Source organism: Bufo gargarizans, chromosome 6 (assembly GCF_014858855.1).
Source record: "Bufo gargarizans isolate SCDJY-AF-19 chromosome 6, ASM1485885v1, whole genome shotgun sequence".
In the NCBI taxonomy this organism is placed as follows: Eukaryota; Metazoa; Chordata; class Amphibia; order Anura; family Bufonidae; genus Bufo; species Bufo gargarizans.
The window spans coordinates 365,293,384-365,365,472 of NC_058085.1; the positions used below are offsets into that span (position 1 = coordinate 365,293,384).

General features: G+C 44.9%; 3 protein-coding genes across 3 annotated transcripts; all 3 read right to left on the minus strand.

Annotated features, from left to right (window-relative positions):
* Positions 1-24,549: 24,549 nt before the first annotated feature.
* LOC122940612 (trypsin-like) lies at positions 24,550-27,752 on the minus strand. Its single transcript, XM_044297258.1, has 5 exons — positions 27,710-27,752; positions 27,412-27,565; positions 25,871-26,124; positions 25,411-25,547; positions 24,550-24,717 (listed from the first exon to the last, which is right to left on the minus strand). The coding sequence occupies exons 1-5, from the start codon at positions 27,747-27,749 to the stop codon at positions 24,568-24,570; spliced, it is 735 nt and encodes a 244-aa protein (XP_044153193.1). The 5' UTR covers positions 27,750-27,752; the 3' UTR covers positions 24,550-24,567.
* Positions 27,753-39,082: 11,330 nt separating this feature from the next.
* Positions 39,083-42,262, minus strand: LOC122940615 (trypsin-like). The gene is made up of 5 exons (XM_044297266.1): positions 42,220-42,262; positions 41,922-42,075; positions 40,384-40,637; positions 39,925-40,061; positions 39,083-39,232 (listed from the first exon to the last, which is right to left on the minus strand). The coding sequence occupies exons 1-5, from the start codon at positions 42,257-42,259 to the stop codon at positions 39,083-39,085; spliced, it is 735 nt and encodes a 244-aa protein (XP_044153201.1). The 5' UTR covers positions 42,260-42,262.
* Positions 42,263-53,798: 11,536 nt separating this feature from the next.
* LOC122942234 (trypsin-like) lies at positions 53,799-58,835 on the minus strand. Its single transcript, XM_044299738.1, has 4 exons — positions 58,660-58,835; positions 57,172-57,425; positions 54,686-54,822; positions 53,799-53,992 (listed from the first exon to the last, which is right to left on the minus strand). The coding sequence occupies exons 1-4, from the start codon at positions 58,833-58,835 to the stop codon at positions 53,843-53,845; spliced, it is 717 nt and encodes a 238-aa protein (XP_044155673.1). The 3' UTR covers positions 53,799-53,842.
* Positions 58,836-72,089: the final 13,254 nt, after the last annotated feature.

A 72,089-nucleotide genomic window follows, 5' to 3' on the forward strand; every position in this document is an offset into this window, starting at 1 on the left:
CCACAAATCTTTGGCTATGTCCAACAGACCACGAGGATGTCTGCCATAAAGCAATTCGAAGGGCGAGAACCCAGTAGAAGCCTGGGGCTCCTCTCACACAGCGAACATGAGATAAGGCAGAAGAAGGTCCCAATCCTTCCCATCATTAGACACCACCCTTTTTAACATGGTTTTTAGAGTTTTATTAAACTTTTCAACCAGCCCGTCTGTTTGCGGATGGTATACGGACGTCCATAACTGTCGAATATGCAGTAACTTACAGAGTTCCCTCATCACCTTGGACATATAAGGAGTCCCCTGGTCAGTCAGAACCTCTTTAGGTAGCCCTACTCAGGAGAACATTTCCATTAGCTCCTTAGCTATACGTTTTGCTGATGTATGTCGCAGTGGCACCGCATCCGGGTACCGAGTGGCGTAATCAAGGACCATCAAGATGTGTTGGTGTCCCCTAGCGGACTTCGGTACTGGGCCTACTAGGTCCATAGCAATTCGCTCAAACGGTACCTCGATGATCGGGAGAGGTACCAAGGGACTGCAGAAAAGGTTCTGGGGGCTAGTTGCCTGGCAGGTCAGGCAAGACGTACAGAACTCGTCCACCTTCTTAAACACACTGGGCCAGTAAAACCGTTGTAGTATCCGGTCCTGTGTTTTCTGCATTCCCAGATGACCCCCGAGAACATGCTGGTAGGCTAACTCTAACACGAGTTTGCGATAAGCCTGGGGCACTGCTAACTGTTCAATGGATTCACCTCGCAGCTGGTTTACACGATACAATATACAAACGCAAAAACACAAATGCAATCGCACTCTGCAACCAGCACTCTGCCCTGCCTCTATGCTGGATGTTGAATGAGGCATTAGTGTACATTTTGGCCAAAGCATAATAAGCCACTCACCACGTCAAGGTTGCCTCTATGAGTGGTCCCTAACACTAGTTCCTACCTGTTATGGGCCATGACAGCCACACAAAGTCCAGGGAGCGCAGGTACAGCATGCACGCCAGGCACACTCTGCTTTTAACCCCGTCCGGTGCCATAACAGCTTCTATCGCATCCAGGGATGCAAGTACCAACAAGCATGCTGAGCCCACTATATACTTCATATAAAACACAGAGAGAGAATGCACCAAACAGATATAACACTGACTATGCTGGCAAGACATAAATGCAGGTATTAAAAGCTGAGACTTTTGCCAATATATTCCAGTCATGGAGATATCGGAGCCCATCATGCACCACGTCACAGTTCTCAGCATGGCAAGGGGTCCTAACCGCTGCTGTAACTATGGTGTGAACACGGTCTGAAGGTGATATAATTCAACTCGCAGCCAAGCTTCCCACAAATGCCCAGCATGTATACTGCGGTAGTACTATGTGAATGAAGCCAGGCCGCGAGCCACACCCACACCAGACCATGTGATGGAGGTTACCAGGTGCAAAAGAGTGTTAGAATGCCAAGTAAAGGCAAACGCACTCAAATCTAACAAGGCAGAAAGAGAAAAACAAAAAAATATAGTGGCAATTCTGGAGGAGCTACTAAACCCCTGTCACTGTGGCGTGTCTTTTATTGGGGGAGCAGCCCGACCGCATGTGGACCGCAGTAATCGACTAACCCCAGCAAATTATGCATACAATGGAGGATGTCGGCGCGGTCCACATGCACCACAAGAGCAAACTACACAGAATGTAGCAATTAATTATAACTTCTCCTGGAGCCAAATGGCTACTGGTAGGCGCTATAAAAGCAGACTCAGTTTTATACTGACTTTAAAACCAGCTTCCATGGCAGACTAACTGGTCAGGTGTGCATGACTGCATGGAGATCGCCACACCTCCAATATATACTACAAAGAAAAAAAATGTGGGGGGTTCAGTCAGCACAACCCTGTATGCAGGTGCACATTGCTATGGCGAAATACACATACAAACGCAAAAACACAAATGCAACCGCACTCTGCAACCAGCACTGCTGGATGTTGAATGAGGCATTAGTGTACATTTTGGCGAAAGCGCTCCCTGGACTTTGTGTGGCTGTCATGGCCTATAACAGGTAGGAACTAGTGTTAGGGACCACTCAGAGGCGACCTTGACGTGGTGAGTGGCTTATTACGCTTTGGCCAAAATGTAAACTAATGCCTCATTCAACATCCAGCATAGAGGCAGGGCAGAGTGCTGGTTGCAGAGTGCGGTTGCATTTGTGTTTTTGCGTTTGTATGTGTATTTTGCCATAGCAATTTGCACCTGCATACAGGGTTGTGCTGACTGAACCCCCCACGATACAATATACCCTGATGAACCACAAAACGGGGGAACACAGACTCTGCCCCAGCTTGTTGTGGTTCACCATCTACCATTAATACATTTTCCTAGGCTCGGGATAGGGTTGGATCTCAGTGTTGTGCAGTACCGAAATTATCCCCGGAGACATTGAGGTCTGCCAGCTCAGGACCTGGCGGCAATTCCTCCAGGTCTCCCACCATTACATTTAGTGGGGTTGTCTGCTCCTCTTCCACCGAAGTGGCAGTCACCCCTACTGCTGGCCCTTCGGACTCAGGTTCCAAGGGTTCTGGTCTCCCCCCTGAGCCAGGCCACTCTGCTAGGGTTACACCTGTCTCATGGGTATCAGTCACTCTCGGAACAGGCCACAGTGTCGGGAAACTAGGGAAGTCTCTCCCTATTATAAGTTCATAGTGTAGACAGGTTGCAACAGCCACCTCGTGGGTCCACCGGCCGGAAACTGTGGACAGAGACACCATAGCAGTAGGATAGTCTTTTAAGTCCCCATGTATACACATGACTCCCACTTTACGGCCAGTATACTCATGACTCTGTACCAGGGGAGCCCCTACCAGGGTCACCAGACTCCCTGAGTCTAACAGAGCCTCCGCTGGAGTGTCTCCCACCTCCACCTGGCACAGGTGATTCAGTGACTCTGGGGCACCCACTGCACACAGTTTCCTGGCAAACATTAATTGACGGAAGCCATAGTTCATGTCCATGGGTTCCCCCTAATGTGGATAGTCAGCTCGAACATGGCCAGGCTCCCGACACCGCCAGCAGATTATTGGAGTGGGGTCCACAGGGGTTACATCCTGGGCGGGTTTGGTGGGCACCAGTTGCCGGGTCTGGGGTGGAGAGTTACGGGATTTGACTGCCCCCTCCCAAAAGAACCCCCCTGTAAGTTCCGGGTCGCCTCATAGCGCTCCACCAAGTCGACCATCTCAAGCGCATTACCTGGAGAGACCTGGCCAATCCATTGCTGGAGAGGGGGTGGCAGAGCCCTCCAGAACATATCTGCCAACAACCGGTCCAGAATAGCAGTGGGGCTCAGCACGTCAGGGCTGTAGCCACTTTTGCAAAAGGTTGAGCAGGTTATAATACTGGGGTCTCACGGGCTCAGCCGGGTTGAAACCCCACTGATGCACCCGTTGGGCCCGGACCAGCACATTCACCCCCAGTCTTGCCAAAATCTCACCCTTTACCTTTGGGTAGTCGGCCGCTTGATCATCTGGCAAGTCGAAATACACCCGCTGGGACTCTGATGCCAGGAAAGGAGCGATGACCTCAGTCCACAGGTCCTGGGGAAGCCTTTCCCTGGTTGCCACTTTTTCATACATCGCCAGGTAGGTTTCGATGTCGGTGTGTATCATCTTAGGGATCGCTGCACGAACTGCCTTCCGGGTATCGTGGACGCTTGGGGCTGCTCCTGCTGTCTGCAAAGCCATCACGTGTTGTAGCAGCAACTGGTTGGTCTCTTGCTGCTGCTTGTTAGCCTCTCGCTGCTGCAGGTTAGTCTCTTGCTGCTGCATATTAGCCTCCATGAGGGCCTTCACAACAGCTTCCATTTTGTCGTGTGACACAGGTTTGAATTTAGCTGGTTTGATAAATGACATACAACCGTGCCCAAAAATGCAAACCAAAAATATTTCGGCATTCACTCCAGCCTCACTGCACTTGCCTGCTCCAAGCCACCAATTGTAGGGATTTGCTCTGGTAGACAGGGTAAGCGGACGCAGTACAGAGGCAAGAACACGGTAGTAAAGCAAAAGTTCAGTGTTTATTCACACAAAAGGAAAAAAGGAAAACAAACACTTTGCAGAGTCCTGGTGTTAATTCACACAGCACAAAGTCCACAGAACAAACATGTCACCTGGCAGGCTGATTTATCCACGGCAGTCCACAGCCGTCCACAGCAGGCTTTAGGGCACCTGATTCCCAGCATGTGGCTCTACAGCACGGTACCAAACATTTAGGTCCCACAGCAGAGCTCCACTATCAGATGGAGGATAAATTCCACACAGCTGAGACTGCTGGCTGGGTTTTTATAGCCCAGCCCAAAACCTGGCCTGGACCGTGGGGAACAGCCACCCACCCTGCTCTTTGGCTGCTCCCAATAAGAACCGGCCTGGATCGGCTTTACAGCCACGATAAGTAAAACAACTGTGTCAGCCAGCACTAGCTGCTGCTGACACACAAAATTACCGGTTCTTATCTCACCGAGACCAGGAATCTCGGCGACACGTACCTTCTGTCAATGACGGACCTTTGCGCCCTCCTATAAAGCCAAAAACAGGAGTGGGTCCAAATCATAGAAGAGATGCAAATATTTCTATAACATTTTATCTCAGTTTTGAAACTACTCCTGGTTTTGGCTTACAAATACTGATCAAATACTATCAATCTAAAAGAGGCTTTATGGATGCTCAAAATACAGTCTTTTAGTTTTTTTTTTATTTCTGTCCTTTTGAAGGATCAGAACAGAAAAATAAACATTGATATGAACATAGCCTTACTGCCGCTGCCACTCTCCCCAGTCTGTCATGGGGCCACTACTTGAATCTGTTCATGCTCCGATGCTCTCCTTTGCCCTCGGCCGAATCGCGCAGGGAAAAGGCATTTTGTGGAGTTCCGGTGACAAACCGAGCTCTCCTTCGGGCTGCCAGGTGGAGGCTTCCACCCAGCAGTGAGCCCAGTGACGTCACCGGCACAGATGAGCGGGCAGTAGCGCTGCACTCGCCTGTAAAATGGCTTGGACTTCGCTAAAGCCCGCCCATCAGAGCCGGTGATGTCACCGAACACATTGCTGGGCGGAAGCCTCGTCATGTTTGTAAAGGAAAATAATGGAATTGATATACCGGAAACCAAACAGAAACTTTTCCGTTTTAATCCATCCTCATATATTTCAATGAATTAATAACGGAAACTAGCATTCCATCCGGTTTCCTTTATTTTGTTGACAGGACTTTTTTTTCCATTCAAAATATTGTAAACCAAATGGAATGCTGGTTTCTGTTATTTATTATCTATTGAATAGAGTTGAGCGGACACCTGGATGTTCGGGTTCGAGAAGTTCGGCCGAACTTCCCAGAAATGTTCGGGTTCGGGATCCGAACCCGATCCGAACTTCGTCCCGGACCCGAACCCCATTGAATCAATAGGGACCCGAACTTTTCGGCACTAAAAAGGGTGTAAAACAGCCCAGGAAAGGGCTAGAGGGCTGCAAAAGGCAGCAACATGTAGGTAAATCCCATGCAAACAAATGTGGATAGGGAAATGAATTAAAATAAAAATAAAATAAATAAAAATTAACCAAAATCAATTGGAGAGAGGTCCCATAGCAGAGAATCTGGCTTCACGTCACCCACCACTGGAACAGTCCATTCTCAGATATTTAGGCCCCGGCACCCAGGCAGAGGAGAGAGGTCCCGTAACAGAGAATCTGGCTTCATGTCAGCAGAGAATCAGTCTGCATGTCATAGCAGAGAATCAGGCTTCACGTCAGCCACCACTGCAACAGTCCATTGTCATATATTTAGGCCCAGCACCCAGGCAGAGGAGAGAGGTCCCGTAACAGAGAATCTGTCTTCATGTCAGCAGAGAATTAGTCTGCATGTCATAGCAGAGAATCAGGCTTCACGTCAGCCACCACTGCAACAGTCCATTGGCATATATTTAGGCCCAGCACCCAGGCAGAGGAGAGAGGTCCCGTAACAGAGGATCTGGCTTCATGGCAGCAGAGAATCAGTCTTCATGTCATAGCAGAGAATCAGGCTTCACGTCAGCCACCACTGCAACAGTCCATTGTCAGATATTTAGGCCCAGCACCAAGGCAGAGGAGAGAGGTCCCGTAACAGAGAATCTGTCTTCATGTCAGCAGAGAATCAGTCTGCATGTCATAGCAGAGAATCAGGCTTCACGTCACCCAACATTGGAACAGTCCATTGGCATATATTTAGGCCCAGGCACCCAGGCAGAGGAGAGAGGTCCCGTAACAGAGAATCTGTCTTCATGTCAGCAGAGAATCAGTCTGCATGTCATAGCAGAGAATCAGGCTTCACGTCACCCAACATTGGAACAGTCCATTGGCATATATTTAGGCCCAGGCACCCAGGCAGAGGAGAGAGGTCCCGTAACAGAGAATCTGTCTTCATGTCAGCAGAGAATCAGTTTGCATGTCATAGCAGAGAATCAGGCTTCACGTCAGCCACCACTGCAACAGTCCATTGGCATATATTTAGGCCCAGCACCCAGGCAGAGGAGAGAGGTCCCGTAACAGAGGATCTGGCTTCATGGCAGCAGAGAATCAGTCTTCATGTCATAGCAGAGAATCAGGCTTCACGTCAGCCACCACTGCAACAGTCCATTGTCAGATATTTAGGCCCAGCACCAAGGCAGAGGAGAGAGGTCCCGTAACAGAGAATCTGTCTTCATGTCAGCAGAGAATCAGTCTGCATGTCATAGCAGAGAATCAGGCTTCACGTCACCCAACATTGGAACAGTCCATTGGCATATATTTAGGCCCAGGCACCCAGGCAGAGGAGAGAGGTCCCGTAACAGAGAATCTGTCTTCATGTCAGCAGAGAATCAGTCTGCATGTCATAGCAGAGAATCAGGCTTCACGTCACCCAACATTGGAACAGTCCATTGGCATATATTTAGGCCCAGGCACCCAGGCAGAGGAGAGAGGTCCCGTAACAGAGAATCTGTCTTCATGTCAGCAGAGAATCAGTTTGCATGTCATAGCAGAGAATCAGGCTTCACGTTAGCCACCACTGCAACAGTCCATTGGCATATATTTAGGCCCAGCACACAGGCAGAGGAGAGAGGTCCCGTAACAGAGGATCTGGCTTCATGTCAGCAGAGAATCAGTCTGCATGTCATAGCAGAGAATCAGGCTTCACGTCAGCCACCACTGCAACAGTCCATTGTCAGATATTTAGGCCCAGCACACAGGCAGAGGAGAGAGGTCCCGTAACAGAGAATCTGTCTTCATGTCAGCAGAGAATCAGTCTGCATGTCATAGCAGAGAATCAGGCTTCACGTCAGCCACCAGTGCAACAGTCCATTGTCATATATTTAGGCCCAGCACCCAGGCAGAGGAGATTGGTCCCGTAACAGAGGATCTGGCTTCATGTCAGCAGAGAATCAGTCTTCATATCATAGCAGAGAATCAGGCTTAACGTCAGCCACCAGTGCAACAGTCCATTGTCATATATTTAGGCCCAGCACCCAGGCAGAGGAGAGAGGTCCCGTAACAGAGACCCTGGCTTCATGTCAGCAGAGAATCAGTCTGCATGTCATAGCAGAGAATCAGGCTTCACGTCAGCCACCACTGCAACAGTCCATTGGCATATATTTAGGCCCAGCACCCAGGCAGAGCAGAGAGGTTCCGTAACAGAGAATCTGTCTTCATGTCAGCAGATAATTAGTCTGCATGTCATAGCAGAGAATCAGGCCTCACGTCAGCCACCACTGCAACAGTCCATTGTCAGATATTTAGGCCCAGCACCCAGGCAGAGGAGAGAGGTCCCGTAACAGAGAATCTGTCTTCATGTCAGCAGAGAATCAGTCTGCATGTCATAGCAGAGAATCAGGCTTCACGTCAGCCACCAGTGCAACAGTCCATTGTCATATATTTAGGCCCAGCACCCAGGCAGAGGAGAGAGGTCCCGTAACAGAGAATCTGTCTTCATGTCAGCAGAGAATCAGTCTTCATATCATAGCAGAGAATCAGGCTTCACGTCAGCCACCAGTGCAACAGTCCATTGTCATATATTTAGGCCCAGCACCCAGGCAGAGGAGAGAGGTCCCGTAACAGAGACTCTGGCTTCATGTCAGCAGAGAATCAGTCTGCATGTCATAGCAGAGAATGAGGCTTCACGTCAGCCACCACTGCAACAGTCCATTCTCAGATATTTAGGCCCAGCACCCAGGCAGAGCAGAGAGGTCCCGTAACAGAGAATCTGTCTTCATGTCAGCAGAGAATCAGTCTGCATTTCATAGCAGAGAATCAGGCTTCACGTCAGCCACCACTGCAATAGTCCATTGGCATATATTTAGGCCCAGCACCCAGGCAGAGCAGAGAGGTTCCGTAACAGAGAATCTGTCTTCATGTCAGCAGAGAATTAGTCTGCATGTCATAGCAGAGAATCAGGCCTCACGTCAGCCACCACTGCAACAGTCCATTGTCAGATATTTAGGCCCAGCACCCAGGCAGAGGAGAGAGGTCCCGTAACAGAGAATCTGTCTTCATGTCAGCAGAGAATCAGTCTGCATGTCATAGCAGAGAATCAGGCTTCACGTCAGCCACCAGTGCAACAGTCCATTGGCATATATTTAAGCCCAGGCACCTAGACAGAGGAGAGTTTCATTCAACTTTGGGTAGCCTCGCAATATAATGGTAAATTGAAAATAAAAATAGGATTGAATGAGGAAGTGCCCTGGAGTACAATAATATATGGTTAAGGGGAGGTAGATAATGTCTAATCTGCACAAGGGATGGACAGGTCCTGTGGGATCCATGCCTGGTTCATTTTTATGAACGTCAGCTTGTCCACATTGGCTGTAGACAGGCAGCTGCGTTTGTCTGTAATGACACCCCCTGCCGTGCTGAATACACGTTCAGACAAAACGCTGGCCGCCGGGCAGGCCAGCACCTCCAAGGCATAAAAGGCTAGCTCTGGCCACGTGGACAATTTAGAGACCCAGAAGTTGAATGGGGCCGAACCATCAGTCAGTACGTGGAGGGGTGTGCACACGTACTGTTCCACCATGTTAGTGAAATGTTGCCTCCTGCTAACACGTTGCGTATCAGGTGGTGGTGCAGTTAGCTGTGGCGTGTTGACAAAACTTTTCCACATCTCTGCCATGCTAACCCTGCCCTCAGAGGAGCTGGCCGTGACACAGCTGCCTTGGCGACCTCTTGCTCCTCCTCTGCCTTGGCCTTGGGCTTCCACTTGTTCCCCTGTGACATTTGGGAATGCTCTCAGTAGCGCGTCTACCAACGTGCGCTTGTACTCGCGCATCTTCCTATCACGCTCCAGTGCAGGAAGTAAGGTGGGCACATTGTCTTTGTATCGTGGATCCAGCAGGGTGGCAACCCAGTAGTCCGCACAGGTTAAAATGTGGGCAACTCTGCTGTCGTTGCGCAGGCACTGCCGCATGTAGTCGCTCATGTGTGCCAGGCTGCCCAGGGGTAAGGACAAGCTGTCCTCTGTGGGAGGCGTATCGTCATCGTCCTGCCTTTCCTCCCAGCCACGCACCAGTAATGGGCCCGAGCTGCGTTGGGTGCCACCCCGCTGTGACCATGCTTCATCCTCATCCTCCTCCACCTCCTCCTCATCCTCGTCCTCCTCGTCCTCCAGTAGAGGGCCCTGCCTGGCGACATTTGTACCTGGCCTCTGCTGTTGCAAAAAACCTCCCTCTGAGTCACTTCGAAGAGACTGGCCTCAAAGTGCTAAAAATGACCCCCTTCCTCTTCCTCCTCCTCCTCCTGGGCCACCTCCTCTTCCATCATCGCCCTAAGTGTTTTCTCAAGGAGACATAGAAGTGGTATTGTAACGCTGATAACGGCGTCATCGCCACTGGCCATGTTGGTGGAGTACTCGAAACAGTGCAACAGGGCACACAGGTCTCGCATGGAGGCCCAGTCATTGGTGGTGAAGTGGTGCTGTTCCGCAGTGCGACTGACCCGTTCGTGCTGCATCTGAAACTCCACTATGGCCTGCTGCTGCTCGCAAAGTCTGTCCAGCATGTGCAAGGTGGAGTTCCACCTGGTGGGCACGTCGCATATGAGGCGGTGAGCGGGAAGGCCGAAGTTACGCTGTAGCGCAGACAGGCGAGCAGCGGCAGGATGTGAACGCCGGAAGCGCGAACAGACGGCCCGCACTTTATGCAGCAGCTCTGACATGTCGGGGTAGTTGTGAATGAACTTCTGCACCACCAAATTCAGCACATGCGCCAGGCAAGGGATGTGCGTCAAACCGGCTAGTCCCAGAGCTGCAACGAGATTTCGCCCATTATCGCACACCACCAGGCCGGGCTTGAGGCTCACCGGCAGCAACCACTCGTCGGTCTGTTGTTCTATACCCCGCCACAACTCCTGTGCGGTGTGGGGCCTGTCCCCCAAACATATGAGTTTCAGAATGGCCTGCTGACGTTTACCCCGGGCTGTGCTGAAGTTGGTGGTGAAGGTGTGTGGCTGACTGGATGAGCAGGTGGAAGAAGAGGAGGAGTAAGCCGAGAAGGAGGAGGTGGCAACAGGAGGCAAAGAATGTTGCCCTGCGATCCTTGGCGGCGGAAGGACGTGCGCCAAACAGCTCTCCGCCTGGGGCCCATCTGCCACTACATTTACCCAGTGTGCAGTGTGGGAGATATAGCGTCCCTGGCCGTGCTTACTGGTCCACGTATCTGTGGTTAGGTGGACCTTGCTACAGATGGCGTTGCGCAGTGCACACTTGATTTTATCGGATACTTGGTTGTGCAGGGAAGGCACGGCTCTCTTGGAGAAGTAGTGGCGGCTGGGAACAACATACTGTGGGACAGCAAGCGACATGAGCTGTTTGAAGCTGTCTGTGTCCACCAGCCTAAATGACAGCATTTCATAGGCCAGTAGTTTAGAAATGCTGGCATTCAGGGCCAGGGATCGAGGGTGGCTAGGTGGGAATTTACGCTTTCTCTCAAATGTTTGTGAGATGGAGAGCTGAACGCTGCCGTGTGACATGGTTGAGATGCTTGGTGACGGAGGTGGTGGTGGTGTTGGTGGTACATCCCCTGTTTGCTGGGCGGCAGGTGCCAACGTTCCTCCAGAGGCTGAGGAAGAGGCCGAGGCGGCAGCAGCAGAAGAGGCCGAGGCGGCAGCAGCAGAAGAGGCCGAGGCGGCAGCAGCAGAAGAGGTAGCAGGGGGAGCCTGAGTGACTTCCTTGTTTTTAAGGTTTTGACTCCACTGCAGTTCATGCTTTGCATGCAGGTGCCTGGTCATGCAGGTTGTGCTAAGGTTCAGAACGTTAATGCCTCACTTCAGGCTCTGATGGCACAGCGTGCAAACCACTCGGGTCTTGTCGTCAGCACATTGTTTGAAGAAGTGCCATGCCAGGGAACTCCTTGAAGCTGCCTTTGGGGTGCTCGGTCCCAGATGGCGGCGGTCAGTAGCAGGCGGAGTCTCTTGGCGGCGGGTGTTCTGCTTTTGCCCACTGCTCCCTCTTTTGCTACGCTGTTGGCTCGGTCTCACCACTGCCTCTTCCTCCGAACTGTGAAAGTCAGTGGCACGACCTTCATTCCATGTGGGGTCTAGGACCTCATCGTCCCCTGCATCGTCTTCCACCCAGTCTTGATCCCTGACCTCCTGTTCAGTCTGCACACTGCAGAAAGACGCAGCAGTTGGCACCTGTGTTTCGTCATCATCAGAGACTTGCTGAGGTGGTATTCCCATGTCCTCATCATCAGGAAACATAAGTGGTTGTGCGTCAGTGCATTCTATGTCTTCCACCGCTGGGGAAGGGCTAGGTGGATGCCCTTGGGAAACCCTGCCAGCAGAGTCTTCAAACAGCATAAGAGACTGCTGCATAACTTGAGGCTCAGACAGTTTCCCTGATATGCATGGGGGTGATGTGACAGACTGATGGGTTGGTTTTCAGGCGCCATCTGTGCGCTTTCTGCAGAAGACTGGGTGGGAGATAATGTGAACGTGCTGGATCCACTGTCGGCCACCCAATTGACTAATGCCTGTACCTGCTCAGGCCTTACCATCCTTAGAACGGCATTGGGCCCCACCATATATCGCTGTAAATTCTGGCGGCTACTGGGACCTGAGGTAGTTGGTACACTAGGACGTGTGGATGTGGCAGAACGGCCACGTCCTCTCCCAGCACCAGAGGGTCCACTAACACCACGACGACCATGTCCACATCCGCGTCCCTTACTAGATGTTTTCCTAATTGTTATCATTCACCACAACAACAAAAATATTATTTGGCCCAATGTATTGAATTCAAATTCAGGCCTTTTTTTACAGACACCTAACACTATCTGGCTATCTATTTAGGTACCGTATTACACTAATACAGGCACAGCAGTAACCACAGATTTAGCTGACTATGAATTTGAGGCCTAGTATTTAGGCGCTGGGTGACAGGTATACGTTTTACGGACAGAATTAGACTGGGATATGCACAGTAGCGTGTGTGTGAAGTTATTAAGAATGACCCTATCAGCACCTTGATTCTGATATACCCTTTTAGGGATGTATTTAAAGTAGGCCTGATACAGCAGAAACCACAAAATTAGGAAATTGCTAAATTGGGAATTGTATTTTAACCCAGAACAAAAAATGTGCTTTGACGGACACTAAATAACTTGCCTAGCCACAACAGTACAGCAGTAACGACAGATTTAGCTGGATATAAATTTGAGGCCTAGTATTTAGGCGCTGGGTGACAGGTATAGGTTTACGGACAGAATTAGACTTGGAAATGCACAGTAGCATGTGTGTGAAGTTATTCAGAATGACCCTATGTGCACCTTGAATATTATATACCCTTTTAGGGATAGATTTCAAATAGCTCTGATACAGCAGAAACCACTAAATTAGGAAATTGCTAAATTGGGAATTGCATTTCAACCCAGAACAAAAAATGTGCTTTGACGGACACTAAATAACTTGACCAGCCACAGCAGTACAGCAGTAACGACAGATTTAGCTGGATATAAATTTGAGGCCTAGTATTTAGGCGCTGGGTGACAGGTATAGGTTTACTGACAGAATTAGACTTGGAAATGCACAGTAGCTTGTGTGTGAAGTTATTCAGAATGACCCTATGTGCACCTTGAATCTGATATACCCTTTTAGGGATAGATTTAAAATAGCTCTGATACAGCAGAAACCACTAAATTAGGAAATTGCTAAATTGGGAATTGTATTTCAACCCAGAACAAAAAATGTGCTTTGACGGACACTAAATAACTTGCCAAGCCACAACAGTACAGCAGTAACGACAGATTTAGCAGGATATAAATTTGAGGCCTAGTATTTAGGCGCTGGGTGACAGGTATATGTTTACTGACAGAATTAGACTTGGAAATGCACAGTAGCGTGTGTGTGAAGTTATTCAGAATGACCCTATGTGCACCTTGAATCTGATATACCCTTTTAGGGATAAATTTAAAGTAGGCCTGATACAGCAGAAACCACTAAATTAGGAAATTGCTAAATTGGGAATTGTATTTCAACCCAGAACAAAAAATGTGCTTTGACGGACACTAAATAACTAGCCCAGCCACAACAGTACAGCAGTAACGACAGATTTAGCTGGATATAAATTTGAGGCCTAGTATTTAGGCGCTGGGTGACAGGTATAGGTTTACTGACAGAATTAGACTTGGAAATGCACAGTAGCGTGTGTGTGAAGTTATTGAGAATGACCCTATGTGCACCTTGAATCTGATATACCCTTTTAGGGATAGATTTCAAATAGCTCCGATACAGCAGAAACCACTAAATTTAGAAAATTGCTAAATTGGGAATTGTATTTCAACCCAGAACAAAAAATGTGCTTTGACGGACACTAAATAACTTGACCAGCCACAGCAGTACAGCAGTAACGACAGATTTAGCTGGATATAAATTTGAGGCCTAGTATTTAGGCGCTGGGTGACAGGTATAGGTTTACTGACAGAATTAGACTTGGAAATGCACAGTAGCGTGTGTGTGAAGTTATTGAGAATGACCCTATGTGCACCTTGAATCTGATATACCCTTTTAGGGATAGATTTCAAATAGCTCCGATACAGCAGAAACCACTAAATTTAGAAAATTGCTAAATTGGGAATTGTATTTCAACCCAGAACAAAAAATGTGCTTTGACGGACACTAAATAACTTGACCAGCCACAGCAGTACAGCAGTAACGACAGATTTAGCTGGATATAAATTTGAGGCCTAGTATTTAGGCGCTGGGTGACAGGTATAGATTTACTGACAGAATTAGACTTGGAAATGCACAGTAGCATGTGTGTGAAGTTATTCAGAATAACCCTATGTGCACCTTGAATCTGATATACCCTTTTTTTGGGATAGATTTAAAATAGCTCTGATACAGCAGAAACCACTAAATTAGGAAATTGCTAAATTGGGAATTGTATTTCAACCCAGAACAAAAAATGTGCTTTGACGGACACTAAATAACTTGCCCAGCCACAACAGTACAGCAGTAACGACAGATTTAGCTGGATATAAATTTGAGGCCTAGTATTTAGGCGCTGGGTGACAGGTATAGGTTTACTGACAGAATTAGACTTGGAAATGCACAGTAGCGTGTGTGTGAAGTTATTCAGAATGACCCTATGTGCACCTTGAATCTGATATACCCTTTTAGGGATAAATTTAAAGTAGGCCTTATACAGCAGAAACCACTAAATTAGGAAATTGCTAAATTGGGAATTGTATTTCAACCCAGAACAAAAAATGTGCTTTGACGGACACTAAATAACTTGCCCAGCCACAACAGTACAGCAGTAACGACAGATTTTGCTGGATATAAATTTGAGGCCTAGTATTTAGGCGCTGGGTGACAGGTATAGGTTTACTGACAGAATTAGACTTGGAAATGCACAGTAGCGTGTGTGTGAAGCTATTCAGAATGACCCTATGTGCACCTTGAATATTATATACCCTTTTAGGGATAGATTTCAAATAGCTCTGATACAGCAGAAACCACTAAATTAGGAAATTGCTAAATTGGGAATTGTATTTCAACCCAGAACAAAAAATGTGCTTTGACGGACACTAAATAACTTGACCAGCCACAACAACAACAGTACAGCAGTAACGACAGATTTAGCTGGATATAAACTTGAGGCCTAGTATTTAGGCGCTGGGTGACAGATATACGTTTACTGACAGAATTAGACTGGGATATGGCCAAAAAATAACCACACTATTGATGGTTAAATGCACTTGGTGTGACAGCTTGACCAACCACACTACTGAGGGTTAAATGCACTTGGTGACAGGCGCAGCTTGCCCCTGATGTAGTATATGGCCAAAAAATAAACAGACTATTGCTGGTTAAATGCACTTGGTGTGACAGCTTCACCCTGATGTAGGATTTAGCCAAAAAACAACCACACCATTGAGGGTTAAAGGCACTTGGTGACAGCTTGCCCCTGATGTAGTATATGGCCAAAAAATAAACAGACTATTGCTGGTTAAATGCACTTGGTGTGACAGCTTCACCCTGATGTAGGATTTAGCCAAAAAACAACCACACCATTGAGGGTTAAATGCACTTGGTGACAGGCGCAGCTTGCCCCTGATGTAGTATATGGCCAAAATATAAACAGACTATTGCTGGTTAAATGCACTTGGTGTGACAGCTTGACCCTGATGTAGGCTTTAGCCAAAAAACAACCACACCATTGAGGGTTAAATGCACTTGGTGGCAGCTTGTGCTGGCGCAACACAAGACACAAAATGGCCGCCGATCACCCCAGAAAAAAGTGACTGAAAAACGCTCTGGGCAGCCTAAAAACAGTGAGCAATTCAATATCAGCAGTTCAATCATCCACAGCTGCAGATCGATTACTGGATGGAGTCTTTTGGAGGAGTTAATCAGCCTAATCTCGCCCTCCTGTCGCAGCTGCAACCTCTCCCTACGCTAATCAGAGCAGAGTGACGGGCGGCGCTATGTGACTCCAGCTTAAATAGAAGCTGGGTCACATGGTGCTCTGGCCAATCACAGCCATGCCAAGAAAGCGACGAACACCGAACCCGAACCCAGACTTTTACGAAAATGTCCGGTTTCGGGTCCGTGTCACGGACACCCCAAAATTCGGTACGTACCCGAACTATACAGTTCGGGTTTGCTCATCCCTACTATTGAACCATATGAGGACAGATAAGGCTACTTTCACACTTGCGTTCGGAGCGGATCCGTCTGTTATTTGTACAGACGGATCCGCTCTTATAATGCAAACGATGGTATCCATCTGCATTATATTTTACTAAAAAAGTCTAAGTACAATTTGTATTCAGACGGATCTATCCAGACTTTACATTGAAAGTCAATGGGGGGCGGATCCATTAGAAAAATGCACCATATTGTGTCACTTTCGAACGGATCCGCCCCATTGACTTCCATTGTAACTCTGGACGGATCCGTTTGCCTCCGCAAGCAGCATTCGGGTATCCGCCTGCTGAGCGTAGCGGAGGACAGACGGTGCCAGACTGATGCATTCTGAGCGGATCCGCTTCCACTCAGAATGCATTAGGGCTTGACGGATCCGTTCGGGGCCGCTTGTGAGAGCCTTCAAACGGAACTCACAAGCGGAGCCCCGAACGCTAATGTGAAAGTAGTCTTAAACAGAAAGGTTTCCATTTGGTTTCCGGTATATCAATTCCATTATTTTCCGTTATAAGCATGTCATAACAGAAAGCTGTTACGGGAACACACCACAAATAAAGCAAGAACGGACATTATTACTAATCGAAGTCGCCGTCCCGGTAAGCTCAGTACGCATGCGCTGATTAAAGACACAGCCGGCAGAAGGGAGTGCGGAGACACGCACTGCGCACTGCGTAATCAAACCGATAGCAGTGAACAACTCGCAGCAGGCTGTGAGAAACACAGCAAACATTTTTGCTGAGACACCAGCAGACCGGAATAACTCGCAGCGGGCTGTGACAAATACAGCGAAGAGTTACAGCAGGAGACTGGAATATAAGCCCACAGAAGAATCGCAGGAGGCCGTGAGTAACACCAAACATCATTGTATACAAACGGCCTTAACCGCAACCTGCAAGTGTGAATTGCTTCAATTACTCAATAGGGTGACTGTGCTCAGTAGCCTAATTTTGACACCCATATAAGTGCCTAAAGTTACAAACAGCATTTATGTGAATAAGATTGCAACAAATAGGCACGGACATTATATCATATGCCCATATCAGATGAAATATTGGTGAAACCTTAAACACACGCCCAAATACTAGTATACAATCGCATAATTTTTATTTTTAATATTTTATGCGTGAGCTCCGCATTGTAGGAGGACCAGTTTCATAGATTTATGAATTTATTGTGAATATTATCTGGGGGATTTATAATACATTTTTTGATTACATGTGATTAAATGTTTTTATGCATACATTTTAAGTAAAAATACTTGCTAAATATTGTGAGCCAGACCTTTTTTTTTTTTTTTTATATTTTATTGTTATAATACAAAGATTTATATCCATATTACATTTGTATGTTATAAAATCCATAAGTCCGTCAATTCTGATTTATGAACATGATTGACAATAATTTCATACAAATGTCCAGAATTATGTGAACATTAAAAATCGAGTGGAGATCTCTTGCCTGAAAGGATAGCAGGATTCGCCCGATATCCAGAGCTTAATAAAGCGGATGGGCAAAGCATCTCCTTTAGCGTAGTATTACCTATGAGGGGCAGGGATCTGAGGCCCGCAGCCTAGGCGGCCGCCAGGCAGCGAGCGCGCATCGTGTACGCCCTCCCCCGAGCACGAGTAAGCGCGAGCAACCAGATTAACACTCTTGTGGCCAATCACCTGGTGCTCATATGCACCTACGAGGCGGGCCTACGGCGATCTTTAATCGCATACATTTCGTAAAACAAAGAAAGGGGGTCCAGCAGTCTTCTATCACAGTGGTAGAAAAACCCACTCGCATATTTTACTGCCTCATCCCCATGTAGTTAAATTAAATATTAATGCCGTGATTAACCGTAACTCACATGTATTCACTTGGGGTCTCCTGTGCCAAAGAACTCGGATCGAGTATCGCTCGGCAATCGCCGGCAATTAAAGAAGATGTAGACAAAAAGCACAGCCCAAGACCGATTCTGTCCCATTGGAAGAACACATAGTAGGACCCATAGCGCACATATGTCATATCGCTGCCCACAGTCAAAACTCATGTCTGGCAGAAAGAGCCGCACCACGGGTCCCGCCCGATACCCGGACGACCCGGAGTCCCGAGCCCCGGACCCCCGCCCCTATACTGCTCAGTATTATAAAAAAATAAAAATAAAAAAAATGTATTCCGTTATTTAATGCCGGAAGGTCCTGCCATCCTCCAGCGCTCCTAGAGATTCTCCAATACTCCAGTATGACTTCGCATTCTACTCCAATACAATACACATAGAAGAGACCAGACTCATAGGATCTTCGCAACCCACCCCGCCCACCCTCCCCCCCCCCACCTTGCAGAGAAAGAAAAAAAAAAAAAAACAAGAGGAGGGGGGTCCTGATTAATTAACCATGTCCCAGTCTTTCCACAATTTATTCCACTTTAAGTAGGATCCTCTTTGTTTGTACAAAATCCTTTTGTAGCTTTTCACTTTCTCAACCAGGCCCAGCCAATTATTACAGTCTGGAGCGGAAGAGGAAAACCATAATCTGGTGATAAGGAGCCTAGCCAAGAACATAACCTTGATCAACAATCGGCGTTTTATAGGCTGATAATTAACCTCCGATAAATCTCCCAGGACCCATATCCTGGGGGACAAAGGGACAACAATGTTAAGTTTACGAGCCAGGTTATTTTGGACCAGACTCCAGTACCTATTAACCATTGGGCAGTCCCAGAACAGATGTAAGTGATCTGCCTCGGAATCGCCACAACGTGGGCAGTCAGAGGAGGCCCTAAATCCTCTTTTATGTAACCATACGGGTGTCACATAAATTTTGTGCAAAATATTAAATTGTACGACAGTGTGATTGAAATTGTGTGAAACCAACTTTAAGCTTTCCCCTATATTCTCCCAGTTTGGAGGGCCCACCTCTGAAAGTAGAGAAGACCAGGCTCTCTGTCCTGGAGAGAGAACATCCAAGAAAAATGTATTCATTAAGTGCCTATAACAATATGATACTTTAATTCTCGTGACAATTTTCTTACAAATTAAATCATGTAAAAATATAGGAGTATCTATAAAAAAGTGACTATTCGAAGTGCAAGAAAGTGCTGACCTCAGTTGAAAATATGCATACCAAGCCACCTCACCTAAATTTGCCCTTTGCTTTACTTCCGTGAGGGGCAAAATTTGTCCACCACTGGCCACTTGGTGTAGGTACTGAACATTTTTGGTCCTCCAATACTGGCAGCAACTTAAATCATTTAAGTTAAAGAGCTTTGAGTTATGCCATAGTGGGGTGCAGATGAGTGATGCCTTAACTCCGCACCAACTCCTTATAGCCAGCCAAGTCTTTATAGCCATTTTTAGTGCATATTTGTTTTGACTCTCCAGACTGGTGGGTGACCAGGAGGCCGAGCTCCAATTAGCCGCTTGCCGTGACGGTACCGCCGATAGGCGTCCGGACAGCAGCGCTCTCAGGTCTCAGTGACGCCTATTGGCATAATCTCGTGAGACCTGAGATTTCCTGTGACCACGCGCTCACTTGAGCGTGTGTTCACAGGATTGCGCAGTTCACAAGTTTAACTACAGCCTGCCAGCGCTGATCATTGGCTGGCAGGCTGTAGATTTTTAAAAGAACCAATCAAATAGGTATATCAGACGCTGTTTTGTAATAGCGTCTGATATACCTGCTCCTCTGGTGGTCCCTTTTGCTTGGATTGACCACCAGAGAACACAGACAGCTCTGTAAGTAGCACCAAACACCACACACACATTACACCCCCCCGTCACTTATTAACCCCTTATTAACCACTGATCACCCCATATAGACTCCCTGATCACCCCCCTGTCACCCCCCTGTCATTGATCACCCCTCTGTAAGGGTCTTATCACCGCCAGTTACTTAGCTAGGTAGTTAGCGCCCAGCCCACCATACTGCAGTCACTAATTAGTCGCTGATTAGCATCATTGCTGTCGCTAGTACAATATAGTATCTGTAAGTGATCAAGACTGATCACAATCAGATTTATATCAGTACATTAGGGTCACCTTAGGCTCTACAAAAAACGCAGTGTTAACCCGATCAGGCCTGATCTTGTGCCCACACTTGCGTTCAGTTCGCCACACTGCAGTGACAGAATTTTTTTTTTCTGATCAATGCAAAAACACTGTAAAATCGCTGCGGAGCTATAAAGATCACTTTTGATCTTTTTGGATCTTTATTAGCGATCACAGCTTTACTTCGCAAGCACTCCTTTTTACTAGGCAGGTTTGCTCTTTTTCCTGGGTAGTCTCAGAGGAATACCCCATAAATTTAGTTAGCCCAAAATGTCAAAAAAGGGGCATTTTTATGCATTTGAATTCCAAACTACTTCTCACGCTTTAGGGCCCCTAAAATGCCAGGGCAGTATATATACCCCACAAGTGACTCCATTTTGGAAAGAAGATACCCCAAGGTATTCCGTGAGGGGCATGGCGAGTTCAAGTAAAATTTTATTTATTTTTTTCTTACAAAGTCTCATATTCCACTAACTTGTGACAAAAAATAATATTTTACATGAACTCGCCATGCCCCTCACGGAATACCTTGGGGTGTCTTCTTTCCAAAATGGGGTTACTTGTGGAGTAGTTATACTGCCCTGGCATTTGAGGGGCCCTAAAGCGTGAGAAGTAGTTTGGAATCCAAATGTGTAAAAATGCCCTATGAAATCCTAAAGGTACTCATTGGAATTTGGGCCCCTTTGTGCACCTAGGCTGCAAAAAAGTGTCACACATGTGGTATCGCCGTACTCAGAAGAAGTAGGGCAATGTGTTTTGGGGTGTATTTTTACATATACCCATACTGTGTGTGAGAAATATCTCTGTAAATGACAACTTTTTTTTTTTTTTATACAAAGTTGTCAATTTACAGGAGAGATATTTCTCTCACCCAGCATGGGTATATGTAAAAATACACCCCAAAACACATTGCCCTACTTCTTTTGAGTACGGGGATACCACATGTGTGACACTTTTTTGCAGCCTAGGTGCGTAAAGGGGCTGAAAGTCCAACGAGTACCTTTAGGCTTTACAGGGTTGCACACAATTTAGCCCCGCCCAAAATGCCAGAACAGTAAAAACACCCCACAAATGACCCTATTTCAGAAAGTAGACACACTAAGGTATTCACTGAGGGGCATAGTGAGTCCGTGGGAGATTTTTTATTTTTTTGCCAGAAGTTAGCAGAAATGGAAACTTTATTATATCTTTTTTTTCCTCAGAAAGTGTTCTTTTCCGCTAACTTGTGAAAAAAAAATTAATCATACATGAACTCACCATGCCCCTCCGCGAATACTTTGGGGTGTCTTCTTTCTTAAATGGGGTCATTTGGGGGGTATTTATACTATCCTGGCATTCTAGCACCTCAAGAAACATGACAGGTGCTCAGAAAGTCAGAGCTGCTTCAAAATGCGGAAATTCACATTTTTGTACCATAGTTTGTAAACGCTATAACTTTTGCGCAAACCAATAAATCTACACTTATTGGATTTTTTTTTATCAAAGACATGTAGCACAATAGATTCTGACACAAACTTGTATAGAAATGTAATTATATTTGAACAATTTTACCCGAAAAAGTTAAAAATACACTTTTTTTGAGAAAATAGCGGTCTTTTTGGATTTATATCAGAAAAATGAAAAATCTCAGCAGCAATCAAATACCACCAAAAGAAAGCTGTATGCGTGAGAAGAAAAGGAGGTAAAATTCATTTGGGTGCCAAGTTTCATGACCGAGCAATAATCCGTTAAAGTTGTGAAGTGCCGATTTGTAAAAAAGTGCCTGGTCACTAGGGGGGTATAAACCTGTGGTCCTTAAGTGGTTAAAGCTATAACAGAATTGAAAATGATCATGTAAAACCCCCTCCTTTTAATTAAATTGAACTGAAACTGAATATATATAAATGGACGATTGAGGGTTGATGCTAAATTTAACCTTAATAGACACCAGTAGATTGCTGCCACACAGTGGGTATTGCTGCAGTAATTACAGTATGTACATATGCAGCTTAAATAAATTAAAACATCCGCCCAAAAGAAAAAAAAAAAGTAAATTGCAACCGTATGGAGAGTTAATATATGTAAATAGACAATTGAGGCTTGATGCTTAATTTCACCTTAATACACACAGGTGGATTGCTGCCATACCTTGGTATTGCTGCAGTAATCAGATACATATTAAATTGAACCTCACAGAAAAAAGGATTTCTGTGAAAATTGGGGGGAAAATGAAAATATTTGCTTGCAGGTAGCTGCTTATGAGGTCTGCATTGCAGTACCTGCACTTCTAAAACCAGGAACAGCCAGCCAAGGCTCCTTTCTTCTCTCTCCCTGCCTATCAGTTGCTCTGGTTGTCTGTCTGTATTCTACAAAAGACACACAATTCTTCTTTAGAATCCTAGCCTTTCCTTCACTCTCCCTGGCAATAAGCTTAATTGATTTCTCACTGTCCCTGACTCCATAAGATCGTTTTCCTGGCAGACACCATTACACACATCCACGCTCATTCACAGCCCAGCACAGTGCCCTGCTTGTTTTACAAGGGCAAATCCTTGCCTGCTCCAGCACTGATTGGGTCATCCAGCCTGTCAACCTGGGAGCCAATCAGGGCATGCCACCCCCTCTAAGGCCCCTTTCACACGGGCGAGTTTTCCATGTGGGTGCGATGCGTGCGGTGAACGCACTGCACCCGCACTGAATCCTGACCCATTCATTTCAATGGGGCTGTGCACACGAGCGGTGATTTTCACGCATCACTTGTGCGTTGCGTGAAAATCGCAGCATGCTCCTCTTTGTGCGTTTTTCACGTAACGCAGGCCCTATAGAAATGAATGGGGTTGCATGAAAATCGCATGCATCCGCAAGCAAGTGCGGATGCGGTGCGATTTTCACGCATGGGTTCTAGCTGACAGTCTATTCACTGTATTATTTTCCCTTATAACATGGTTATAAGGGAAAATAATAGCATTCTGACCACAGAATGCATAGTATAATAGTGCTGGAAGGGTTAAAAATAATAAAAAAGTTAACTCACCTTCTCCTCTTGTTCGCGTAGATCCCGGTCTGTTCTTTATCTGTGGGCTAAAGGACCTGTGGTGATGTCAGATCACATGCTCCATCACCATGGTGATGGACCATGTGATTGGAGCATGTGATCTGACATCACCACAGGTCATTCAGCCCACAGCTAAAGAACAGACCGGCATCTACCCGAACAAGAGGAGAAGGTGAGTTAACTTTTTAATTATTTTTAACCCCTCCAGCCCTATTATACTATGCATTCTGTATTCAGAATGCTATTATTTTCCCTTATAACCATGTTATAAGGGAAAATAATACAATCTTCAGAACATCAATCCCAAGCCCGAACTTCTGTGAAGAAGTTCGGGTTTGGGTACCAAACATGCGCGATTTTTCTCACGCGAGTGCAAAACGCATGACAATGTTTTGCACTCGCGCGGAAAAATCGCGCATTTTCCCGCAACGCACCCGCCTCTTATCCGGGCAAAAAACATGACGCCCGTGTGAAAGAGGCCTAAGAGTCATGTGAGTACCCTTCTTCTTTCTTCCTAGTGCTTTTCTCCTCCCAACAAGTGCAGTAGATTCATCCAAAAAAAATCAGAAAATCTTCAGTTTTGTCTGCCATCAGAAAAATAGCAAAGTTCGGACTGAACCCAGTCCTTACTTTCCACCTTCCTGCCCTACTATATGCTATAAACTGAAGTACTGACTTTTTATTAATATGTAAATTGCACTATAGAAATGAAGAATTTATGTGCTATACACAAAAAATGCAGAAGGCAAATTAATGAACCATACGGTCAAGCGCATGAAGTCTTAGGGAGTTATTTATTAAACAGAAATACGTCGTTAATTGAGCCGCAATCTGCAACTTCTCCCCGCTCATGCCAGGTCTATGAAAATGGGCGTGGAGAGGGTGGGGAATTATTTTATATATGTGTATAAAATGGTCAAAATGTAAAACAGCAAGGAAGCTGTCTTACATTTAGATGTGGCTGTGGATCTGCCGAAGTTATGAAAAGCCCTGTGCCTCTTCATAAATCTGGAGGATCCACCTCCAGGTATAGGGGTTATTAAGGGCGGCGTCTAAAATGCCAGTATTAATAAATGTGCCCCTTAGTCTACAAAGAGCAGCTCAAAGGGTAGCCTCTCTGATTTTTTTTTGATTTTTTTTTGCATCATGATAAGTTGCTGGACTCAAACATTTTTTTTAATGATGATTGAAGGTGATGAATTCAAATAAAAATTTGAAGATTTTTTTTATTATTTAGATTTTTTTTTTTGAAAGCTTACTGTTAATATGATAGGTGTTAGTATTCAGTAACAGAGCAACAAATGACAAGAAACACAGAGAAAGATTAGTTGGCAGCCATGGTGCTGGAGATCCAGGAGTTGTAGTTGCAGACCTTGGTGTAGACACCAGGATAGTTCCTGAGGGCACAGCCATATCCCCAAGAAACAATACCTTGGAGCTGTCCATTGCAGACCACGGGTCCACCAGAGTCACCCTAAGAAAATATAGAGACAAAATATTAGACTTTGAATCAACTGGAGGTAATGAATAATCTGTAGCTACTGTATATTCTGAGATGCGGCTACAGAAGTTTCCTTCCCAGAGATGTAATTTGGGGCTTTTGGGGCTCAATACAATCATATAACATTTATAACAGTTGTGTCTTTCTAATATGGCACAAGGATCTTTGACCATCTTTCAGCATGTCCTGAGTGTGACCTCTGTACTCAATATAGCTACACTTCTGCTCCCTCAAATAGTGTCTCTCAAATATGGCATCTACAAATACAGTGACATTTTCAATGAGCCTCTGAGATGTCTATACCAATTTTTCTAAAGAGGGAAACAATGTGGTAATACATTAATGCCAGAGCAGGATTTTGTGATTGAACTGTTTTCTTTTTTTAAATCAATACAATTGGAAAGAAAGACATTTTTGCCCTTGAAGCCTAACCCTGGTCTATATCAACCTTTTCAGAATCTGCTATTCTCACCTCATTGTTAAATTGCATAATTTAGAGAAGCAAGTTTTTGATTTTGTTATGATACATTCATATGAACACATTGTCATGATAGGTCGTCTTCATGAAATGGGAATAACGGCCTTTTGATGACTATATGTCCGCGTAACAGTCCACATTCTACAGTCTCAGATCTGAAAGTTATGAGACAAAGAAGATCCATTTACCTGGCAGGAATCCTGGCCTCCTTCCATGTATCCAACACAGATCATGTTAGTGGTGATCTCTCCTGGGTAGGCGCTGCTACACTGGGCGGCAGTCATGATGGGGGCGTTCAGGCACTGCAGGAGGCTGGGCATGTTTGCTAAAGGTAAGTGAATATACACTTTCAGCAAATTGTATATAGATAAAATGATCATTCACAGTGTTTGCACATTTTCTTTGACTTTTAGAGGGGTTTTCTGGAAATTTTGAACTGAGAAACAATCCCACTGATAGGTCATCACTCAATAGTATCTTAAAGGCGGGGAATCAACACTCGGATTCCCCTGATGATTAACTCTTTGAGAAGTTACTGGCTCTCACATAAGAGCCAAAGCCTTCTCTCTGCTCACCAAGCACAGTGCCGTCCATTGTATAGAAACTATGCTTGATATTGCATCTCATTATTGGCAGTACGTAACTTACTTCCACTGCTGAGGGTGTTGCCCCATCCAGAGATCAGACAGCTGGTTCCAGAAGCAGCGCAGCCACCGGGCAGACCAACAGTCTTGACGTAAGAGTTGAGGGTGGCGGGAGAGGCCAACTTAATCAACATGATGTCGTTGTCCAGGGTTCTGGAGTTGTAGCTTCCATGTCTGATGACTCTGGCGGAGTTGATGAACTGTTCGGTGCCTTCACTGGAAAAAATGTTGTGTTCTCCCAGTCTGACCTGCATGCTCCTGCAAAAATTAGACAAATCCATTTGTAATCCCAAAATCATTTCATAAATATTTTAAAATGCATTAGTGTTTTTGGATCAATATTTGTGCTTTCTTTCAGAAACAGCACCATAGTTGTCCATACACTGTGAATGGTATAAAAATGTATCTTCACCCAAGTAAATGCCCTGTTTCTTTAGATGTCTGGTGAGGAAAAAATGGAAATCTAATAATTTTTTGAAGTTATTTTTCAATGGTTGAACATGGGACAGCTAATATCACACATACAGTATATTCATTTATCTAAAACATAATGGTGATAATTAGATTAATTACTATGTATTTGTGGCTCCAGGCCTTTGTTTTTCATTGTTCTGGATTTTTCTTTTTTATATAAGCAATTTATTGAATATAGTTGGTAGACTCTATTTTCTATAAATGAGACTCTTTTCCTGTGAATCAACATTTTGAAGAATCAAAAATGTGAATTTAGGCTAGAACAGCAAGAAGATACTGAAATCTGAAATCTTAGCCATGTGTGATGATTTAGCTTTATCCTTAGTGCTGATGGCATAGTTGTGTATGAAGTTTACTCTTAACCACCTAATGGGAGGTCCCTGTAAGAGCTGCTAGGATAGGAGGCCAGAATTAACCTTGTCCTTAAACCCACATGCCTCTGAGCCACACTCAGTGTCACAATTTATACAAAATGGACACTATACAGTAAATTCTCTGCAAACACTAACATTTTTTTTTTATTTAGTACGGAATCCCCTCATGTCTAAAAACAAAAAAGTTTAAAAAAAAAACGTGGAAGGACTTTATATTCATATATTGGTAATTCATCTGTGTCCTATCACCACCTTGTAACTGTAATATGAAAATCTTTGTATTCTATAAATTGGCAAAATTATAGAAAACGGGTACAAACATATTTACTTTCACTGTGCCACATATAAATAACATCTGAACATAATTTTTCCTTCTTTACGTTAAAAGGTTTTTCATTGCTAAAACACTGATGACCTGTTCTTATTATTGGCCATAAGTTTCTGATATATTCTGGTAATGACCCCCAGGCCATTACCAATCTTTAGAGCATTGAAATGCAATACATTTTTTTAGTCCCACAAAACTTGTCTACTGAATTGTCTCCCTTTTTTAGCAACCATTTTTACAAACAAAACTAGCTTCAAAACCTCAAATGCTTTCAATGCTTTGGGCGGCTCCACAATACAGAATAGTAACTGATAAAGGCCAAAAGTTGATGTGACGTTGACGGTCTTGGTCAAAATTCAGGTAACTTACGCCTTGTAGCAATGGGCAGCAGAGATCACCCAGAGGCTGGTGATCAAAGTACCTCCACAGAAGTGGTAGCCGGAGTTCAGAGATACTGCGTAGGGGACGGAGTAAGCAGAGCAGGTGTAACCTCCTACGATCTTATCGTCATCCTCAAAAGCAGCTGAGAAAATACAAGGAGCCATATTATATACAGTCATATACATACATATACATGAAAAAGTTTGCTTCTTTCCGTATAGAAAACTGTAGAAAACTAAAAAGTATCAATGTGAACAATGTATGTATCATAGAAGACTGAACTCACCAACTGCTCCGAGGAGCACACAGATCAGGAGGAGTTTCATAGTGGAAATTGATCCAGAACGAGTGTTGAGCGTAAACTACAGATATATATACCCAAGAGCTGTCATGATATCACCCCTCTACCCCCTCCTCACTCAAGGGAAAGTTAATTAATATCCGCATAATCTAAACTATAAAAGGAAAACTGTAGTTGAAGGTTATGTTAGGAATTTTCATTTGACCTATTTGGTTGATATTTTTGTTACCTTGGGTTTGGATATTTTTATCCTGTAAGGTAAATCAGTATACAACATGTTGTTTGCCTTTAGGTTGTGTTCCTGTAACTGATAAATTCTATGTGCGTGATCATGTCATGCTCTGCATGGGATTGGTTGCTGGGTTTTTAAAAACACACTTTCTTGCCTAAAACCACTATTTTACAGATCTGCAAGTGTTAAATTCAAGTTTAATATATACAGCTTTCATATTCTGTTACCAAAAAATACTTTTTGGGCAATATACAACATCTGGATTAGTGAGTGTGAAATTTAAGCTAGAAATACATCCATAATTTTCTAGGTTTTTAAAAACACACTTTTTTTTGCCAAAATCCACTATTTTACAGATCTGCAAATGTTAAATTTAGGTTTAATATATACAGGTTTCATATTCTGTTACAAAAGAAAAACACTTTTTTGGCAATATACAACATCTGGATTAGTGAGTGTGCAATTTAAGCTAGAAATACAGCCATCATTTTCTGGGTTTTTAAAAACACACTTTTTTGCCAAATCTACAATTTTTCTGGCCTTACAGCATCAGCGCGTGTGAAATTCAAGGGTTATATACTGCTGTCATATTTAGTTATTAAACAAACACGAGTTTGGGGAAAAAAGGTTTTTTTGCAGCTATTGCTGCATATATCATTGTGACATAAAGCCTTTACATAGTGTGGCTCTATACACTTATTTGAAATAAAGCCATTTTGGCCACAATTCTTTAATAGCGGCCTTGTTTGGGTCAGGACGTGTGAGATACACCCTTTAAATACAGGTTTTCTATTCAGTTATTTGAAATACAGCCATTTTGTGCACACATCTTTTATTGCGGCCTAGTGTGGGTCAGGGCGTGTGAGATACACCCTGTATAAACAGGGTTTATATTCTTCTATTAATAAAACAAAGTTTTTTGGGCAAAATACACAATTTTTCAGGTCTTGCAGAATCAAGACGTTTTAAATTCCAGGGTTATATACTGCTGTCATTTTCAGTTATTAAACTAACACCCGGTTTGGCAAAAAAAATAATTTAGTTGGCAGCCTTTGCTGCAGATGTCATTGTGAGATACACCCTTTAAATACAGGGGGTTCTATTCAGATATTTGAAATACTGCCATTATGTGCACAAATCTTTAATTGCAGCCTAGTGTGGGTCAGGGCGTGTGAGATACACCCTGTATATACAGGGATTATATTCTTCTCTTAACCCCTTAAGGACACAGCCTTATTTCACCTTAGGACCAGGCCATTTTTTGCAAATCTGACCAGTGTCACTTTAAAGAGGACCTTCCATCAGAAAAAAGTATCTAAACTGACTATACCGACGTGTAGAGCGGCGCCCAGGGATCCCCCTGCACTTACTGTTATCCCCGGGCGCCGCTCCGTTCTCCGGTTATAGCCTCCGGTATGTTCCTAGTTAGGCTCCACCCAGGGGAACTTAGGCTATGAGCTGAGCGCTGCGATTGGCCAGCGCTACAGCATAGGAGAAGGAGACCGCTGCAAATGAAAGGTCCTCTTTAAGGCCTCTTTCACACGGGCGTCAGTTTTTTTGCCCGGATAAGAGGCGGGTGCGTTGCGGGAAAATGCGCCATTTTTCCGCGCGAGTGCAAAACATTGTCATGTGTTGCACTCGCGTGATAAAAATCGCGCATGTTTGGTACCCAAACCCGAACTTCTTCACAGAAGTTCGGGCTTGGGATTGATGTTCTGAAGATTGTATTATTTTCCCTTATAACATGGTTATAAGGGAAAATAATAGCATTCTGAATGCAGAGTATAATAGTGCTGGAAGGGTTAAAAAAAAAAAAAAGTTAACTCACCTTCTCCTCTTGATCGCGTAGTTCCCGGTCTATTTACTTCTTGAATGAGCTGTGGGCTAAATGACCTGTGGTGATGTCAGATCACATGCTCCAATCACATGGTCCATCACCGTGGTGATGGAGCATGTGATCTGACGTCACCACAGGTCCTTTAGCCCACAGCTCATTCTAGAAGTAAAGAGACCGGGAACTACGCGATCAAGAGGAGAAGGTGAGTTAACTTTAAAAAAAAAAAAAAATTTAACCCTTCCAGCACTATTATACTCTGCATTCTGTATTCAGAATGCTATTATTTTCCCTTATAACCATGTTATAAGGGAAAATAATACAGTGAATAGACTGTCACCTAGCAACCATGCGTGAAAATCGCATAGCATCCGCACTTGCTTGCGGATGCTATGCGATTTTCACGCTTCCCATTCACTTCTATGGGGCCTGCGTCACGTGAAAATCGGACAATATATAGCATGCTGCGATTTTCACTCAACGCACAAGTGATGGGTCAAAATCACCGCTCATGTGCACAGCCCCATAGAAATGAATGGGTCAGGATTCAGTGCGGGTGCTATATGTTCGCCGCATGCATCGCACCCGCGCGGAAAACTCTCCCGTGTGAAAGGGGCCTAAGTGCTGATAACTTTAAAACGCTTTGACTTACCCAGGCCGTTCTGAGATAGTTTTTTCATCACATATTGTACTTCATGACACTGCTAAAATTGGGTCAAAAAAGTTATTTTTTTTTGCATAAAAAAATACCTAATTTACAAAATAAATTCAAAAATTAGCAAATTTCAAAGTTTCAGTTTCTCTACTTCTGTAATACATAGTAATACCCTCAAAAATTGTGATGACTTTACATTCCCCATATGTCTACTTCATGTTTGAATTATTTTGGGAATGATATTTTATTTTTTGGGGATGTTACAAGGCTTAGAAGTTTAGAAGCAAATCGTGAAATTTTTCAGAAATTTACAAAAACCCAATTATTAGGGACCACTACAGGTTTGAAGTCACTTTGCAAGGCTTACATAATAGAAACCACCCAAAAATGACCCCATTCTATAAACTACACCCCTCAAGGTATTCTAAAATGATTTTACAAACTTCGTTAACCCTTTAGGTGTTGCACAAGAGTTATTGGCATATGGGGATGAAATTTGAGAATTTCATTTTTTTTTGCCTAATTTTATATTTTAACCCATTTTTTCCACTAACAAAGCAAGGGTTAACAGCCAAACAAGACTGTATCTTTATTGCACTGACTCTGCCGTTTACAGAAACACCCCATTTGTGGCCGTAATTTACTGTACGGCCACACAGCGGGGCGTAGAGTGAAAGGTGCGCCGTTTGGTTTTTGGAAGGCAGATTGTGCTGGACTGGTTTTTTTGACACCATGTCCCATTTGAAGCCCCCCTGATGCACCCCTAGAGTAGAAACTCCATAAAAGTGACCCACCGAAGAAACTACACCCCTCAAGGTATTCAAAACAGATTTTACAAACTTTGTTAACCCTTTAGGTTTTGCACAAGATTTATTGGCAAATGGAGATGAAATTTGAGAATTTAAATTTTTGGGCAAATTTTCCATTTTAATCCATTTTTTCCAGTAACAAAGCAAGGGTTAACAGCCAAACAAAATGCTATATTTATTGCCCCGATTCTCTAGTTTTCAGAAACACCCCATATGTGGCCGTAAACTACTGTACAGGCACACATTAAGGCGTAGAGGGAAAGGTGCGCCGTATGGTTTTGGAAGGCAGATTTTGCTGGACTGGTATTTTTGACACCATGTCCCATTTGAAGCCCCCCTGATGCACCCCTAGAGTAGAAACTCCATAAAAGTGACACCCCATATGTGGCCGTAAACTACTGTACGGGCACACATTAAGGCGTAGAGGGAAAGGTGCGCCGTATGGTTTTGGAAGGCAGATTTTGCTGGACTGGTTTTTTTGACACCATGTCCCATTTGAAGCCCCCCTGATGCACCCCTAGAGTAGAAACTCCATAAAAGTGACCCCATCTAAGAAACTACACCCCTCAAGGTATTCAAAACTGATTTTACAAACTTTGTTAACCCTTTAGGTGTTCCACAAGATTTAATGAAAAATTGAGATACAATTTCAAAATTTCACTTTTTTGGCAGATTTTCCATTTTAATATTTTTTTTCCAGTTACAAAGCAAGGGTTAACAGCCAAACAAAACTCATTATTTATGGCTCTGATTATGTAGTTTACAGAAACACCCGATATGTGGTCGTAAACCGCTGTACGGGCACATGGCAGGGCGCAGAAGGAAAGGAATGCCATACGGTTTTGGAAGGCAGATTTTGCTGGATCTTTTTTTTTTACAGAATGTCCCATTTGAAGCCCCCTGATGCACCCCTAGAGTAGAAACTCCAAAAAATTTACCCCATTTTTAGGGTGGCAGTATTGTTGGTACTAGTTTACGGTACATATGATTTTTGGTTGCTCTATATTACACTTTTTGTGAGGCAAGGTAACAAGAAATAGCTGTTTTGGCACCGTTTTTATTTGTTGTTATTTACAACATTCATCTGACAGGTTAGATCATGTAATATTTTTATAGCGCAGGTTGTCACGGATACGGCGATACCTAATATGTATACAATTTTTTTATTTATGTAAGTTTTACACAATGATTTCATTTTTGAAACAAAAAAATCAAGTTTAAGAGTCTCCATATTCTGAGAGCCATAGTTTTTTCAGTTTTTGGTCAATTATCTTAGGTAGGGTATGATTTTTGCGGGATGAGATGACGGTTTGATTGGCACTATTTTGGTGTGCTTATGACTTTTTGATCGCTTGCTATTACACTTTTTGTGAAGTAAGGTGACAAAAAATTGCTTTTTTACACATTTTTTTTTTTTTTACGGTATTCACCTGAGGGGTTAGGTCATGTGATATTTTTATAGAGCAGGTTATTACGGACGCTGCGATACCGAATATGTATACTTTTTTTATTTATGTAAGTTTTACACAATTATTTCATTTTTAAAACAAAAAAAATAAAGTTTTAGTGTCTCCATATTCTGAGAGCCATAGTTTTTTCAGTTTTTGGGTGATTATCTTAGGTAGGGTCTCATTTTTTGCGGGATGAGGTGACGGTTTGATTGGTACTATTTTGACGTACATACGACTTTTTTGATCACTTTTATTACCTTTTTTGGGAAGTAAGGTGGGCAAAATTTCAATTTCATCATAGTTTTTTATTTTTTATTTTTATGGCGTTCACCGTTCGGGTAAAGTAACATGACCGTTTTATAGATCAGGTCATTACAGACGCAGTGATATATAACATGTATAGGGAATTTTATATTTTTCATTTTTAATCGGTGATAAATGTGTTTTTTGATTTTTACATTTTTTTTCAATTTTTTTTTACCCAGACCCACTTGGTTCTTGAAGATCCAGTGGGTCTGATGTCTGTATAATACAGTACAGTACACTATATAATGTACTGTACTGTATTTTACTTACACTTTGTCTGAACAGATCTATGCCTTTAGCACCTATGCGTCCTGTTGCCATGGGAACCTTCCCCGTCTGCCACAACTTCGCAGTCGGGGAAGGGTAAGGAGAGGATCTGTCTGGGGGCTGTCTGGGGGAACTCTCCCTCTCCCATTGGGGGCTGAAAAGGCACAGCAGCCCCCCGATGGGAGAGGGAGCCCCCTCTTACTGTTAACCTTTTCCATACGGCGGTCGCATCACAGATGTCAGCCATTTATATCAGGGTGTCAGCAATGTGCTGACACCCTGGTATACCCACTGCACACCAACGATTATTGATTATTCCCACTGCACCGCACCGCCTGCAACCCTCCCCCTGCACCTCCCACCGGGATAAAATCACTCAGGGGTGCAGGGGGGGGGGATAAAGATATATTTTAGGAATACTAAATTTTCTGATCTCCGCGGTCAGGGACCGAGGGGATCAGAAACTGCAGAAAGCGCAGCAAACCGCAGGTCTTAATTGACCTGCGGTTTGCTGCGATCGCCGACATGGGGGGGGGGGTCACTGGGGACCCCCCCACGCATTTAGCCTAGGTGCCTGCTCAATGATTTAAGCAGGCACTGGGTTGCGATCACCGCCAGCCGCATGGCAGTGATCAAAAAAATACACAGGGCGTACATGTACGCCGTGTGTCCTTAAGTACTAGGACATAAGGGCGTACCTGTACTCCCTATGTCCTGAAAAGGTTAATAAAACACCCTTTTTTGGGCAAAATACACAATTTTTCAGGCCTTGCAGCATCAAGACGTTTGAAATTTAAGGGTTATATACTGCTGTCATATTCAGTTATTAAACTGAATCCCGTTTGGGCAAAAAAAGCCTTTGCTGCATATGTCATTTTGAGATACACCCTTTAAATACAGAGTTTCTATTCAGATATTTGAAATAATGCTATTTTGTGCACAAATCTTTAATTGCGGCCTAGTGTGAGTCAGGGCGTGTGAGATACACCCTTTATTTACAGGGCTTATATTCTTCTATTAATAAAACACAGTTTTTTGGGCAAAATACACAGTTTTTCAGGTCTTGCAGCATCAAGACGTTTTAAATTCCAGGGTTATATACTGCTGTCATTTTCAGTTATTAAACTAACACCCGTTTTGGCAAAAAATAAAATTTTGGCAGCCTTTGCTGCATATGTCATTGTGAGATACACCCTTTAAATATAGGGGTTCTATTAAGGTATTTGAAATGCAGCCATTTTGTGCACAAATCTTTAATTGCGGCCTAGTGTGTGTCACGGCGTGTGAGATATACCCTTTAAATATAGAGCTTCTATTCAGGTATTTGAAATACAGCCATTTTGGGCAAACAAATTTAATTGAGGCCTAGTCTGGTTCAGGGCGTGAGAGATACACACTGTACATACTGTAGTTCTATTTTACTATTAATTAAACACCCATTTAGGGCAAGATCCTAAATTTGAGAAATATGAGGAGAGCGTCAAAAAAGGCACATGGCCCAGATCGGGGTGCTGCTGGTGGATCTCCTGTTTCAGTGAGAGGACGTGGTCGATCTGTGCCAGCTACACGCACAAGTGAAACCCCTTCATCAGGTGCGAGTAGGCGACAGAACCTGCAGCGGTATTTGGTCGGGCCTAATGCGGCTCTACGAATGGCGAGGCCTGAACAAGTACAGGCGATAGTAGATTGGGTTGCTGACAGTGGCTCCAGTTTCTTCACATGTCTCTCGCCCAGTCTTATGCTGAAAGACCACAGTTGGCAACTGCAGCCGATGTCCATCAGTCTTTCACCTCACCGCCTTGCAAATCAGCCAAGCAGTCTGAGCCCCAAGCCATGCAGCAATCTCTTCTGCTGTCACGGCTGAGGATGGGGAAAACCCTCAGCCGTGAGATGCCAGGTGGTGTAGTGGCTACTCGGGCATGAGAACAGGATAGGGAGCAGGTCACCTCCTCACGCATCCCTACCCTGACCCTAACTCCTAACCTGCATGGGCCGACCTTTAAGGTAGGAGGGCCCATGCGCAGGAACCTCAGAGCCCTGTCTTACCCTCCGCAGATCCCTGAGCTAGGAGCTGGGTATGACGACCTACTCCTCCTTGGCACGGAGGAGCAGGAGTCTCAATGGCCAAGCTGTTGGGAAAAGGGGGACATAAACAGCCTCACGGGAATGGCAGGCGAACACCAAGTTCACACCAACCTGCCACAGCCTTGCTGACTGGATCCCTGAGCAGACAGGAATCCAGAACCGTGAGCTGCACCAAAACATAAGAAGGTCCCAACAGAACAACATACAACCACACACGCATAAAGACAACAAACACTAAACACTTTTATGACCACAGGGGTGGCTCTCACTGGCAAGGAAGATGGAGGTCACAGGAGGCTGCTCCAGCAAGCATGGCTGAAGCAACCCACTGAGCCATGCTCACACTCAGGCTATATAGGCCAAGAAGCCACACCCCACAGTCGGACACACCCAGTGACATCACACACACACTGGGAAGGGAGTTAACCCTTCCAGCACCACAGAAGGGAAACTCACAAACATAAAGGGGAAGTGTCCAACAAACATCACACACTGTGGCTGTTGCCGCTGGCAACGACATGGATGGCAACCCTGTCCTGGGAGTCAGCCCAAAGGTCGGGACAGTGCCACCACATGTACACAATACCAGCAAACGTTGCCACGGACAACCACAGTGAGGTGAATGGTGTCAGTGCACACCACACATACTACACAGAGTGCACACAGACAAACAACAGTGCATAAATACACACGCACCTAACAGAAAGGTTGTTAGGCGCAACCGCATGCAACTGCAGCAAGCTGCCTAGCCACGCTCAGGCTGCTGCTGCACATACACATGAGACAAACAGTTGCCCGTGGCAACCACAAGTTAGGCCACACGCCAGCGGCCCTCACCTGTGGTTTAAACAGTGCATGCGGTAATAGCCATGGCCGTGACACTCCCACCCCTCAAAGCCCCCCCCCCACCGAAAAAAAAAGGAAACTGGTGAGGAACTCACACAAGGGGATGGGAGAAGGAGACGTCCACTCTCAGGAAATGGTTCTCGGGAGGTCACTGTCAGCTGCATCCTCTCCCAGCTCAACTAGCCAGTCCGACGAGGCCTGCAGCCCGCACCAGCGACACAGGGGAATGGAACCACTGAGAGTGGACGAGGGGACTCTCCACTAACGTCCCCACTCCAGTCGCTTCCAGCAGACAGTCCAAACCAGCACGCAGCCGGACCACTTACGGAGTGCTGCCAGCAAACGACCAGAGATGGAACTTGGAGAGGGACGAGGGACCACCAACACGGAAGGTACGGTGGCGGGGAATAAGCCACCAACCGTGCCGTTAACAGTGATCCCCCCGGGACGTTCTCCCTCCGGAGAACGCGCATGCAGGCCACAAGGGGATGGCACTGCATGCTGCACCCTCTTCCGAAGGTGTGCAAACCGCACACCAAAGAAAAACCACGTGCAAGAAATCAGGGGGACGCCAAACGAGGCAACGGTGAAGAGAAGGCGGGGAAACGCCACTCACCGCGCCGTTAGAGGCGAAACCCCCAGAACGCTCTCCCTCCGAAGAGCGCGCATGCACCCCATCCGCAGACGGCGGTGCATGCTTTACCCTCTTTCGAGGGATCCGCCACGCGAGGAGCCGCTGTGGTCATACTGTCACGGCTGAGGATGGGGGAAATCCTCAGCCGTGCGATGCCAGGTGGTGTAGTGGCTACTCGGCCATGCAAACAGGATAGGGAGCAGGTCACCTCCTACAGCGTCCCTACCCTGACCCTAACTCCTAACCTGCATGGGCCGACCTTAAAGGTAGGAGGACCCATGCGCAGGAACCTCGGAGCCCTGTCTTACCCAGCTCCTAGCGCAGGGATCTGCGGAGGGTAAGACTGGGCTCCGAGGTTCCTGCGCATGGGTCCTCCTACCTTTAAGGTCGGCCCATGCAGGTTAGGAGTTAGGGTCAGGGTAGGGACGCTGTAGGAGGTGACCTGCTCCCTATCCTGTTCGCATGGCCGAGTAGCCACTACACCACCTGGCATTGCACGGCTGAGGATTTCCCCCATCCTCAGCCGTGACATCTGCTTTTTGATGACTCTGTTAGCAGGGTTTCCCAGGGCCATCCACCTTTCCCTGCCCCAGAAGTGGAAGAGATTGAATGCACCGATGCCCAACCACTTATCTTTCAAGAGGAGTACATGGGAGGACCATCGCAGCACGTCTCGGATGATGACGAAACACAGGTGCCAACTGCTGGGGCTTTTGAAAGTGTGCAGACCGACAAGGAGGGCAGGGGTGAAGACTGGGTGGAAAATGATGTGGAGGACGATGAGGTCCTCAACCCCCAGGGCTGACGCCACCACCCGGCATACCTGGGTAAGTGCCGGGGCCCCCTGCTCCTGGGGAGGCCCACTGTGCCCGCTCACTCCTGCAGCTGTGTCCTGCCTGTTATGAATTCTAAGGCAGCTTACCCCAGCAATGCAGACAATTTTCGCCATGTGCACTGCTGGGGTAAGCGGCCCCAGAACTCAGAACAGGGTAGATGGAGTTTCGGTAGATGATTGATCCTATGCTAGAATGTAATTGTTAGAAGGAGGTCTGTGACATCACTGGTCACATGCTCCTTCATGGTCACATGACAAACCCTGACGGAAGCAGCAGCTTGTTGAAGGAGGAGGGGCTGTGTGTGCCTGCAAGATGCAGAGTGAGGTAAGATGTGCTGCTGGAGTACTCAGAACTTCGTGAGGGGAAGCATATGGAGCTCATATATGAGTGGGCAGGTGGAGCACTCAGGGGCAGTGGGGTTCAAGTGGAGTGGAATCTGGTGCAATTAAGGGGATTTATCATACAGATCTGGGTGTATTCTGAGGGCCATGATGTGTGTGTCTGTCCATCCCTGTGTGTGTGTATCAGTCTGTCTGTCCCTGTGTGTGCCCCTTTCTGTGTCTATGGCCTCATGCACACCGGCCGTGTGCATCACGGATGCGAACCCATTCACTTGAGTGCTTCCGTGGTGTTTCTGTCCATGCCCTCCGCACCGCAAAAAAATAGAACATGTTCTATTGTTTTGCGGTGTGGACGGATCATGGACCCATTCAGTTTGAATGGGTCTCAATCTGTCCCGGCTGCCGCTCGGACGTTGCCAGTGCATTGGGGACCACAAATTGTGGTCCCCAATGCACGGAACGACGCATAACAGTAGTGTGCATGAGGCCTGAGGCATTGCTTAGACTCCATCCTACAGTCTAACCAGTGCCTAATGGGTTACGGTTTAGACCACCTTCTGGTACATGTTGATAAATCCCTTTTAAACCTCAGTCCATGTCCCCTCAGTATTGGGAATCAGTGGGAGTCATATTAGAGGGTAACAAAAGGTTGGAGTATAACTAAAGGTGGAATTCCCTTTTAATGCCCCCTTAAGGTGGCCACACATTAGATAGAAGTTGGTTGATGATCGCACAGGTGTCTGTCCCCGTGTGTGTGTGTGTGTGTCACCATCACCATGGCCACAGTGTTCTCTTTGTCTTGACACAGCGTCTAAAATGCCAGTATTATTAAATGTGCCCCTTAGTCTACAAAGAGCAGCTCAAAGGGTAGCCTATCTGATTAGTTTTTTTTTTTTTGCATCATGATAAGTTGCTGGACTTTTTTAATAATGATTGAAAGTGATGAATTCAAATAAAAATAAGATTTTTTTTATTATTTTGTTTTTAGAAAGCTTACTGTTAATATGATAGGTGTTAGTCTTCAGTAACAGAGCAACAATTGACAAGAAACACAGAGAAAGATTAGTTGGCAGCCATGGTGCTGGAGATCCAGGAGTTGTAGTTGCAGACCTTGGTGTAGACACCAGGATAGTTCCTGAGGGCACAGCCATATCCCCAAGAAACAATACCTTGGAGCTGTCCATTGCAGACCACGGGTCCACCAGAGTCACCCTGAGAAAATATAGAGTCAAAATGTTAGACTTTGAATCAACTGGAGGTAATGAATAATCAGTAGCTACTGTATATTCTGAGATGCGGCTACAGAAGTTTCCTTCCCGGAGATGTAAATTGGGGCTCTTGGGGCTCAAAACAATCATGTACATTTATAACAGTTGTGTCTTTCTAATATGGCACAAGGATCTTTGACCATCTTTCAGCATGTCCTGAGTGTGACCTCTGTACTCAATATAGCTACACCTCTGCTCCCTCAAATAGTATCTCTCAAATATGGCATCTACAAATACAGTGAAATTTTCAATGAGCCTCTGTGATGTCCATACCAATTTTTCTAAAGAGGGAAACAATGTGGTTACACATTAATGCCAGGGCAGGATTTTGTCATTGAACTGTTTTCTTTTTTTTAATCAATACAATTGGAAAGAAATACATTTTTGCCCTTGAAGCCTAACCTTGGTCTATATCATCCTTTTCAGAATCTGCTATCCTTACCTTATTGTTAAATTGCATAATTTAGAGAAACAAGTTTTTGATTTTGTTATGATACATTCATATGAACACATTGTCATGATAGGTCGTCTTCATGAAATGGGAATAACGGCCTTTTGATGACTATTTGTCCTTGTAACAGTCCACATTCTACAATCTCAGATCTGAAAGTTATGAGATGAAGAAGATCCATTTACCTGGCAGGAATCCTGGCCTCCTTCCATGTATCCAACACAGATCATGTTGGTGGTGATCTCTCCTGGGTAGGCGCTGCTACACTGGGCGGCAGTCATGATGGGGGCGTTCAGGCACTGCAGGAGGCTGGGCATGTTTGCTAAAGGTAAGTGAATATATACTTTCAGCAAATTGTATATAGATAAAATGATCATTCACAGTGTTTGCACATTTTCTTTGACTTTTAGAGGGGTTTTCTGGATTTTTGAACTGAGAAACTATCCCACTGATGGGTCATCACTCAATAGTATCTGATAGGCGGGGATTCAAAACTCAGATTCCCCTGATGATTAACTCTTTGAGAAGTTACTTGCTCTCACATAAGAGCCAAAGCCTTCTCTCTGCTCACCAAGCACAGTGCCGTCCATTGTATAGAAACTATGCTTGATATTGCATCTCATTATTGGCAGTACTTAACTTACTTCCACTGCTGAGGGTGTTGCCCCATCCAGAGATCAGACAGCTGGTTCCAGAAGCGGCGCAGCCACCGGGCAGACCAACAGTCTTGACGTAAGAGTTGAGGGTGGCAGGAGAGGCCAACTTGATCAACATGATGTCATTGTCCAGGGTTCTGGAGTTGTAGCTTCCATGTCTGATGACTCTGGCGGAGTTGATGAACTGTTCGGTGCCTTCACTGGAAAAGATGTTGTGTTCTCCCAGTCTGACCTGCATGCTCCTGCAAAAATTTGACAAATCCATTTGTAATCCCAAAATCATTTCATAAATATTTTAAAATGCATTAGTGTTTTTGGGTAAATATTTGTGCTTTGTTTCAGAAACAGCACCATAGTTGTCCATACACTGTGAATGGTATAAAAATTTATCTTCACCCAAGTAAATGCTCTGTTTCTTTAGATGTCTGGTGAGGAAAAAATGGAAATCTAATAATTTTTTAAAGTTATTTTTCAATGGTTGAACATGGGGCAGCTAATGTCACACATACAGTATATTCATTTATCTAAAACATAATGGTGATAATTAGATTAATTACTATGTATTTGTGGCTCCAGGCCTTTGTTTTTCATTGTTCTGTATTTTTCTTTTTTATATAAGCAAATTATTGAATATAGTTGGTAGACTCTATTTTCTATAAATGAGACTCTTTTCCTGTGAATCAACATTTTGAAGAATCAAAAATGTGAATTTAGGCTAGAACAGCAAGAAGATACTGAAATCTGAAATCATAGCCATGTGTGATGATTTAGCTTTATCCTTAGTGCTGATGGCATAGATGTGTATGAAGTTTACTCTTAACCACCTAATGGGAGGTCCCTGTAAGAGCTGCTAGGATAGGAGGCCAGAATTAACCTTGTCCTTAAACCCACATGCCTCTGAGCCACACTCAGTGTCACAATTTATACAAAATGGACACTATACAGTAAATGCTCTGCTAACACTAACAGTTTATTATTTAGTACGGAATCCCCTCATTTCTAAAAACAAAAAAGTTTTTTAAAAAAATGTGGAAGGACTTTATATTCATATATTGGTAATTCATCTGTGTCCTATCACCACCTTGTAACTGTAATATGAAAATCTTTGTATTCTATAAATTGGCAAAATTATAGAAAACGGGTACAAACATATTTACTTTCACTGTGCCACATATAAATAACATCTGAACATAATTTTTCCTTTTTTAAGTTAAAAGGTTTTTTATTGCTAAAACACTGATGACCTGTTCTTATTATTGGCCATAAGTTTCTGATATATTCTGGTAATGACCCCCAGGCCATTACCAATCTTTAGAGCATTGAAATGCAATACATTTTTTTAGTCCCACAAAACTTGTCTATTGAATTGTCTCCCTTTTTTAGCAACCATTTTTACAAACAAAACTAGCTTCAAAACCTCAAATGCTTTCAATGCTTTGGGCGGCTCCACAATATAGAATAGTAACTGATAAAGGCCAAAAGTTGATGTGACGTTGACGGTCTTGGTCAAAATTTAGGTAACTTACGCCTTGTAGCAATGAGCAGCAGAGATCACCCAGAGGCTGGTGATCAAAGTACCTCCACAGAAGTGGTAGCCGGAGTTCAGAGATACTGCGTAGGGGACGGAGTAAGCAGAGCAGGTGTAACCTCCTACGATCTTATCGTCATCCTCAAAAGCAGCTGAGAAAATACAAGGAGCCATATTATATACAGTCATATACATACATATACATGAAAAAGTTTGCTTCTTTCCATATAGAAAACTGTAGAAAACTAAAAAGTATCAATGTGAACAATGTATGTATCATAGAAGACTGAACTCACCAACTGCTCCGAGGAGCACACAGATCAGGAGGAGTTTCATAGTGGAAATTGATCCAGAACGAGTGCTGAGCGTAAACTACAGATATATATACCCAAGAGCTGTCATGATATCACCCCTCTACCCCTTCCTCTGTCAAGGGAAAGTTAATTAATATCCACATAATCTAAACTATAAAAGGAAAACTGTAGTTGAAGGTTATGTTATGAATTTTCATTTGACCTATTTGGTTGATATTTTTGTTACCTTGGGTTTGGATATTTTTATCGTGTAAGGTAAATCAGCAAACAATATGTTGTTTGCCTTTAGGTTGTGTTCCTGTAACTGATAAATTCTATGTGCGTGATCATGTAATGCTCTGCATGGGATTGGTTGCTGGGTTTTAAAAAACACACTTTCTTGCCTAAAACCACTATTTTACAGATCTGCAAGTGTTAAATTCAAGTTTAATATATACAGCTTTCATATTCCTTTACCCAAAAAACACTTTTTTTGGCAATATACAACATCTGGATTAGTGAGTGTGCAATTTAAGCTAGAAACACAGCCATCATTTTCTGGGTTTTTAACCACTTCAACCCCGCTAGCTAAAACCCCCTTAATGACCAGGCCACTTTTTACACTTCTGCACTACACTACTTTCACCGTTTATTGCTCGGTCATGCAACTTACCATCCAAATTTTTACATTTTTTGTTATTAATCGAAATTTTACGATTTTTTTGCAAAAAAATGACATTTTTCACTTTAGCTGTAAAATTTTGCAAAAAAAACGACATCCATATATAAATTTTTCGCTAAATTTATTGTTCTACATGTCTTTGATAAAAAAAAAATGTTTGGGCAAAAAAAAATGGTTTGGGTAAAAGTTATAGCGTTTACAAACTATGGTACAAAATTGTGAATTTCCGCTTTTTGAAGTAGCTCTGACTTTCTGAGCACCTGTCATGTTTCCTGAGGTTCTACAATGCCCAGACAGTAGAAAAACCCTACAGATTACCCCATTTCGGAAAGTAGACACCCTAAGGTATTCGCTGATGGGCATAGTGAGTTCATAGAACTTTTTATTTTTTGTCACAAGTTAGCGGAAAATGATGATTTATTTTTTTTTTTTTTTTTCTTACAAAGTCTCATATTCCACTAACTTGCGACAAAAAATATAAAATTTTAACAACTCGCCATGCCCCTCACGGAATACGTTGGGGTGTCTTCTTTCCAAAATGGGGTCACTTGTGGCGTAGTTATACTGCCCTGGCAATTTAGGGGCCCAAATGTGTGAGAAGTACTTTGCAATCAAAATGTGTAAAAAATGGCCTGCGAAATCCGAAAGGTGCACTTTGGAATGTGGGTCCCTTTGCCCACCTAGGCTGCAAAAAAGTGTCACACATCTGGTATCGCCGTACTCAGGAGAAGTTGGGGAATGTGTTTTGGGGTGTCATTTTACATATACCCATGCTGGGTGAGAGAAATATCTTGGCAAAAGACAACTTTTCCCATTTTTTTATACAAAGTTGGCATTTGACCAAGATATTTATCTCATTCAGCATGGGTATATGTAAAATGACACCCAAAAACACATTCCCCAACTTCTCCTGAGTACGGCGATACCAGATGTGTGACACTTTTTTGCAGCCTAGATGCGCAAAGGTGCCCAAATTCCTTTTAGGAGGGCATTTTTAGACATTTGGATCCCAGACTTCTTCTCACGCTTCCGGGCCCCTAAAAAGCCAGGGCAGTATAAATACCCCACATGTGACCCCACTTTGGAAAGAAGACACCCCAAGGTATTCCGTGAGGGGCATGGCGAGTTCCTAGAATTTTTTTTTTTTGGCACAAGTTAGCGGAAATTGATTTTTTTTGTATTTTCTCACAAAGTCTCCCTTTCCGCTAACTTAGGACATAAATTTAAATCTTTCATGGACTCAATATGCCCCTCACGGAATACCTTGGGGTGTCTTCTTTCCGAAATGGGGTCACATGTGGGGTATTTATACTGCCCTGGCATTTTAGGGCCCTAAAGCGTGAGAAGAAGTCTGGAATCGAAATGTCTAAAACATTTTACGCATTTGGATTCCGTGAGGGGTATGGTGAGTTCATGTGAGATTTTATTTTTTGACACAAGTTAGTGGAATATGAGACTTAGTAAGAAAAAACAAAAACAAAAACAAACAAAAAATTTCCACTAACTTGGGCCCAAAAAAATGTCTGAATGGAGCCTTACAGGGGGTGATCAATGACAGAGGGGTGATCAGGGAGTCTATATGGGGTGATCACCCCCCTGTCATTGATCACCCCCCTGTAAGGCTCCATTCAGACATCCGTATGATTTTTTACGGATCCACGGATACATGGATCGGATCCGCAAAACGCATACGGATGTCTGAATGGAGCCTTACAGAGGGGGTGATCAATGACAGGGGGGTGATCAGGGAGTCTATATGGGTGATCACCCCCCTGTAAGGCTCCATTCAGACGTCCGTATGATTTTTTACGGATCCATGGATACATGGATCGGATCCGCAAAACACATACGGACGTCTGAATGGAGCCTTACAGGGGGGTGATCAATGACAGGGGGGTGATCAGGGAGTCTATATGGGTGATCACCCCTCTGTCATTGATCACCCCCCTGTAAGGCTCCATTCAGAGGTCCGCATGTGTTTTGCGGATCCGATCCATTTATCAGTGGATCCGTAAAAATCATACGGACGTCTGAATGGAGCCTTACAGGGGGGGGATCAATGACAGGGGGGTGATCAATGACAGGGAAGTGATCAGGAAGTCTATATGCGTGATCACCCCCTTGTCATTGATCACCCCCCTGTAAGGCTCCATTCAGACGTCCGCATGTGTTTTGCGGATCCGATCCATGTATCAGTGGATCCGTAAAAATCATACGGACGTCTGAATGGAGCCTTACAGGGGGGTGATCAATGACGGAGGTGATCAGGGAGTCTATATGTGTGATCACCCCTCTGTCATTGATCACCCCCCTGTAAGGCTCCTTTCAGAGGTCCGCATGTGTTTTGCGGATCCGATCCATGTATCAGTGGATCCGTAAAAATCATACGGACGTCTGAATGGAGCCTTACAGGGGGGTGATCAATGACAGGGGGGTGATCAATGACAGGGGGGTGATCAGGGAGTCTATATGGGGTGATCAGTGGTTCATAAAGGGTTAATAAGTGACGGGGGGGTGTAGTGTAGTGTTTTGTGGTACTTTACAGAGCTGCCTGTGTCCTCTGGTGGTCAATCCAAACAAAAGGGACCACCAGAGGACCAGGTAGCAGGTATATTTGACGCTGTTATCAAAACAGCGTCTAATATACCTGTTAGGGGTTAAAAAAATCACATCTCCAGCCTGCCAGCGAGCGATCGCCGCTGGCAGGCTGGAGATCCACTCGCTTACCTTCAGTTCCTGTAAGCGCGCGCGCCTGTGTGCTATCGCGAGATGACGCGCGGATGCGTCCAGGAGGAATAAATCAACCACCTCCCGGACGCATCCGTGTGTACAGCGGTCGGGAGGTGGTAAAAACACACTTTTTTGCCAAATCTACTATTTTTCTGGCCTTACAGCATCAGTGCGTGTGAAATTCAAGGGTTATATACTGCTGTCATATTTAGTTATTAAACAAACACGAGTTTGGGGAAAAAAGTTTTTTTTGCAGCCATTGCTGCATATGTCATTGTGACATAAAGCCTGTACATAGTGTGGCTCTATACACTTATTTGAAATAAAGCCATTTTGGCCACAATTCTTTAATAGCGGCCTAGTGTGGGTCAGGGCGTGTGAGATACACCCTTTAAATACAGGTTTTCTATTCAGTTATTTGAAATACAGCCATTTTGTGCACACATCTTTAATTGCGGCCTAGTGTGGGTCAGGGCATGTGAGATACACCCTGTATAAACAGGGCTTATATTCTTCTATTAATAAAACACCCTTTTTTTGTCAAAATACACAATTTTTCAGGCCTTGCAGCATGAAGACGTTTGAAATTCCAGGGTTATATACTGCTGTCATATTCAGTTATTAAACTAACACCCGTTTGGGCAAAACAAAATTTAGTTGGCAGCCTTTGCTGCAGATGTCATTGTGAGATACACCCTTTAAATACAGGGGGTTCTATTCAGATATTTGAAATACCGCCATTTTGTGCACAAATCTTTAATTGCAGCCTAGTGTGGGTCAGGGCGTGTGAGATACACCCTGTATATACAGGGATTATATTCCTCTCACTTTAAGTGCTGATAACTTTAAAACGCTTTGACTTACCCAGGCCGTTCTGAGACAGTTTTTTCGTCACATATTGTATTTCATGACACTGCTAAAATTGGGTCAAAAAAGTTTATTTTTTTGCATAAAAAAATACCTAATTTACAAAAAATTTGAAAAAATTAGCAAATTTCAAAGTTTCAGTTTCTCTACTTCTGTAATACATAGTAATACCCCCAAAAATTGTGATGACTTTACATTCCCCATATGTCTACTTCATGTTTGAATTATTTTGGGAATGATATTTTATTTTTTGGGGATGTTACAAGGCTTAGAAGTTTAGAAGCAAATCGTGAAATTTTTCAGAAATTAAAAAAAAACAAATTCTTAGGGACCACTACAGGTTTGAAGTCACTTTGCGAGGCTTACATAATAGAAACCACCCAAAAATGACCCCATTCTATAAACTACACCCCTCAAGGTATTCAAAACTGATTTTACAAACTTCGTTAACCCTTTAGGTGTTGCACAAGAGTTATTGGCAAATGGGGATCAAATGTGAGAATTTCATTTTTTTGCCTAATTTTATATTTTAACCCATTTTTTCCACTAACAAAGCAAGGGTTAACAGCCAAACAAGACTGTATCTTTATTGCACTGACTCTGCCGTTTACAGAAACACCCTATATGTGGCCGTAATTTACTGTACGGCCACACAGCGGGGCGTAGAGTGAAAGGTGCGCTGTTTGGTTTTTGGAAGGCAGATTGTGCTGGACTGTTTTTTTGGACACCATGTCCCATTTGAAGCCCCCCTGATGCACCCCTAGAGTAGAAACTCCATAAAAGTGACCCCATCTAAGAAACTACACCCCTCAAGGTATTCAAAACTGATTTTACAAACTTTGTTAACCCTTTAGGTTTTGCACAAGATTTATTGGCAAATGGAGATGAAATTTGAGAATTTCAATTTTTGGGCAAATTTTCCATTTTAATCCATTTTTTCCAGTAACAAAGCAAGGGTTAACAGTCAAACAAAATGCTATATTTATTGCCCCGATTCTCTAGTTTGCAGAAACACTGCATATGTGGCCGTAAACTACTGTACGGGCACACATTAAGGCATAGAGGGAAAGGTGCGCCGTATGGTTTTGGAAGGCAGACTTTGCTAGACTGGTTTTTTTGACACCATGTCCCATTTGAAGCCCCCCTGATGCACCCCTAGAGTAGAAACTCCATAAAAGTGACACCCCATATGTGGCCGTAAACTACTGTATGGGCACACATTAAGGCGTAGAGGGAAAGGTGCGCCGTATGGTTTTGGAAGGCAGATTTTGCTGGACTGTTTTTTTTGACACCATGTCCCATTTGAAGCCCCCCTGATGCACCCCTAGAGTAGAAACTCCATAAAAGTGACCCCCATCTAAGAAACTACACCACTCAAGGTATTCAAAACTGATTTTACAAACTTTGTTAACCCTTTAGGTGTTCCACAAGATTTAATGAAAAATAGAGATACAATTTAAAAATTTCACTTTTTTGGCAGATTTTCCATTTTAATATTTTTTTTCCAGTTACAAAGCAAGGGTTAACAGCCAAACAAAACTCAATATTTATGGCTCTGATTCTGTAGTTTACAGAAACACCCGATATGTGGTCGTAAACCACTGTACGGGCACATGGCAGGGCGCAGAAGGAAAGGAATGCCATACGGTTTTGGAAGGCAGATTTTGCTGGATCTTTTTTTTTTACAGAATGTCCCATTTGAAGCCCCCCTGATGCACCCCTAGAGTAGAAACTCCATAAAAGTGACCCCCATCTAAGAAACTACACCCCTCAAGGTATTCAAAACTGATTTTACAAACTTTGTTAACCCTTTAGGTGTTCCACAAGATTTAATGAAAAATAGAGATACAATTTCAAAATTTCACTTTTTTGGCAGATTTTCCATTTTAATATTTTTTTTCCAGTTACAAAGCAAGGGTTAACAGCCAAACAAAACTCAATATTTATGGCTCTGATTCTGTAGTTTACAGAAACACCCGATATGTGGTCGTAAACCACTGTACGGGCACATGGCAGGGCGCAGAAGGAAAGGAATGCCATACGGTTTTGGAAGGCAGATTTTGCTGGATCTTTTTTTTTTACAGAATGTCCCATTTGAAGCCCCCTGATGCACCCCTAGAGTAGAAACTCCAAAAAATTTACCCCATTTTTAGGGTGGCAGTATTGTTGGTACTAGTTTACGGTACATATGATTTTTGGTTGCTCTATATTACACTTTTTGTGAGGCAAGGTAACAAGAAATAGCTGTTTTGGCACCGTTTTTATTTGTTGTTATTTACAACATTCATCTGACAGGTTAGATCATGTAATATTTTTATAGCGCAGGTTGACACGGATACAGCGATACCTAAAATGGATACAAGTTTTTTTATTTACCGTATATACTCGAGTATAAGCCGACCCGAATATAAGCCGAGGCCCCTAATTTTACCCCCAAAAAATGGGAAAAATTATTGACTCGAGTATAAGACTAGGGTGGGAAATGCGGAGGACGTGCTGTTATGGGGTGGATCTGTGGAGGACGCTGTTATGGGGGATCTGTGGAGGACACTTATGGGGGACCTGTGGGTGGCACTGTTATGGGGTGGATCTGTGGATGGCACTGTTATAGGGGATGTGTGCCATGACACATAGGGCCATGAGGGGGGGGGGGCAGCATAAGACATATAGCATCTTATGCTGGTCCCCCTCATGGCCCTATGTGTCCTAGACTGCACACATAACTGGCTTTGTGTGTAACGTATTTTACTAAAATAAGCTCTCTCCTAAAGCTTTACAAGCTTTTAGTAAAACAAGCTCTCTCCTATTGATAATATGGCTGCCTCTGTACTCACTGTCACGATGGCACTGCAGCGAGCGGCCCGGCCGGCGCGTGACTGACGTCACTTAGTAACGTTTCTCGCACTTCAGGAAGCAGGAGCGTTACTAAGTGACGTTTTTGGTCAATTATCTTAGGTAGGGTATGATTTTTGCGGGATGAGATGACGGTTTGATTGGCACTATTTTGGGGTGCGTATGACTTTTTGATCGCTTGCTATTACACTTTTTGTGAAGTAAGGTGACAAAAAAATTGCTTTTTTACACTTTTTTTTTTTTTTTTTACGGTATTCACCTGAGGGGTTAGGTCATGTGATATTTTTATAGAGCAGGTTATTACTGATGCTGCGATACCTAATTTGTATACTTTTTTTATTTATGTAAGTTTTACACAATTATTTCATTTTTAAAACAAAAAAAATCAAGTTTTAGTGTCTCCATATTCTGAGAGCCATAGTTTTTTCAGTTTTTGGGTGATTATCTTAGGTAGGGTCTCATTTTTTGCAGGATGAGGTGACGGTTTGATTGGTACTATTTTGGCGTACATACGACTTTTTTGATCCTTTTATTACCTTTTTTGGGAAGTAAGGTGGGCAAAATTTATTTTTCATCATAGTTTTTTATTTTTTATTTTTATGGCGTTCACCGTTCGGGTAAAGTAACATGACCGTTTTATAGATCAGGTCATTACAGACGCAGTGATATATAACATGTATAGGGAATTTTATATTTTTCATTTTTAATCAGTGATAAATGTGTTTTTTGATTTTTACATTTTTTTTCACTTTTTTTTTACCCAGACCCACTTGGTTCTTGAAGATCCAGTGGGTCTGATGTCTGTATAATACAGTACAGTACACTATATAATGTACTGTACTGTATTTTACTTACACTTTGTCTGAACAGATCTATGCCTTTAGCACATATCTGTTCAGCACCATGGACAGCAGGATGCGTCCTGTTGCCATGGGAACCTTCCCCGCCTGCCACAACTTCGCAGACAGGGAAGGGTAAGGAGAGGATCTGTCTGGGGGCTGTCTGGGGGATCTCTCCCATCGGGGGCTGAAAAGGCACAGCAGCCCCCCGATGGGAGAGGGAGGGAGCCCCCTCTTACTGTTAACCTTTTCCATACGGCGGTCGCATCACAGATGTCAGCCGTTTATACCAGGGTGTCAGCAATGTGCTGACACCCTGGTATACCCACTGCACACCAACGATTATTCCCACTGCACCGCACCGCCCGCACCGCCTGCAACCCTCCCCCTGCACCTCCCACCGGGATAAAATCACTCAGGGGTGCAGGGGGGGGGATAAAGATATATTTTAGGAATACTAAAGTTTCTGATCCCCGCGGTCAGGGACCGAGGGGATCAGAAACTGCAGAAAGCGCAGCAAACCGCAGGTCTTAATTGACCTGCGGTTTGCTGCAATCGCCGACATGGGGGGGTCACTGGGGACCCCCCCGCGCATTTAGCCTAGGTGCTTGCTCAATGATTTGAGCAGGCACCGGGTTGCAATCACTGCCAGCCGCACGGCAGTGATAAAAAAAATACACAGGGCGTACATGTACGCCGTGTGTCCTTAAGTACCAGGACATAACGGCGTACCTGTACTCCCTATGTCCTGAAAAGGTTAATAAAACACCCTTTTTTGGGCAAAATACACAATTTTTCAGGCCTTGCAGCATCAAGACGTTTGAAATTTAAGGGTTATATACTGCTGTCATGTTCAGTTATTAAACCGAATCCCGTTTGGGCAAAAAAAAATAAGTTGGCAGCCTTTGCTGCATATGTCATTTTGAGATACACCCTTTAAATACAGAGTTTCTATTCAGATATTTGAAATAATGCTATTTTGTGCACAAATCTTTAATTGCGGCCTAGTGTGAGTCAGGGCGTGTGAGATACACCCTGTATATACAGGGCTTATATTCTTCTATTAATAAAACACCGTTTTTTGGGCAAAATACACAATTTTTCAGGTCTTGCAGCATCAAGACGTTTTAAATTCCAGGGTTATATACTGCTGTCATTTTCAGTTATTAAACTAACACCTGTTTTGGCAACAAAAAAAAAATTGCCAGCCTTTGCTGCATATGTCATTGTGAGATACACCCTTTAAATATGGGGGTTCTATTCAGGTATTTGAAATGCAGCTATTTTGTGCACAAATCTTTAATTGCGGCCTAGTGTGTGTCACGGCGTGTGAGATATACCCTTTAAATATAGGGCTTCTATTCAGGTATTTGAAATACAGCCATTTTGGGCAAACAAATTTAATTGAGGCCTAGTCTGGTTCAGGGCGTGTGAGATACACACTGTACATACTGTAGTTCTATTTTACTATTAATTAAACACCCATTTAGGGCAAGATCCTAAATTTGAGAAATATGAGGAGAGCGTCAAAAAAGGCACATGGCCCAGATCGTGGTGCTGCTGGTGGATCTCCTGTTTCAGTGAGAGGACTTTGTCGATCTGTGCCAGCTACACGCACAAGTGAAACCCCTTCATCAGGTGCGAATAGTCGACAGAACCTGCAGCGGTATTTGGTCGGGCCTAATGCGTCTCTACGAATGGCGAGGCCTGAACAAGTACAGGCGATAGTAGATTGGGTTGCTGACAGTGGCTCCAGTTTCTTTACATGTCTCTCACCCAGTCTTATGCTGAAAGACCACAGTTGGCAACTGCAGCCGATGTCCATCAGTCTTTCACCTCACCGCCTTGCAAATCAGCCAAGCAGTCTGAGTCCCAAGCCATGCAGCAGTCTCTTCTGCTTTTTGATGACTCTGTTAGCAGGGTTTCCCAGGGCCATCCACCTTACCCTGCCCCAGAAGTGGAAGAGATTGAATGCACCGATGCCCAACCACTTATCTTTCAAGATGAGTACATGGGAGGACCATCGCAGCATGTCTCGGATGATGATGAAACACAGGTGCCAACTGCTGGGGCTTTTGAAAGTGTGCAGACCGACAAGGAGGGCAGGGGTGAAGACTGGGTGGAAAATTTTGTGGAGGACGATGAGGTCCTCAACCCCCAGGGCTGGCGCCACCACCCGGCAAACCTGGGCAAGTGCCGGGGCCCCCTGCTCCTGGGGAGGCCCACTGTGCCCGCTCACTCCTGCAGCTGTGTCCTGCCTGTTATGAAGTCTAGGGCAGCTTACCCCAGCAATGCAGACAATTTTCGCCATGTGCACTGCTGGGGTAAGCGGCCCCAGAACTCAGAACAGGGTAGATGGAGTTTCGGTAGATGATCGATCCTATGCTAGAATGTAATTGTTAGAAGGAGGTCTGTGACATCACAGGTCACATGCTCCTTCATGGTCACATGACAAACCCTGACGAAAGCAGCAGCTTGTTGAAGGAGGAGGGGCTGTGTGTGCCAGCAAGATGCAGAGTGAGGTAGGATGTGCTGCTGGAGTACTCAGAACTTCGTGAGGGGAAGCATATGGAGCTTATATATGAGTGGGCAGGTGGAGCACTCAGGGGCAGTGGGGTTAAAGTGGAGTGGAATCTGGTGCAATTAAGGGGGTTTATCATACAGATCTGGATGTATTCTGAGGGCCATGATGTGTGTGTCTGTCTGTCCCTGTGTGTGTGTGTCAGTCTGTCTGTCCCTGTGTGTGTGCCCCTTTCTGTGTCTATGGTGTCATGCACACCGGCCGTGTGCATTACGGATGCGGACCTATTTACTTGAATGGGTCCGCAATCGCTCAATGAGAAGCACTACTGAGTGCTTCCGTGGTGTTTCTGTCCATGCCTCCACACCGCAAAAAAATAGAACATGTTCTATTGTTTTGCGGTGTGGACGGATCATGGACCCATTCAGGTTGAATGGGTCTCAATCTGTCCCGGCTGCCGCACGGACGTTGCCAGTGCATTGGGGACCACAAATTGTGGTCCCCAATGCACGGAATGACGCATAACAGTAGTGTGCATGAGACCTGAGGCATTGCTTAGACTCCATCCTACAGTCTAACCAGTGCCTAATGGGTTACGGTTTAGACCACCTTCTGGTACATGTTGATAAATCCCTTTTAAACCTCAGTCCATGTCCCCTCAGTACTGGGAACCAGTGGGAGTCATATTAGAGGGTAACAAAAGGTTGGAGCATAACTAAAGGTGGAATTCCCTTTTAATGCCCCCTTAAGGTGGCCACACATTAGATAGAAGTTGGTTGATGATCGCACAGGTGTCTGTCCCCGTGTGTGTGTGTGTCTGTCCCTGTGTGTGTGTCACCATCACCATGGCCACAGTGTTCTCTTTGTCTTGACACAGCGTCTAAAATGCCAGTATTATTTAATGTGCCCCTTAGTCTACAAAGAGCAGCTCAAAGGGTAGCCTCTCTGATTATTATTTTTTTTTTGGATCATTAAAAGTTGCTGGACTTTTTTAATAATGATTGAAGGTGATGAATTCAAATAAAAAAATGAAGATTTTTTTATTATTATTTTTTTTTAGAAAGCTTACTGTTAATATGATAGGTGTTAGTCTTCAGTAACAGAGCAACAAATGACAAGAAACACAGAGAAAGATTAGTTGGCAGCCATGGTGCTGGAGATCCAGGAGTTGTAGTTGCAGACCTTGGTGTAGACACCAGGATAGTTCCTGAGGGCACAGCCATATCCCCAAGAAACAATACCTTGGAGCTGTCCATTGCAGACCACGGGTCCACCAGAGTCACCCTGAGAAAATATAGAGTCAAAATGTTAGACTTTGAATCAACTGGAAGTAATGAATAATCAGTAGCTACTGTATATTCTGAGATGCGGCTACAGAAGTTTCCTTCCCGGAGATGTAAATTGGGGCTCTTGGGGCTCAAAACAATCATGTAACATTTATAACAGTTGTGTCTTTCTAATATGGCACAAGGATCTTTGACCATCTTTCAGCATGTCCTGAGTGTGACCTCTGTACTCAATATAGCTACACCTCTGCTCCCTCAAATAGTGTCTATCAAATATGGCATCTACAAATACAGTGAAATTTTCAATGAGCCTCTGTGATGCCCATACCAATTTTTCTAAAGAGGGAAACAATGTGGTTACACATTAATGCCAGAGCAGGATTTTGTCATTGAACTGTTTTCTTTTTTTAAATCAATACAATTGGATTGAAATACATTTTTGCCCTTGAAGCCTAACCCTGGTCTATATCATCCTTTTCAGAATCTGCTATCCTTACCTTATTGTTAAATTGCATAATTTAGAGAAACAAGTTTTTGATTTTGTTATGATACATTAATATAAACACATTGTCATGATAGGTCGTCTTCATGAAATGGGAATAACGGCCTTTTGATGACTATATGTCCTAGTAACAGTCCACATTCTACAGTCTCAGATCTGAAAGTTATGAGATGAAGAAGATCCATTTACCTGGCAGGAATCCTGGCCTCCTTCCATGTATCCAACACAGATCATGTTGGTGGTGATCTCTCCTGGGTAGGCGCTGCTACACTGGGCGGCAGTCAGGATGGGGGCGTTCAGGCACTGCAGGAGGCTGGGCATGTTTGCTAAAGGTAAGTGAATATACACTTTCAGCAAATTGTATATAGATAGAAACATAAAATGATCATTCACAGTGTTTGCACATTTTCTTTGACTTTTAGAGGGGTTTTCTGGAATTTTTGAACTGAGAAACTATCCCACTGATGGGTCATCACTCAATAGTATCTGATAGGCGGGGATTCAAAACTCAGATTCCCCTGATGATTAAGGCCTCATGCACACGACAGTTTTTTTTCACGGCCCGCAAAAACGGGGTCCGTGGGTCCGTGATCCGTGACCGTTTTTTCGTCCGTGGGTCTTCCTTGATTTTTGGAGGATCCACGGACATGAAAAAAAAGTCGTTTTGGCGTCCGCCTGGCCGTGCGGAGCCAAACGGATCCGTCCTGAATTACAATGCAAGTCAATAAGGACGGATCCGTTTGAAGTTGACACAATATGGTGCCATTTCAAACGGATCCGTCCCCATTGACTTTCAATGTAAACTCTGGAGTTCTTTTATACCATCGGATTGGAGTTTTCTCCAATCCGATGGTATATTTTAACTTGAAGCGTCCCCATCACCATGGGAACGCCTCTATGTTAGAATATACTGTCGGATATGAGCTACATCGTGAAAATCAGATCCGACAGTATATTCTAACACAGAGGCGTTCCCATGGTGATGGGGACGCTTCAGGTTAGAATATACTGAAAAACTGTGTACATGACTGCCCCCTGCTGCCTGGCAGGTGCTGCCAGGCAGCAGGGGGCAGACCCCCCCCCCTGTTTTTAACTCATTGGTGGCCAGTGCGGCCGCCCCCCCCCCTCCCTCCCCTGTGCGGCCGCCCCCCCCCCTCCCTCCCCTGTAGTAAACTCGTTGGTGTCCAGTGGGCCCCCCTCCGTCCGCTATAGATAACTCATTGGTGTCCAGTGGGCCCCCCTTCCGTCCGCTATAGATAACTCATTGGTGTCCAGTGGGCCCCCCCTCCCTCCGCTGTAGATAACTCGTTGGTGGCCAGTGGGCCCTCTCCCCTCCCTCCCCCTCCTAATTAAAATCGCCCCCCTATCATTGGTGGCAGTGGTGAGTACCGATCGGAGTCCCAGTGTAATCGCTGGGGCTCCGATCGGTAACCATGGCAACCGGGACGCTACTGCAGTCCCGGTTGCCATGGTAGCTTAGCAATTTGTAGAAGCTTCATACTTACCTGAAGAGCTGCGATGTCTGTGACCGGCCGGGAGCTCCTCCTACTGGTAAGTGAAAGGTCTGTGCGGCGCATTGCTTATAGCACAGACCTGTCACTTACCAGTAGGAGGAGCTCCCTGCCGGTCACAGACATCGCTGCTCTTCAGGTAAGTATAAAGCTTCTACAAATTGCTAAGCTACCATGGCAACCGGGACTGCGGTAGCGTCCCGGTTGCCATGGTTACCGATCGGAGCCCCAGCGATTACACTGGGACTCCGATCGGTACTCACCACTGCCACCAATGATAGGGGGGCGATTTTAATTAGGAGGGGGTGGGAGGGGAGAGGGCCCACTGGCCACCAATGAGTTATCTATAGCGGACGGAGGGGGGGCCCACTGGACACCAATGAGTTATCTATAGCGGATGGAGGGGGGGCCCACTGGACACCAATTAGTTAACTACAGGGGAGGGAGGGGGGGCTGGCTACCAAGAAGTTAACTACAGGGGAGGGAGGGGGGGGGGGCGGCCGCACTGGCCACAAATGAGTTAAAAACAGGGGGGGGGGGTCTGCCCCCTGCTGCCTGGCAGCACCTGCCAGGCAGCAGGGGGCAGTCATGTACACAGTTTTTCAGTATATTCTAACCTGAAGCGTCCCCATCACCATGGGAACGCCTCTGTGTTAGAATATACTGTCGGATCTGAGTTTTCACGAAGTGAAAACTCACCTCTGAAAAAGCTTTTATGCAGACGGATCTTCGGATCCGTCTGTATGAAAGCAACCTACGGCCACGGATCACGGACACGGATGCCAATCTTGTGTGCATCCGTGTTCTTTCACGGACCCATTGACTTGAATGGGTCCATGAACCGTTGTCCGTCAAAAAAATAGGACAGGTCATATTTTTTTGACGGACAGGATACACGGATCACGGCCTCGGCTGCAAAACGGTGCATTTTCCGATTTTTCCACGGACCCATTGAAAGTCAATGGGTCCGCGAAAAAAATCGGAAAACGGCACAACGGCCACGGATGCACACAACGGTCGTGTGCATGAGGCCTGACTCTTTGAGAAGTTACTGTCTCTCACATAAGAGCCAAAGCCTTCTCTCTGCTCACCAAGCACAGTGCCGTCCATTGTATAGAAACTATGCTTGATATTGCATCTCATTATTGACAGTACTTAACTTACTTCCACTGCTGAGGGTGTTGCCCCATCCAGAGATCAGACAGCTGGTTCCAGAAGCGGCGCAGCCACCGGGCAGACCAACAGTCTTGACGTAAGAGTTGAGGGTGGCGGGAGAGGCCAACTTGATCAACATGATGTCATTGTCCAGGGTTCTGGAGTTGTAGCTTCCATGTCTGATGACTCTGGCGGAGTTGATGAACTGTTCGGTGCCTTCACTGGAAAAGATGTTGTGTTCTCCCAGTCTGACCTGCATGCTCCTGCAAAAATTTGACAAATCCATTTCTAATTCCAAAATCATTTCATAAATATTTTAAAATGCATTAGTGTTTTTGGGTAAATATTTGTGCTTTCTTTCAGAAACAGCACCATAGTTGTCCATACACTGTGAATGGTATAAAAATTTATCTTCACCCAAGTAAATGCCCTGTTTCTTTAGATGTCTGGTGAGGAAAAAATGGAAATCTAATAATTTTTTGAAGTTATTTTTCAATGGTTGAACATGGGGCAGCTAATGTCACACATACAGTATATTCATTTATCTAAAACATAATGGTGATAATTAGATTAATTACTATGTATTTGTGGCTCCAGGCCTTTGTTTTTCATCGTTCTGGATTTTTCTTTTTTATATAAGCAAATTATTGAATATAGTTGGTAGACTCTATTTTCTATAAATGAGACTCTTTTTCTGTGAATCAACATTTAGAAAAATCAAAAATGTGAATTTAGGCTAGAAGAGCAAGAAGATACTGAAATCTGAAATCATAGCCATGTGTGATGATAGAGCTTTATCCTTAGTGCTGATGGCATAGATGTGTATAAAATAGTTTACTCTTAACCACCTAATGGGAGGTCCCTATAAGAGCTGCTAGGATAGGAGGCCAGAATTAACCTTGTCCAGGGGGAGCTACACTCAGTGTCACAATTTATACAAAATGGACACTATACAGTAAATGCTCTGCTAACACTAACAGTTTTTTTTATTTAGTACGGAAGGACTTTATATTCATATATTGGTAATTCAGTTGTGTCCTATCACCACCTTGTAACTGTAATATGAAAATCTTTGTATTCTATAAATTGGCAAAATTATAGAAAACGGGTACAAACATATTTGCTCTCACTGTGCCACATATAAATAACATCTGAACATAATTTTTCCTTCTTTTTTCAGTTAAAAGGTTTTTTATTGCTAAAACACTGATGACCTGTTCTTATTATTGGCCATAAGTTTCTCATATATTCTGGTTATGACCCTCAGAGCCATTACCAATCTTTAGAGCATTGAAATGCAATACATTTTTTTAGTCCCACAAAACTTGTCTAATGAATTGTCTCCCTTTTTTAGCAACCATTTTTACAAACAAAACTAGCTTGAAAACCTCAAATGCTTTCAATGCTTTGGGCGGCTCCACAATATAGAATAGTAACTGATAAAGGCCAAAAGTTGATGTGACGTTGATGGTCTTGGTCAAAATTCAGGTAACTTACGCCTTGTAGCAATGGGCAGCAGAGATCACCCAGAGGCTGGTGATCAAAGTACCTCCACAGAAGTGGTAGCCGGAGTTCAGAGATACTGCGTAGGGGACGGAGTAAGCAGAGCAGGTGTAACCTCCTACGATCTTATCGTCATCCTCAAAAGCAGCTGAGAAAATACAAGGAGCCATATTATATACAGTCATATACATGAAAAAGTTAGCTTCTTTCCGTATAGAAAACTGTAGAAAAGACTGAACTCACCAACTGCTCCGAGGAGCACACAGATCAGGAGGAGTTTCATAGTGGAAATTGATCCAGAACGAGTGCTGAGCGTAAACCACAGATATATATACCCAAGAGCTGTCATGATATCACCCCTCTACCCCCTCCTCACTCAAGGGTCAGTTAATTAATATCCGCATATTCTAAACTATAAAAGGAAAACTGTAGTTGAAGGTTATGTTATGAATTTTCTTTTGACCTATTTGGTTGATATTTTTGTTACCTTGGGTTTGGATATTTTTATCGTGTAAGGTAAATCAGCAAACAATATGTTGTTTGCCTTTAGGTTGTGTTCCTGTAACTGATAAATTCTATGTGCGTGATCATGTCATGCTCTGCATGGGATTGGTTGCTGGTATGGGTATGGGTTGGCGATACGGCCTAAAATCTATATTGCGATATAATTTTAAGCATGTGCGTTATGCGATATATATCGCAATATATTGATTTCTATATTTGGGGGGGAGGTTTAAACTTTTTTTTTTTACTTTTTATTTAATAACTATTAGCCCCCTTAAGGGCAGGAACCCTTGTCATATTCACCCTAATAAAGCTCTATTAGGGTGAATAGGACTTTACTCTCTCCCTGCTGCCCTGTGCTTTGTGCACACAACAGCAGGGAGCTGACCATGGCAGCCAGCCTCTCATGTGCCCCCCAGCCTCTGATCCGCCCCCCCACCTGGCAGCAGCAGTTCCGATCAGAGTCCCAGCAGTGTAATGCTGGGGCTCCGATCGGTTACCATGGCAGCCAAGATGCTACTGAAGTCCTGGCTGCCATGGTATGTCAGTGAGCAGCATTATACTCACGTGCGCCGTGGCCGCCGGGCGTTCCTTCTTCTGTCTGTGCGGCGCATTGCTAATGCTTATTGCTCACGTGCGCTGTGGCCGCCGGGCGCTCCTTCTTCTGTCTGTGCGGCGCATTGCTAATGCTTATAGCATTAGCAATGCGCCGCACTGACCTATGAGAAGAAGGAGCGCCCGGCGGCCACGGCGCACGTGAGCTATAAGCATTAGCAATGCGCCGCACAGACAGAAGAAGGACCGCCCGGCGGCCACGGCGCACTTGCGTATAATGCTGCTCACTGACATACCATGGCAGCCAGGACTTCAGTAGCGTCTTGGCTACCATGGTAACCGATCGGAGCCCCAGCATTACACTGCTGGGACTCCGGTCGGAACTGCCGCTCCGTGGTCATATCGCAGTCCAGCAATATAGACGATATGCACAAAATCCATATCGTGGCACAAATTTATATTGCATATCGCCTATATCGCCTATACCGCCCACCCCTAGTTGCTGGGTTTTTAAAAACACACTTTTTTGCCTAAAACTACTATTTTACAGATCTGCAAGTGTTAAATTCAAGTTTAATATATACAGCTTTCATATTCTGTTACCAAAAAAAACTTTTTGGGCAATATACAACATCTGTATGTCACAACCAGACAGCTGAGAAGCTCTGACAGAGGCCTTTCAGAACCTCCTCCTTGAGTTTCTGTGTTGTGGTATTCAGTTCCTCCTCTCGTTAGCCTCTCTCAGCTGTCATGTGTTGGACTAATTGCTTCCCTTTAAATTCCTCCCCAGAATGCTTTTCTGGGCAGCTTATACTACTTCCTGGAGTGTGTGTGCATGCTGACTTTGTTCTCCTGTTTGCTTCAAAGCTAAGTGTTGTACCTTTATCTGTTATTTTCTGTTTGCTGGATCCCAGGTGATCCTGACTCCCTCCGTATCTTGTGTAGGGAGCCGGTCAGGGCCGGACTGGCCTACCGGGATACCGGGTAAATTCCCGTTAGGCCGGTAGCTCTGACTGCCGCACGGCCGGCTGTGCCGACAGCGAGGAGGCTGAGGCTCCTTGGCCGGTGCAGTAACAGAGGAGACCATTCCCCCCATCAGCACGGCTGTCTGGCACGGACATTGCCCGGAGCCTGACTCCTCCCACACATGTGACTGATCACGTGATCATGACATCACACAAGGTCCTTTAGCCTGGTAGCTGCTGCTTGTGTGGAGCTGTCATCAGGCTGTTCAGCGCTGTCAGGTAGGAGGCTGACGAGCTCTTGAGGTCTAGTAGCCACACTGATGCTTCTAATGAAAATACTTCAATAGCAGCATCGAGGATGCACAGTCTCAGGCTAGAGGTACAATTATATAATCAAATGATCAGCCACATTCAGCAGTCTTGCCATACTGACAATGCCAAATCCAACCTGAGAGATCAAACTTCTGGCAGACAACAGTTTTCTATCATTGATCACAAATGATCCTGATCACATATAAATTCTCAACCCTAGCCAGCCCAAATTATCAACAGCTTTAAAAGATTGATGACTGGGCCCGGTGTTCTGCCAGATTCCTATACCTGGCAGAATGCTATACCCGGAAGTGACGCGGCCGCATCGGGATCAGCTAGAGGAGGGTGTGTGTGGATCTGCGCAAGCGCTGATCCACTGGATTAGTAAAAATAATTGCACCGCCGTGGGAGAAGCACCTACTTAATTTGCATGCGCAAAACTGTATACCGCGCGTGCGCACTCAGGGGTAGGTAGATTTTCAGTGCAAAATGTTCTATCAGATCTCCCTACCCCTGAGTGCGCATGCGCGGACACATCATCTGGAGCAGTTCAGCCTCACCACATAGCAGAGGTGATTGCAGGATATTGGGGTGGTGGGATCACCACATAGCAGAGCTGAGTGCGCACGTGCGGAGTACGGTTTTGCGCATGCAAATGAAGTAGGTGCTTCTCCCGCGGTGGTGCAATTATTTTTACGAATCCACACACGCCCTCCTCCAACTGATTTCAGGTGCGGCCTCGTCACTTCCGGTGCGGCTGCGGCTGCGGTGCGGCTTCCGGTATAGAATTCTGCTAAGGTATAGGAATCTGGCAGAATACCGGCTGTGTCAGGGCTGTAGGAACCGGCTGCGCTGTATGTTTGTGCGTTATGTAGCAGAGGCTCAGACACGCTGCATCTTGCTTGCATAATGCGTTTATAGTGACTTCATGAATCTTACAGTGCCAATCCGTGTGGAGTCCGCTCAACCAATCACCGGCTATAGCGGGACAGCGCTGAGTGGTCCACCACTGTCTGCCAAGACAAATACGGGCCCCATTCTGGAGATCGCTGGGGGAGTCCCATCCTGTGGATAGGGGATACATTTTTAATTACTGGATAACCCCTTTAAAGTCATACAAGTCTGTCATACTACAATACTACATTTATTAAAATTTCCCTCCTCTGTGCCCCCATATAGTACAGCCCCCCCGCATGTGCCCCCATATAGTACAGACCCCCCTCTGTGCCCCCAGATAGTACAGACTCCCCCTTTGTGCCCCCAGATAGTACAGACTCCCCCTTTGTGCCACCATATAGTACAAGCTCTCCCTCTGTGCCGCCATATAGTACAGGCCCCCCTCTATTCCACCAAATAGTAAAGACACCCCCCCCCCCTCTGTGGGGCTGGTATGCAACTTTTTCCAGGGCTGTTTTTTATCCCCAGTCCGGCCCTGGAGCCGGTGGTCGTGTCCCCTCACTATTGTAGGGTGCTCAGGGCTTTATAGTCAAGGTTCGTGGATATGCAAACCTCCACCATTAGGATCTTTGCATAGGCTGAGCAGCCAGGGAAAGTGCCAGGTCTTCTGCAGGGGTCTCCCTTGGTTCCTTAGCTTTTGGATCCAGCGAGTCATTTATACATGTTGCTTTGCCTTGTTTCCTGTACACCGTCCATGACACTGGATTAGTGAGTGTGCAATTTAAGCTAGAAATACAGCCATCATTTTCTGGGTTTTTAAAAACATACTTTTTTGCAAAATCTACTATTTTTCTGGCCTTACAGCATCAGTGCGTGTGAAATTCAATGGTTATATACTGCTGTCATATTTAGTTATTAAACAAACATGAGTTTGGGGAAAAAAAGTTTTTTTTGCAGCCATTGCTGCATATGTCATTGTGACATAAAACCTTTACATAGTGTGGTTCTATTCACTTATTTGAAATAAAGCCATTTTGGCCACAATTCTTTAATAGCGGCCTAGTGTGGGTCAGGGCGTGTGAGATACACCCTGTATAAACAGGGCTTATATTCATCTATTAATAAAACACCCTTTTTTGGGCAAAATACACAATTTTTCAAGCCTTGCAGCATCAAGACGTTTAAAATGCCAGGGTTATATACTGCTGTCATATTCAGTTATTAAACTAACACCCGTTTGGGCAAAAAAAATTTTGTTGGCAGCCTTTGCTGCAGATGTCATTTTGAGATACACCCTTTAAATACAGGGGGTTAGGGGCGGAGCTTGCGCCGGATGAAGATGGCCGCATAGCTCTCGGCTCTGTGAAGAGGATCGTCCCTAACGCCAGCTAAAGCGATCTAACAGAGGCGAAGATGGTAAAAATCGGGAACGCTAAACATGGTGACACCTCTGTCTCCTCCAAAAGCCAAATTGCAAGCGGGGACATGGAGAAATTCCTGAAAAAGGCCGCCTCAACGGTGGCTGCAAGGGAATCTAAGATGGCGCCGTCACCGCAAGCAAAGGCCCCGAAGCGCATGTCAGCACAAGTGGAGGAGGACAGTGACACGGAAGATCCGCAGCCTAAAGCAGAACTCCCAGTAACAAGGAAATACCTCGATAACGCTCTGAGCAGAATAATGGAGCCGCTCCTAGCAGAAATATCAGCATGCAGGCACGAGGTGAGACAGATAGGAGACCGGGTAGAAAACCTGGAGATGCGGGAGACAGAGATTCTGAACCATCAGACTGCAGTGTCAGATTCCCTCCGTAGGTGCGCAGTATATCTGAATGATCTTCATAACTCGATTGAAGATCAGGAAAACAGGGGGCGCCGAAACAACTTGAGGTTCAGGGGAGTGTCCGAATCGGTCCCTGATAGCGACATCACGGCCACCATACTTGAAATATGCGGACTACTGCTGGGCCCGGACTACGCTCAAGAAGTAATCATAGAACGAGCTCACAGAGCTCTGAGGCCTAAGCCCAAGCCAGCTGAGCCGCCCAGGGACATTATATGCAAGTTTCTGAACTTTCAAGTCAAAACAGCTATACTTGATGCTGCGCGCAAACACCCTGACCTCTTGTTTGAAGATTCCAGCATAGGTGTATATCAGGACTTAGCCCCTTCAACTTTGAGAAAACGCAGGTCCCTCAAGCCGCTAACGGATTGGCTCCGCTCCAAAAAAATCTTGTATAGGTGGTCCTATCCTTTCGGCCTATCCTTCCCCTATGAGGGCAAAAGAATCAACATTGCTTCATTTAGGGATCTCACAGTTGCCTTCGATCATCTGAAAATACCTCCTATGCCAATCGAGAATTGGGAACTCTTTCAAGATCTATGCACCCTGCCAGATGTCCCCAAAGCGACTCCCTTTGAAGTGTTACGCACCCCGAAGACTGTTCGCTCCAAGAAGAGGAACTTCCTGCTTACCCCGAGAAGCCTCTCTCAGGAACAATAGACGGTTCTATAAGCTTTAACACATTTAGCTCGGGACTGTGATAACTGCTCATAGCTTGTCTAATGCCACTCTAAACTGCCTGATCTCATTACTAGTATGCTCCCACATTCATAGCCTGCTTCACTATAAGTAGAGCCCTATTCCATTGTTCGCCATAGCACAAGTTTGTCCTAGGCGTTAAACGATCCTCCCTATCGGTCTACTGACCAATAACCCCCCCTGACTAGGATCATAGAGTATCCTATGCTGTATGTTCCACTGTTTACTGTTTGTTTAACCAGTTATGTTTTGCCCCCTTTCTCCTTTTTTTTTCTTTCCCTCATTTTTATTTAATCCAAGGTATCTGCTCTCGTCATTGATATGGAGTGAATGTCCCTCTCATACAGCCTCTTCGACTCACAAGACAGCTACCCTCCACAAATCTGGCATTACCCCTCAGTTAAGGTTTCATCAGCCGCAAGGTAAACTAACACGCACCACACCAAATGGCTGACCTGACAGTGGCTTCTTACAATGTCAAAGGTTTTCACTCCCCCTCAAAACGGAGCCAAATCTTTGCCATTCTAAGAAAAGCTGGGGCCGGAGTACTGTTCCTTCAGGAGACACATTTCCGCTTCAACCGTTATCCAGATATGAGGTTCTCGCACTACTCCAGCTGGTACCACTGTGGGAGAGGTTCATCTGCCTCTTGCGGAGTTAGCATAGGGCTACGGAGCAGTATCCCCTTTAGATTTATTAATCAAATTCTAGACCCAGAGGGTAGATTTATTTTGCTTAAAGGTACTATAGGGCCACAAGTATATACTTTTATTAACATGTACGCCCCGAACTCAGGCCACTCTCGCTGGTTCTCTGACATCTTCCCTGTAATAGACGCTTTTAAGGAGGGTATAGTGATAGCCGGGGGTGATCTGAACGTGGCGCTCTTCCCACAATTAGATGTTTCCTCACACAAATCAGCTCACTCTCAAAAATCCCTCAGAGGGATCAGAAATACCTTCTGGGATTTACACTTAATAGATGTGTGGCGATCTCATAATCCTAACGCCTTAGATTTCACTTTTTATTCCCCAACACACGGCACCTACCACAGGTTGGATTACTTGTTTATATCCAAAGAACACATCTACCTGTGCAGGGAGGCCACTATCGGCTCAATTCATATGTCTGACCACTCCCCAATATATATCAAGGTTCTGGCCCCTAATACAACACCTAAGTGCTTTAACTGGCGATTAAATGAATCCCTTCTGGGCTATGAGGACTCAGTTACACAAATCTCCAAGCATCTTATTGAATACTTCTCCCTAAATGAAAGCCCCGAACTATCAGCTAATACTATGTGGGACGCCCACAAACCGGTAATTAGGGGACATCTCATAAACATAGGTACGTACCGCAAAAAAATGAGGGAAAGAGAAATAGACAATGTCCTAGTTAATATCCAGAAACTTGAGTCCCAACATAAATATAATCCCACTAGCACCAAGCACCAGGAGCTATCGGAATACAGGGCCAAACTAAAAACCCTCCTCGCATCTAAAACAGCCAAATATTACATAAACGCCCAGCACAAATTTTTCGCACACGGGGACAGAGCCACCAAGTTTGTGATGAACAGGGTTAAAGGGAGGAGGTCGGCGAACTATGTCCACCAGCTTTCCTCAGAGGATGGGACCCCAATATTTTTGGTCGACCAGATTGCAGCCCAGTTCCGCTCCTTCTACAAGGCTCTCTACAACCTTCCCACAACAACGAACCCCGTAACCCAAGCCCCAATCACATCATCATTTCTAGCAGCCGCCAAACTACCTACTATCTCCATAGACCAAAAAAAGAGCTTAGAAGCCCCCTTCTCTCTAAATGAGCTCAAAAAAGCGATACAGCAGATGCCAACTGGGAAAAGCCCGGGCCCGGATGGACTCCCATTGACCTATTACAAAGCATTTCAGGAACTCCTCCTCCCCCATCTCCTTAAAGTTTGTAATCAGTCTTTAAAAGGCATTCCTCTTTCACGGGATATGACGGCCGCCAATATCACCCTGATTCCAAAAGAGGGGAAAGATGCTAAACTATGTTCTAACTATAGGCCCATCTCCCTCCTAAATGTGGATCTCAAGCTTCTGGCAAAAATGCTAGCCAATAGATTGGCACTGCTGCTCCCTCAGATTGTCCATGGGGACCAAGTGGGCTTTGTTAGAAACAGAGAAGGCAAACACAACACTGCCAGAGTGATTAACACTCTTTGCCATGCTAAACATATATCCTCCCCTTTGCTTTTACTCAGCACGGATGCTGAGAAAGCATTCGACAGGGTGAAATGGTCATACCTAAGGCAAGTTTTGCCGAGTTTTGGTTTGCCTGATCCTTTCATCAAAGCAACATTTTCAATGTACGAACATGCCACTGCCTCAGTTCTAGTAAACGGAACCTCATCTGCTCCCTTTGCTATTGGGAATGGGACCCGTCAGGGCTGCCCACTCTCGCCCCTCTTATTTATTTTAGCACTCGAACCGCTGCTAGCAACTATAAGACTTGATAGAGAGATCATGGGTCTATGTGTTGGGGGTAAGGAACAAAAAGTCGCTGCTTTTGCAGATGATGTATTAATGATGACGGTAAACCCTAAAACGTCTCTTCCGCGAATTCAATTTCACCTCAACACATACAGCGCCATATCAGATTTTAAAATTAATTCTAACAAAACAGTCGCCCTTTGCTCAGGGATCCTGCAGACAACTAAGAATCAACTGATGTCCCGCTTCCCATTTAATTGGTCCTCCCCTACCATAACGTTTTTGGGGGTTAAGATCAGCCCAGATATAAACAACCTTTTTTCTCTCAATTATACTCCCCTGAAAAAGTCACTTATTGAATCAATTGATAATCTGGCCCGCACTAACCCCACGCTCTCTTGGTTTGGTCGCAAAAACCTCCTTTCCTCCTTGATACTCCCTAGGCTGACCTACTTACAGCAAGCCCTTCCCATTCCTGTTCCTAAACACTATTATGATGAAATTACTAGAAAGTTTAGGGCATTTATCTGGAGTGGAAAAAAGGCGAGACTCTCGTTCGCCCTCCTCACCAAGCCCAGATACGCAGGGGGAATAGGCCTTCCAGACCCCGAGTTGTATGGGAAGGCTATCCTTCTTTCACGCGCAATAGCATGGTTGAGCCCTTCCCCCGCCTCGGCTCTGGTCCAGATGGAGCTGGGTATCCTAGATGGTTCACCTAGAGCACTTATCTTGGGACATAAGACGGTCTTTCCTGGCCGCATGTGTCATTATCCGATCCTTCGGGCTACTCTGGAGGCGTGGAGGTGGTTGTCATCCATGCACTGCTCAATCCCATTCCCATCGCCCTTGCTAACCATAGCAGATGTCATTAACACAGCTCCCCCTCCCTTAAGGGGTTCAACTTCCATAGAACTGATTTCCTCCACAAAACCAATAGCGTCCCTGGCCCTACCAGCTGGAGTATGGATGGACTTGGAGGATACAAATGTCCTGCTAAACCCTCACCCAAGAGATTTTTTCTCGGTGACGTACCTCAGAGCCTACATTAAACAGCATATCGCAGTGGGCGACCTCCTCCGTCCTTTGGTCTGGTTGGAGGCTTTGATCACCTCACAAACCCTACCCAGAAAGCTTATCTCGCAGATATACAGTAGGCTACGTCTACCTCCCATGTTAGCTAAGCCTTCTTTTATTAGGCAATGGGAGTTAGACTTAAATGTCACAATCCCTTTCGCGTCATTGCCTAAATTATTAGAGGCTCCACACAAAGCTTCCCGATGTGTTAGAATTCAGGAAAACGGTTACAAAATCCTCACTAGGTGGTACAATACACCGGAGAAGACTGCAAAATATACTGGGTCTACGTCGGAGGCCTGCTGGAGGTGTCAGAGGGAGAAGGGAACTTTCCTACACATTTGGTGGACATGTCCGCCCATACACAAATGGTGGTGTGAGATATTCTCATTGGCCAACAGGGTTTGTGGTTCTTCAATACAACCTTCCCCTCAAATTGCACTTCTCTCCCTCGCTCAGGGAAAGGAGACCCCCAAGCAACCGTTTGTATTTTCACAGATGATACTTGCGGCTCGCCTCCAACTCCCCAAATATTGGCTCCAAACGACAACCCCCCCTATAGAGCAGTGGATCCAAAAGATCGACCAGATTCACAGATTTGAAGAACTTTCTTCCTGGGAAACTCATACTCACACAATGTTCCTTAAAAAATGGAGCAAGTGGTCCAGCTATAGGGCCCCGAAAAGTCAGAGCTCAACTAATGTCTAATTTTTCTTCCTTTACCTTGGTGAGCACAGACAGTTTTTTCCCTTACTGCCTCTTTAATACTTCTGGTGCCCCAGTAAACGGTTCCTAATATAAAAGTAAGCAAATGTTACCACGATTTCTGGTGTTATTGCCTCCCTGAAGGACTGGCATCACACTCTCTATAATTTCACCTCCTAATACCAGCTGGTGATGTCTTAAGCCTCCTATGTAGGTCATGATTGCGAACCCATGTGCTGTGTTGTATGGCCTTGATTGCTATAATGCCACTCTGTATGTTATTGCACTTTGATGTAGCCTACGAGCTTATGCCTTGGTACCCCTTGTTACCTTTTGTATATTGAAAATTTAATAAAAATATAATAAAAAAATAAATAAATACAGGGGGTTATATTCAGATATTTGAAATACCGCCATTTTGTGCACAAATCTTTAATTGCGGCCTAGTGTGGGTCAGGGCGTATGATATACACCCTGTATATACAGGGCTTATATTCTTCTATTAATAAAACACTGTTTTTTGGGCAAAATACAAAATTTTTCAGGCCTTGCAGCATCAAGACGTTTTAAATTCCAGGGTTATATACTTGTCACGACCATGTTTATGGCCGTGACTCCTTGGGAGCCGCATACAGTTGCCCGCGGTTTGGGTTGTTGTGTCAACCGCAGCTGGAGGCATAATGTTGTTTGCCTCAAGTGCGGTTGCCGCGGACAACAGGAGTGTGTGCGGTTTCCTTGGAGTTGTGTGCGTGTATGTATGCACTGTTGTATGTCTGTGTGCACTCTGTTTTATGTGTGGTGTGCACTGACATCTTTCCTTCACTGTGGTTGCCTGTGGCAACGTTTGGTTGTATGTGTACATGTGGTGGCAGTGTCCCGGCCTTCGGGCTGACTCCCAGGACATGGCTGCCACCCATAAGACTGTTGGTGTTCCCCTTTTACCTGCAGCTTGGCCAGTAAGACTCCTGTTCCTCCATGTCCAGAAGGAACAGTCCGTCTTACCCTGACTCCTAGTCCAGGGACCGGTCGGAGGGTGAGTTAGGGATCCAAGGTTCCTGAGCATGGGTCCTCCTACCTTAAAGGTCGGCCCATGCAGCTAGGAGTTAGGGTCAGGTTAGGGACACTTTAGGAGGTGACCTACTCCCTTATCCTGTCGTCCTGGTCGAGCAGCGACCATCTTGTGGCATTGCACGGCTGAGGGTTTTCCCCATCCTCAGCCGTGACATCCTGCTGTCATTTTCAGTTAATAAACTAACACCCGTTTTGGCAAAAAATATATATATTTGGCAGCCTTGGCTGCATATGTCATTGTGAGATACACCCTTTAAATATAGGGGTTCTATTCAGGTATTTGAAATGCCGCCACTTTGTGCACAAATCTTTGATTGCGGCCTAGTGTAAGTCAGGGCATCTGAGATACACTCTTTAAATACAGGGCTTCTATACAGGTATTTGAAATACAGCCATTTTGGGCAAACAAATTTAATTGAGGCCTAGTCTGGTTCAGGGCGTGTGAGATACACCCTGTACATACTGTAGTTCTATTTTACTATTAATTAAACACCCATTTAGGGCAAGATCCTAAATTTGAGAAATATGAGGAGAGCGTCAAATAAGGGATGTGGCCCAGGTCGTGGTGCTGCTGGTGGAGCTCCTGTTGCAGGGAGAGGACGTGGTCGATCTGTGCCAGCTACACGCACAAGTGAAACCCCTTCCTCAGGTGCGAGTAGGCTACAGAACCTGCAGCGGTATTTGGTCGAGCCTAATGCGTCTCTACGAGTGGCGAGGCCTGAACAAGTACAGGAGATAGTAGATTGGGTTACTGACAGTGGCTCCAGTTTCTTCCCATTGTCTCCCACCCAGTCTTATGCTGAAAGACCACAGTTGGCACCTGCAGCACACCTGCAGTCTTTCACCTCACCGCCTTGCAAATCATCCAAGCAGTCTTAACCCCAAGCCATGCAGCAGTCTCTTCTGCTTTTTGATGACTCTGTTAGCAGGGTTTCCCAGGGCCATCCACCTATCCCTGCCCCAAAAGTGGAAGAGATTGAATGCACCGATGCCCAACCACTTATCTTTCAAGATGAGTACATGGGAGGATCATCGCAGCACGTCTCGGATGATGACGAAACACAGGTGCCAACTGCTGGGGCTTTTGAAAGTGTGCAGACCGACAAGGAAGGCAGAGGTGAAGACTGGATGGAAAATGATGTGGAGGACGATGAGGTCCTCGACCCCCAGGGCCGGCGCCACCACCCGGCAAACCTGGAGAAGTGCTGGGGCCCCCTGCTCCTGGGGGGGAGTATCTCACAGGGCCTGAACCACTGTAGGCCTGAAGTAAATATATCTTTGCACAAAAAGGCTGTATTTCAAATGGCTGTATTTCAAATGCCTGATTCAAACCCCTGTATGTAGGGGGGTATCTCACACGGTCTGAACCTGTGTAGGTCTGAAGTAAATATATATTTTGCACAAAAAGGCGGTATTTCAAATGGCTGTATTTCAAATGCCTAATTCAAACCCCTGTATGTAGAGGGTATATCTCACAGGGCCTGAACCTCTGTAGGCCTGAATTCAATATTGGTGCACCACATGGCGGTATTTAAAATCTCTGAATGTAACCCAAATGTATTAAGGGTGTATCTCACAATGACATCTGCATCAAAGGCTGCCAACAAAATTTTTGGAGCCCAAACGACTGTTTGTTTAACAAGTGAATTTGACAGCGGTATATAAGCCTGTAATTTCACACGTACTGATGCTGCAAGGCCTGAAAAAAAAAAGTGTGTTTTTCAAACCCCAGAAAATGATGGGTGTATTTCTAGCTTAAATTGCACACTGACTAATACAGATGTTGTAGATTGCCCAAAAAGTATTTTTTTGCTAACAGAATATGAAACCTGTATATATTTAACTTGAATTTAACACTTGCAGATCTGGCAAATACAGTTTTTTGAAAAATACAGATGTTGTAGTTTGCCCCCCAAAAATGGTGATTTGCAATGTCCCAAAAGCTCAGATGCAGTGCTGGTGAATAGGGATGAGCGAACCCGAACTGTATAGTTCGGGTCCGTACCGAATTTTGGGACATTTTCGTAAAAGTCCGGGTTCGGGTTCGGTGTTTGGCGCTTTCTTGGCGCTTTTTGAAAAGCTGCAAAGCAGCCAATCAACAAGCGTCATACTACTTGCCCCAAGAGGCCATCACAGCCATGCCTACTATTGGCATGGCTGTGATTGGCCAGTGCAGCATGTGACCCAGTCTCTATTTAAGCTGGAGTCACGTAGCGCCGCCCGTCACTCTGCTCTGATCAGTGTAGGGAGAGGATGCAGCTGCTGCTGTTAGGGCGAGATTAGGCACTAGGCAGGGATTTACTCAGCAAAAACACTTAATGAAGTG

What these genes read in the sequence shown, in the direction of transcription:
- LOC122940612 (XM_044297258.1), bottom strand. Translation starts at nt 27,749, where the DNA reads ATGAAACTCCTCCTGATCTGTGTGCTCCTCGGAGCAGTTG. An exon ending in GCTGCCCATTGCTACAAGGC is followed by an intron (nt 26,125 to 27,411) that starts GTAAGTTACCTG and finishes TAATTTTTGCAG; the next exon opens with GAGCATGCAGGTCAGACTGG. An exon ending in GAGGCCAGGATTCCTGCCAG is followed by an intron (nt 24,718 to 25,410) that starts GTAAATGGATCT and finishes ATATTTTCTTAG; the next exon opens with GGTGACTCTGGTGGACCCGT.
- LOC122940615 (XM_044297266.1), bottom strand. Translation starts at nt 42,259, where the DNA reads ATGAAACTCCTCCTGATCTGTGTGCTCCTCGGAGCAGTTG. An exon ending in TGTGCTCCTCGGAGCAGTTG is followed by an intron (nt 42,076 to 42,219) that starts GTGAGTTCAGTC and finishes GTATTTTCTCAG; the next exon opens with CTGCTTTTGAGGATGACGAT. An exon ending in CAACACCCTCAGCAGTGGAA is followed by an intron (nt 40,062 to 40,383) that starts GTAAGTTAAGTA and finishes ACTTACCTTTAG; the next exon opens with CAAACATGCCCAGCCTCCTG.
- LOC122942234 (XM_044299738.1), bottom strand. Translation starts at nt 58,835, where the DNA reads ATGGCTCCTTGTATTTTCTCAGCTGCTTTTGAGGATGACGATAAGATC. An exon ending in CAACACCCTCAGCAGTGGAA is followed by an intron (nt 54,823 to 57,171) that starts GTAAGTTAAGTA and finishes ACTTACCTTTAG; the next exon opens with CAAACATGCCCAGCCTCCTG. An exon ending in GAGGCCAGGATTCCTGCCAG is followed by an intron (nt 53,993 to 54,685) that starts GTAAATGGATCT and finishes ATATTTTCTCAG; the next exon opens with GGTGACTCTGGTGGACCCGT.